The sequence below is a fragment of the Pogona vitticeps genome, chromosome 10, assembly GCF_051106095.1.
Source record: "Pogona vitticeps strain Pit_001003342236 chromosome 10, PviZW2.1, whole genome shotgun sequence".
Lineage (NCBI taxonomy): Eukaryota > Metazoa > Chordata > Lepidosauria > Squamata > Agamidae > Pogona > Pogona vitticeps.
In genome coordinates, this window is record NC_135792.1 from 22,193,304 (window position 1) to 22,265,392 (window position 72,089).

At 43.4% G+C, this 72,089-nt stretch overlaps 1 protein-coding gene across 3 annotated transcripts; it reads right to left on the reverse strand.

Moving 5' to 3' along the window:
* Nucleotides 1-30,360: 30,360 nt before the first annotated feature.
* On the reverse strand, nt 30,361-50,454 carry MAF (MAF bZIP transcription factor). Of its 3 annotated transcripts, XM_072980596.2 has the most exons (3): nt 48,225-50,452; nt 47,756-48,146; nt 30,361-30,422 (listed from the first exon to the last, which is right to left on the reverse strand). In XM_072980596.2, the coding sequence occupies exons 1-3, from the start codon at nt 49,063-49,065 to the stop codon at nt 30,389-30,391; spliced, it is 1,266 nt and encodes a 421-aa protein (XP_072836697.2). In that variant the 5' UTR covers nt 49,066-50,452; the 3' UTR covers nt 30,361-30,388. The 3 variants fall into 3 exon arrangements, with proteins under 3 accessions (XP_072836697.2, XP_072836695.2, XP_072836696.2); XM_072980594.2 differs by having other exon boundaries at nt 47,756-50,453; XM_072980595.2 differs by lacking the exon at nt 30,361-30,422 and adding an exon at nt 41,285-42,837 and having other exon boundaries at nt 47,756-50,454.
* Nucleotides 50,455-72,089: the final 21,635 nt, after the last annotated feature.

The window sequence follows — 72,089 nt, forward strand, 5'->3', positions numbered from 1 at the left end:
GTAAAGCAGAACTGCTAATCTTTGATCCCTTCCTCAAATTCGAAGCTGCTATTGTAAGCTGTACGTCTGTTTTCAGGGTACACTCTGTGTTCACACGGACTGGAAACATGGGTTTCAAAAATGTTTCTCAGGAGTAGGTGTGGAGAGCCATGCTTCCATGAATCATGACAACTGCATACGGACGCTTTTAAGAAAACAATTCTGATTGCTTACATTTGTCACGGTATCCTCGTCACGTAGTCACAAAGATTTCTTTGGAAGCTGAAGAATAGCTCTGTGTCCCTCAAAAGCCTGCAAGAGCTTTCAAATCAAACGCGATGATACAGTATCTCCCAATATACATTTCAAGGAGGGCTTGGATCACTTCCATGTGTAGCAGCTACTGTAATCCTCAACCACTCTACAGCTTCTTTCTCTTTTTCCTCTTTTTTTTTTTTTTTTTTTTTGCATCGAACACAGACAGCTGGGAGTCAAGCCGTGCTCAGGAAGCAGCTCTGAAAAAAAAAGATGTCTCAGCGGATCATCTCCGACATACAATCCAGCATGATACTGTAGAGCCCACTTACTGGCAGCGGTAATGACAGCGTAAGCCTCGGGGCCCAATCCAGAAGTCCAGTGAGGGCAACACAAAAGCACTCCAGTTGGGTTTGGAATGATTCCTGTGTCAAAGAGATTGACTCAATCCTTGTTCATCTTTCAGGCCACCCTGATTTGAGGTGAACCTTTCCCTTTTCTTATCATCTCCTAACCCTCCCTGACCATAGGAAGGTGTCTATTAAACAACAGACATCCATTGCCCTCCTGATCCCAGGGTTTACTGGGACAAAAGCTACAGTTCTCGTTTTGCAATGGCGCAGGTTTTGGATCCAATTCAGTGTGAGAATCTTGACCTAAACAAAATCAATATTTTGCAGGGAACCCCGAAGACCCTCAAGGATAATTACAGAATTGCAGCTTTTGTCAAATTCAGTGCTAGAATTGACAAAGCGGCTATAATGACAAGAGAATTTATATAGGAGCAAACACTTATAAGACTGTATCGACCAGTTACATGCCCAAATACTTAGGATTGGGTATGCCATTACAGTGGTGCCTCGCTTAACGAGGATAATCCGTTCCAGGAAAATCTCTGTTAAGCGAAAACGTAAAGTGAAATTAAAAAAAACCATTGAAACGCACTGAAAACTGTTCAATGCGTTCCAGTGGGCTAAAAACTCACCGTCCAACGAAGATCCTCCATACAGCAGCCATTTTCAGTGCCTGTATAGTGAGGAATTCCTAAGCACAGCGGGGAGCCATTTTAAGCACCCGGTGGCCATTTTGAAAACCCAACGATCAGCTGTTTTTGATCATCGTAAAGCAAAAATTGGTTCCCGAAGCAGGGAACCGATTGTCGCTAAGCAAAATTCCCCCATTTAGACCATCGTTTTGCGATCGCAAAAACATCATCGTAAAGCGGATTCGTCATAATGCAGGGTAATCATTAAGCGGTGCACAACAGTATTATCATCATCTTAGAACTGCAGAGTTGTAGGGGACTCTATGGATCATCAGGTCCAGGTCTTGTCAAAGAAGCATAGCAGGGAATCAAACTTCCAGCCGCTGAGCAGTTCTCCAATCAGTGTGTGTGTGTGTGTGTGTGTGTGTGTGTGTTTTTAAAAAAACCCTCAGAAACAACATGCATCTCTCTGTTCAGCAGCTATTGGAAGCGACAGCAAAGCGAACCTTTTTCCACTGAAATGCGTCCCCTGGCCTAGGGGACTGACAATGATCTAATAATGAAAAGCGACATGATCCTGTTTTTTTTCTACCATCTACCTGACATGGGGCACCTGATGTTAACACCTACAGCAGAAACAGGAAACAGCTGTTTACTGACTGGGAAGACACAGTGCAGCAAGGATAATAAAATAGAGCCAAGAAACACTGAATTTTTCTCTAGTTTTTTTTCTTAACTGTGTAAACAGAGAAATTTGCTTTAATTTACCCCCTTCCTGAAAAAGTGAACAGTAAAAGGATCCTTAAAGCAATGACAGGTCTTGGTTCGTGCTTAGGGTATTAAGAAGACTTCTCTTTAACATCCTAACAAGTTAATTCCAAGGATGTCTTGCCTTGGATGTTCTTTTTTTTAAAGTCCACTTGCTCACATTTCGAAAAGAACTCAGACAAACTAAGAAAGGAACTGACTGGCTTTTCAAAAGTTAGCCCAAGATGTACAGTGATTTTTTCCCCTCCTTTTTACCACACTTGATTGAGTCAAGTGGTGTCACTTTTGAAAGAGCTAATTCATATTCAGAAAAAGAAAATGTATCCTTTCAACCTTGTCAGCTTAAAACGGCTTGAAGGGGGGGGGGGTGAGGAAGGGGAAACAGCTAAGAGTCGCAGACCAGGCGTTTGAATCCAGAGGAAAATGTTTTAAAATACAAAGATTGTCTGCTTTCTGCCTGCAGTATGAAAGGTAAGAGTTTGTCAAAGTAAATATACAGAGACACTGGAGATGCAGCAAAATCAAACTATTAGGGTCCTTTAGATGGGAACGTCAAAAGCTGTCTTTCATCATGCTAGACCACTGACAAGTTAGCTCAATATTATCTATACCAAAGGGGGCAGACTGGAATCTACTGGTAGCTACCTCAGTGATTTCCGGTAGAGCAAATCAATAGGTCTGATTCCCAGTTGTCTAATAATAGCAAAAAAGTATTCTCTCCAACTATTAATAATAATACTATTTGGTTAAAATTTGTATCTGTTGTAGAACATGTTTCAATTTATTTAAATAATTTTGACTGACTGCTGGATATTTCTGAATCATCATCTATCTGGTTTTCTAGCTAGAGAATCATCATAGGCATCCTTCAGTCTCGAGAGACTATGGTAACACGCTCTGAATTGAGGAGTGTCCTCTCCAGAGCATGAAGCCTGGGTAAAGTAATATGGAGGATAAGCTGTTACCCAAGCAGCCAATCTCCCCTCTCCACATTGCTGAAATGGTCCAATGGAAAGGCAAGAGCCAATACAACTGGTTCCAGCAATGTCGCAGGAGTTGGCAGAACGAAACGAACTGCCTTTGGGACGCCAGCTCCGGATTTTGCCTCTAGGTTAACTCCTGATGCTTTTTCCATTAGTGGATATAGCCACGAGGCAGTGGAGGTTTGAAATCGGAGTTTTCCTTCTTCCTTACTCCACGTGATTTATTATTCCCTTCTTCTGGGGGTGCCCTGGGACTGTGCAGCTTGCCCAAGGCCGCCCAGACTGGCTGTTTTTCCAGGAGACACCATGGAGAATCAAACATCCAACCTCTGGCTCTGTAGCCAGATACCTGAACCATGGAGTTCTCCAGTTAGCTTTCCCCAAACTAGTTTGCTGCCAAAAAAAAAAGGGGGGGAGCTGAATCACAAGAGGATTTTTCTGTGAAAGGACACACAAGCTTAGTTCTAGGGCTTTTCCCACATTTCTGGGATAAAGAAGAGCCAAGCACAGGAACAGCTAGTGACCCCAGGTTCATGGGGGTGGATGATCCACTCCAGATTTTAATTGTCAATTTTCTAGGCACTATCAAGGTAAGGAATCTCTTTTAGCAGAAAATTAATCACCCCGGATAGCTCCTGTCATAGTTAGATAAAACCTAGAGACAAGGAAGCATGGAGGAACAACTTCAGGAGTTCCTACTGCTCCCCGCCAGGGTTTGACTCAGTCCGCCTAAGCAGACCTGGGCAAAATGCGGCCCTCCAGATGTTGCTGAACTGCAACTCCCAGCAGTCCTAGCCCACACAGCCAATAGTGAGGAGTGTTGGGATTTGCAGTTCAGCAACACCTGGAGGGCCACATTTTGCCCAGGTCTGTGGCAGAATACTCCACAATCTAGTAACAACAACAACAACAACAACAACAACAACAACAACAACAACAACAACAACAACAACAACAACAACAACAACAACAGTGATTTCACAAGATTTAAGTGGAACTGTCCTTCATTTACATTAGGCCACCAACATTTTAGACTGGAGTTTTTTTTCCCCAGAGATTGAATTGAGGACTCTTCATATGCAAACCTCACCATTTGCTGCTCTCTACTCCTGGATGTGATGCTCTCTATTTTCGCCCTTGAGGGTTTCTTGCATATTTTTTTTAAAAAATTAGTTTTGCTAGATTATCATTCTTCAACTTCTTCTTCCTCCCCCTGCTCCAGAAACTGCATCACTAAAGATTTAATGGATTCCTGCTTATGTATTTCAATAAGCTCCATCTTGTCTCCAGATGCTGTAAAGTAAACACACTTGTATAGCAACTAAGTCACCTTGTAGCGCGGACTGACATTTTCCACTTGGCAGGTTGTGAGCGCTACCACTCCCGGCGGAGCCGGCAACCTTGGGGTCTCCTGCCAAACATTCCATTAGCTCTAGGCTACTGGTGAGATGGCTCTCTGTTGAACTTGGTGCTTTGCACAGAGGTTCCCACCCAGGTGACTGGGTTTGCCACACAAATCCCCTGGAAACAGTTCAGTTCTGTGCTGGCCTCTGTTCCGTCACTCAGCCAGTCCTTGTAATCAACCTGGCCAGGTTCAGGGCTGGGCATGGAGCCTTCCAGCTGGTAGATATGGCTGGTAGGAATTGTCCGTTGCTTTGCCCTTTGGCAAACTTCCTCCTCCTTCTCCTCCCCCGTTAGAGCTGAGTGGGAAGTGGGCACTGTTGGACCTTCCAGCCATCTTGGGCACCCTGGAGTCGGCGGGGTCGGTCTCTCTCCTGGGGATGGAGAGGTGGGCCCCCCTCTCCCCTCGCCTCTGCCCCTTCTGGGATGAAGCTCAGAGGATCCTGCCATAGGTTGCTGACCTTCTCCCAGACCACCTCTCCAAATGGGCTCTAGCTCCTCTGCGGCAGACACGCATGTCTCCTCCTTAGCTGACCTCTCACCGGGCGTCACAAACCCAGAAGATCCCAATGTTTTGCCCCTGGACTCCTTTCACTCTGTCAGCATGCCCTCCTCCTCTCTCACCAGCTCTTCTCTCTCATTCCACTCCCCACTGACTACTGGGCTTTCCTCCTCGCAGCCCCCAAACCTAGAGCTTTTGCTCGTGCTTTTGGAGAGCTGTGGGGCAAGGGCAGACAACCCACCAGGAACACTCATCGTAGGCCCCATCATACAGGTGCAGAGCTATATTCAAGTCTTTAAATCAAAGCATGCTGCTTATAGACCACCCCATATTGCTTAAAGCACCCTCTGGGTGGTTTACAATTTAATCATACAGGATACACATTGCCCCTCACCCCAAGTTGACCTCAGAAGGATGGAAGGCTGAGTGAACCTCAAGCTGGCTACCTGGGATTGAACCCTGAATCATTAGCACAGTTTTGGCTGCAGTACAGTGGTTTAACCACTGAGTCACTAGGCTATATATTTAAACACTATATAGCAAAGTATTTCTTTTCTGGCATTTTCAAACCTCAAAACAGTATTTCTTGGTTTTCAGTCACTAGAGGACAGCTGGATATAAGCTTGGTATTAAGATATTGGCACTAAGCAAAGCACTATGTAAGAAGAAACATCAAATCATCACAAACATGGGGCTACTGAACCTGAAGATCTGCCACCATTATCCTGCATGAATCGAGAGGTGGGCAGACAAGAATTTCAGGGCTAGCAGAGAGAACAATGGCTTCATCTATCTCAGGCGTTAGTTTTGAACCTGGCTCCTTCTAGTCAACCATACATATGCACTATGGGTTCAATGGAGAGATCTTTAAAAATACTCATTAAATTCTTCTTTCTTATCTGCTTAGACTGTCTCACGTTGATGAGACAAATTTTCCAGACCTATAAGACTTCTCATATTCTGGCTCATCTGTGCCTCTGTAACTTGAGCAAAATGTCCCTCCAAAAACATAACATCCTTTCACTATTAGACACAAAATAGTGAAGGACTCTCAGGTTGCAAAAAGATGCATGCAACCCATCCATGACTCTGAAACAAAGTAGCAGTCATCCTTACGGTACACAATCTGCATCACTTGCATTAAAGTGCTGCTTTGTATTTGTGCAACTTTCTGTAATTTGTGCTCCACCAGAAGGAGATTCCAGAGAGATGGTGGAGCCACCATCTTGTTGAGGTTTTTCTGGTGTTCTTTGATGTGGCCATGCAGAAGAGCATAGACTGGGGAGGATTCTGGTGGCATGGGCAGATGATTAGAGGAGCTTGTACAATGGCTTGTTCCAACCTAAATGTTTCAGTAAATGTCTCTGTTCTTTATTCACTTCCATTTGAAAATGAAACAAGTATGGGAAGAAATTAGGTGGAAATAATTATCTCTTGTTTGAATAATATTCCTTTTGCAAATAGTGTTTCTTTTTTGCAAACTGAGCAAAAGGAAAACCTTTCGCACAGCTGAACAGTTAAACGGTTTCCTGCTATCTCTTTTCAGCAATGTATTTATTTATAGTTTGGATTCCATGAAGAATAGTAATATAATGACAAAAATATATCTTTTTTTTAAAAAAAAAGTCAAAAGATAAGAAGTTCACCTTAGTCTGTAGTCCTTTTTAAGAAAAGAAAAAATATGCTAGCTTTTCAGTATTGGCAGATACTGGTGTTTAGATTTATTACACAAAGATAATCAGGCTGCAAAATAAATATACTGTATCTTTAATTCATTAATCACACTGAAAAGCAAAATGAATTGCTTTCAGGAAAGCAACAATATGGCTCTTTCCTCCCCTATTACAATCTGTTGGCTGTGCGCTATTTCTTTGGGGAGCCAGGAGATGAACACTCAAAACTCTCACACCCTGATGTAGCTGCAGATCTAATTCCACTCCTTCACCTCAGTGATCAGTAGGGCTGCTTTAGTGCTTCTGTTTCTTCCCTAAATGCAAAAGTCTAGTGCTCGTCTCTCAAGGATGCCTTAACCTTAATAGCAGCACATAAATGCCACATAGAGTAGACCCACTGAACATGGAGTGGCTAGGCCCAAAGAAGACAAGAGGTGGTTTAATTTAAGACCAAGATGCTACACATGGAGACATCAGTTTACACCCGTCAAAACCCCCATCCATTTGGGATGACTGGCAGCCCCATATGTCCTTCTAAACTAGGAGTGGGGTACCTGTAGAGCTCCAGATGCTGTTAAACTAGTCTCATTATTTTGTTGTTTAGTCGTTAAGTCGTGTCCAACTCTTCGTGACCCCGTGGACCAGAGCACACCAGGCCCCCCTGTCTTCCACAGCCTCCCAGAGTTTGGTCAAATTCATGTTGGTAACTTCAATGACCCTGTCCATCCATCTCACCCTCTGTCGTCCCCTTCTCCTCTTGCCTTCACCCTTTCCCAACATCAGGGTCTTTTCCAGGGAGTCTTCTCTTCTCTTCTCATGAGATGGCCAAAGTATTGGAGCCTCAGCTTCAGGATCTGTCCTTCCAGTGAGCACTCAGGGCTGATTTCCTTCAGAATGGATAGTTTTGATCTCCTTGCAGTCCAGGGGACTCTCAAGAGTCTCATTATAGAAGCACAGAAAGCTGACTTACACTGTGTTAGATCCTTCATCTCTCAAGTGCAATATTCCGAATTCTGACCAGCAGTGGGTCTCCAGAGAAACAAAGAGAGGATTCTTTTCTGACCCACACTGGAGATCCTTGGCAATTGAGGCTGGTATCCCATCCAAATAGTTGCAGTGCCTGACCAGACTCAGCTTTTGTCACCACACAAGGGTGGATGCGATCAGGAAGGTGGGTTAAGGTGCTGCTAGCTAGGTATAAATGGGAAATACAGTTCAACACTCCATACTGTTGCTTCTTCCGCTTTTTCTTTGAACATCTCTCCCTAATTCAAATGACACCAGTGCCAGACTTTTATGGAAACCTTAAGCAACCACTTTAAGCCACATGAGCTGCAGTACTGTATTGTCTTTTTCAACCACTGCTGGTAGAGACAACTGTCTCTTTGCAAGAGGAAATATTTTAAACACACCATTTCAAAGCAAGGAGCAGAACAGAACACGGTTCATTCAAGAGCTTTTGGGAAAGCTTGCTTGCAGTTCTCTGGAAGAACACGTTCCCTTCATATTTCCCCTTCCCTGTTGGCTGCAATGCACTGTGAACAATACATTCAAGAGCTACCTCTGAAAGTCAAGTGCGAAAGGTGAACGGACATTCAACTCTAATTAATGAAGTGTGGCGTTGAGCTCCATCGCGACTAGTGTGCAATCATGTTCTGCAGAGGCAGCTCCACTTAGTGGGAGTGGATGATGCTGCCAATGTGGGGATGGTCTATTTTCTAACCAGAAACACCAAAGAAATAAAGCACTAGGTAGGGGAGGGTAACCAGGGTGCTGTCTCTGAGTGGGTGCCCATTGAAGGAAGCAGGGCTGGGAAGCGCCAGACACTTGCTTGGCTGAAAATCGAACCAGCACGAGTTTGTGCCCATCTCTAATCTGTATGATTAAAATTGTAAGCACACACTGATTAGGACAAAAATTTCACTGGATGCTCTGTTACTTATTTTTAAATAAGCACCAAAGGATTGCATGCTGTTTCCTTCGTGTCTGCTTGTTTCGATTGCTTGTCCTTATATATTGCCATCTTACACATGTTTATGCTGCACCACATGCAAAATCAGAAAAATATAAAATACAATGTTATAATATGTTTTTAAAAGGAAAAAAAGACATCAGCATGAAACAAAATAGCCATTAGTTAACACAGCACTTCAACTATTTAAAAGTCCATCAGACAGAAGACAAATTCTAATCCCAAGAATGGTCTTCTGTTTGGATTGGTTTCCTTCCTCTTTTCTGTTGTGTTGCAATGGTGAACATTTGTTCTTAGAACACTGTGCGTTTTCAAAAGCACGCTGGACTGTCCAAAAGCCTCCAACCCATGAACCTTACAAACAACCCTGCAAAGTAGATTTTTATTATTATTATCCTACTGCAGAGGGCAGCTTCAAGATATCGAGAAAACTGCAATTAGGAATTTGGCTGCAACTCCTGGAATTCTGCGTAGGGAAATTCTTGAAGAATTCTGGGGTTTGCAGTTTAAAAGTATGATTTAACATCAGTGGGAGGGGCACACCTTAGTGTTTTTATTTCTTGATACTGATTTCATTGTTAGACTTCTCCCCCACAGCTCTGTCATTGTCTTGGCCCCTTCTTTGTTTGTTTTTAGCATCCTTTATTGTTGCTTGCCCCTTCTTCCATGACCACCATTCAAGAAGCAAGCAAGGAGATCTTCTCCATGCTAGAAACTCTATTTTTGCCTTTTGCCTTCTAACTGCAACTACAGTCAGCAACTGTAAGTAAATATCACTTCTCTTTGTTACAATGCCTTACAATGACCACTTTTTATTTTTGAAAGGCTAGACTGTGTGTCCCAAGGGATGATTGGTGAGATTGGGTTAAATCTCTGCCCACTTTGTCTTTTCTACCCTGTGCTCTGCTAACAAAAGGAATAAATCTAATTCCTAATATAGAAACCTTTTTTAAAAACCAAACCAAAACAAGAGAGGGTAGCTCTTACGGAATTCAGAACTTTAAAAAGCCTTCGCTAATGTTAAACTATTTTGAACTGAGGGAATGTATATTTCAGAGCAAATGCATATATTAAAGTGAATGTAATATCTAGGAAATAAGTCAGAACTGCTTCCCCCCACCCTGCACCTGCTATGATCACCGGCCTATCCTTTTCTGAGGGGAGGCATCATCAGCGAACAGTTCACAGTTTGCCAGCTGTCACCATCACCGCAGGGAATGACAGCTTATGAATGCCAGGACAGTGGCTACGCTTTAAGAATCCCCATTGTTCATGCATGGGTGATCGCTATATGTGGCTTAAGTGCACCATCCCACATGGCACCTTAAGGGTTCAAAGATCCTTCTATCAGCTTGTTTCAGTGTCTCCACCAATGGAGGTGCTGCCGTCACCTGGCATGACTCTTCTAACCGACAGAAGAACTTCAGTAACACCAATTTCCTGGATCTGAATGAGCGTCTTAGTAAGACACAATCCCAATAACCTCTCTTATACAGTGGACCCTCGGCTTACAGACTTTTCAAGTTACAGACTTCTCTGGCCGCAAAATTTAGGTTCAACTTGCAGCCAGAGAATCGACCTACAGACCAGAAAAAAAAACCAAAATGGAGGGAAAATGGTACAAAAACGGCCCGTTACGGATTAATCGGTTTTCAATGCATTGTAGGTTAATGGAAACTTGACCTACGGACTTTTCGACCTGCAGCCACCGTTCCAATACAGATTAATTCTGTAAGTCGAGGGTCCACTGTATAGGGTGATGATTATAGACACTATACTGGAACCCCTTCAGCCCTGGAAGGCAACCCATCTAGGAGAAGGAAAACTCTGATTTCAAACCCCCACTGAGGCGCTGCCATCGCCGTCCATGCCATGAGGGAACAGGCCAGGTAGGTGGGACTTGTTCATCCCTGGAAGGCAGCCCATCTAGGAGAAGGAAAACTCCAATTTCAAACCCCCACTGCCTTGTGGCTATATCCATGAATGGCAAAGGCTTCAGGAGTCAACCTTGAGGCAAAATCCAGAGCCGGAGTCCTGGAGGCAGTTCGTGTTGTTTTGCCAACTCCTGCGACGTTGCTGGAACCAGTTGTATCGGCTCTTGCCTTTCCATTGGACTATTTCAATGACATAGAGAGGGGGGATTTGCTGGTTGAGTAACAACCTATCCTCCATATTATTTTACTCAGGCTTCGTGCCCTATAGAGGACACTCCAGCTTCGCATACAGCATCAAAACACTAGACGCTGTTCCAAGTCCTCCAGACAGAACAGACTGAAGGATGCCTATGATGTCTTAACATGGGGCTCGTTTGCTGACTCTAGATCCTTATTCAGCCAAAACAACATTTTCCAAGCCAAGAAGAGAGATAGTGTGATGCTCATGGCAGGGCCAAGATCCATAAATCTTGGATAGGGGGGTGGGGAGTGACACATCCAAGCAAGGTTCAACCTTCAACAGTGAAGGTTGAAGATGGTCAGGAGGTGATGAGCAGAGACAGAAATCTAGAGGGGGAGAAACTTTATAGAGTATTCTGTACAAGGCTTACTTAGCTGCTAAGCAAAAACTGAAAGCGAGGCTGTCCTACTTTGGGCACACCATGAGAAGGCAAAGGTTTCTCTGGAAAAGACAATAATGCTTGGAAAGGTGGAAAGCAGCAGGAATAGAGGAAGACTGAATACAAGATGGATCGACTCCACAAAGGAATCCAGAGGCTTGAATTTATGAGCTGAGCAGGTCATTTGAGGGCAGGACATCTTAGAGGTTGCTCATTTGTAGGGTCTCCATGAGTCAAAAGCAACTGGATGGCACATAATAACAGATGCCAGGATAGATCACTGAACTGAAGCCACTGACACTACACCAGTTTGCTTTGGGCCCCACAACAACAAAATTAGACCAAAGCGACTTATGGTTAAGTAGAAGTAAAATAGATGTGAGCCATTGGCATTTTTCAATATCCCCCCCAATATGAAAATGCATCCTGGAAGCTGAACAAGAAGCAGAACTGGAAAGTAAGAATTGCCCATTAGAAACTCTATCTCCTGGACAGTGATCTTGAAACAGATGGAAAGCTTTTATGGTTCAGAACATATTAAAGACTTCTCCATCGGTAGTCTGCAACACCGTGGCAGCTGTCCCACTGTCTCAATTTGCTACAGCGTAAGTGACGAGATTAAAAAAAAAGTTGAATATTTTAGTCAGCTAGCACCCAGATGAGAAGCTGCGACGTGTTTCGAGTTTTAGAGCCCTCTAAGTGTAGAGATTTATTTGCAGCAAGTAGAAAATAGATAGCCGTCATTAAAAATAAAATAAAAATCAAGCAGGTTCTAGCTAGTAAAATTATTTATCAAGCTAACAAGGGAGGAACTATTCTACCAAGAACAGCCCAACATGGAAAAGGCCTGCCTCTATATTTTACCTTTGGGTTAGTGCATCAGTAAAAATGCCAGCTGACAAGCACTTCTTGTAAACATTTCTTTTTAAATGAACTGTCTTCTTTTTTTTGGGGGGGGGAGGCAAGGGCGGAAGGGAAGGAGAGAAAAAATTGAGGCAAAAACAATGAGATCCAACAGACAGAATAATTCTGTCAAAGTATCCTGAACTAAAAAAATAAAATAAAAGCATAAAAATAATGTCAGTGCATAAATGAAGTTAATAAACAAACAGTTAATTTCCCATTTGAAATAAACTATCCCACCTGTGACTCAATCGTAGTACCTCATGGCTGGAAGAAGGATGATTTTTTTTTATTTAAGATTTTGAAAAACAGGGGCAAAACATTTCCCTCCTTACAGATGTATGGATAGATACAGCATTTCGGATATCTCCACAAGTCAAGTTTCATTTTCTTTTAATTTTATGATTCACACTCTGAAGTCATTTTATAGTGGTTCTTAATGAGATCAATCATCGATTTTGAAATGCTTTTCTGCCTGATCCCCCGAAGGGACAAGAGGAGGGGGCCTGGGGCAAGCAGAGGGGTGATCGCTAAGTTCTCATTAATTGCTTAAAAGAAACAGAATAATGGCATATGCCACCAAAAAAAAGCTCAGAATTACTCCCCAGTCTTTGGCCTTCTGAAGAGATCTTGGCTAGAGTGAACATTTGACATTGGTCAGGGGGGCTGTAAAACTGAGGGGAGAAAATATCCAAGGACTGTTTTAGTCCGTTCTGTCTGAAGCCCCAACGAAAAGAATTTCAGGGGACAAATCCTTTTATCTCCCCCATCATAATAATCATTAATTGAGTCAGTCATCCAAAATGAAGGGTGTGCATATAACAGAAAAAGAGAAAAGACAAAGAAGAAAAAGAAAAAAAAGTAGTATGTTTGCAAGAAGAAAAATGTTTTCCCCCCACTTCTGTCAGTTCACCAGGTACATGGCAGCCACTTTTAGGCATGACCATATGTATACAAAGGGACAGATTCTTTGGGCTATATAGGATGGAGACCATAAGGGGTGCAACTCAGAATTTGCAAATATAACTAGCAACTTCAGAACTGCTCATGACTGGGGTCTTAGGAGACAGTGCAATATAGTCATTACAGTGATGGCTTGTTAAGATCTGGGTTCCTGCCTCTATTGAGCCATCAAACTCACTAGGATCAGGCCAGTCCCTTTGTCTCAGCCTGACTACCCCACAGGACTGTTGCAAAGAGATGTGGAGGAAAATAAGAGCTAAATATGCTGTCTCTAACTTGTTAGAGAAAATGCGAAATATCCATGTAGCTACTAAATGCACCAACAAGCTTTGACGGAAGCATGAAGCTTATGGGTGGGGGTGGGAGAAGGATGGTCCTCCAGTATAGCCCATCTTGAGGACCCAGGTCTCCTGAACATGGGTGAGGGATGATGGGGGATGCAGCCCATCGACACTTGGAGAGTGGCATTTTGCCTATTCCTGATCCATAAGAAAGTGGCAAATTATTGTCAATCCACAAGAGTTTTGCAATTTAAGTGGTGGCCTTTGAGAAGCAAAACAAAACTCTCCTTAAGAGAGATTTTCTTTTTAAAAACACACACTTCCATAGTTCAGTTCTAAAGAACAGAATGCTGTGGTGCTCTCTGTTAACCTCCAGCCTAGCATTTTTTCTGTGCCTCTGCAAAAATGCAGAGTATCAGATGGGTGGGTGCCCTCTCCCACTCCGCCGGCTGGTTCGACTGCATCTCGATCCGACTTCCTTCATTCCATTGTGCTCCGGCCAGGAGATCGCCAACTCAGGCAGGATCACCCTTTCGCCCTTTCGCAAACCAAACGCTTGTGAAAATAAAATAAAATAATCCAGGATATGCAAAGGCCTCCTAAGCTTGTTAAGGAATTGATGGATGTCATTAATATGTATACTGTCTGTAGGGGACAAACTGCTTTCGAGGAGCAGCGCGCCACATTAGAAGCATCAGCAAGTATTGTGAGGGGGGGAAAAAAGCAGATGCAACACTGACGCAAACTGTGAAATAAATAATAGATCTTGACTTTTATGTTCCCAGCCTTTGATCTGGTGCAACTGACATTATGGTCCAGAAACAAGAGGGGTACCTTTTCAGATAGGAAAAGCTTGGGGGGGGGGAGGATGGAAGAGAGAGACGACTGGATGTCAAGTGATATTTTTAGCACAAGGCCAAACAGAAACAAAGAAAAGAAAAGAAAGAGCCAAAAGCTATGACGGAATGAGCACAGCGGTGGAGAACGAAGAGGTGCCCCACCATTGTTTGAAAGCAAGGGAGATGATATTTAATTCGACTCTATGGCTACTGAAAGCATTATTAACTATCCTGCTCTCTCCGGAGCAATTTTCAATAAAACAATAGGCAGTAGTTCTGTTTTTTAAGAAAAGAAAAGAACTCCCAACTTGGTAAACGTAAGGTTGTCCCCAGTGAACGAGGAGATGAGGCTATTAGTCAAACATGAGCAGGAGAGGTCTGTAGTGCAGAAGGGCAAATCTTGGCTTGCAAACTTCCATGGCTGGTTTTCAAAAAACACTGCCCATGCAAAAGTTAATCTCCATTTCAATCCACCTTCCCCCCCCCCCCCCCGTCCTCAGCTGAGGGACTGAATCTCTCACAGCAGCCCCTTCTCAGGGGCAAGAACGCTCACTGCCAGGTGAGGCCACCTGGCTGCCCTCAGTTCCCTAGCATTCCTTCACTTCTTTGCATTTTAGTTATTGAATGCATTTATTCACCCAAAAATAGTTCCAAGAGCAAGTTTCGTCTTTCCTGATCTATATAGGATCTCTAAAAACTGGCAGCTCTTTGATATTACTCCAAGAAGTATGCCAATAAAGGTTGCCGTTGTTGTTGTTGTTGGTAGTAGTAGTAGTAGTAGTGGTAGTAGTAGTAGTACTAATACGAATATGAATATGAATACTACTAATACTACTAATACTAATACTAATACGAATATGAATACTACTAATACTACGAATACTACGAATACTACTACTACTACTACTGATGCTGATGCTGATGCTGATGCTGCTGCTGCTGCTGCTGCTGCTGCTGATGATGATGATGATGATGATGATGATGATGATGATGATGATGATAATGATAATGATAATGATGATAATAATAATGATGATGATAATAATAATAATAATAATAATAATAATAATAATAATAATAATAATAATAATAATAATAATAATAATAATAATAATAATAATAATAATAATAATAATAATAATAATAATAATAATAATAATAAATACTGCAAAAAGAAGCAATATGAAGAGAAGGCTAGAGAGCAATTGGAGAAAAGCGGATTGTAACCTGGCTGCAGTGAGAAAAGTATTCAGCCAATATTGTAATGCCATACAGTTGGCTAAGTGAGTTTATTATGCTAAGCTAATTGGTGAGGCTTCAGATCAGCAAGCGACTTTCCAAGTGGCGTGCAATCTCACAAACACTGGATGGTCTAATGGCCTTCAATCAGATGTAACCACTTGTAATTTATTTGCAGCCCATTTTCGATCTAAGACTGAGGCCATCTAAAGGAACCTAGATTCTGTCCTATGGATCAGGTGAGGATGCCTAAGGCATTGCAACATTTGTTGATGTGCCACCCGACCGACCGCAGGTGATACATCAAAGCAAAATGCTACATTTCTGCAAGGAGAAGCTTATGAATCGGATTGCTTTCAGAATTAAAGTTTTCTTCGTGTATATTATCCAGCACCGTGGTACTCTAAGCATGCACAATCTTGTCCAGTTTTGGAAACCAAGCAGGTTTGGGCTTCGTTAATATGTAGGCACAACCAGGAAAAGCCAGGGATCGCCAGATACAGCTAGGAGAGGCTCCTGCCTGAAGCATGCAAAGCAATGATCTGATTCGGTATAAGGGTGTGACTACACTTCCAACTGTGCTGCAATTTGATTTGCAGCCTGTGTGAAATCCCAGTCACTGCTCACATAGGAGCTGTAAATTGGTTCAGGCGTTCACTGTTCAAGTGAGGCAGGTCACATTTCAGGCCACAGCCCCTCCTTATTCCAAAATGCTGCAGACAGGTTGTTAACTGGGGCTGGTTACAGGGACCACATAACCACCACCACCCCATTACAGCAGCTCCACTGGCTGCCAATTCATTTCCAGGCACAATTCAAAGTGCTGGTTTTAATCTATAAAGCCTTACATGCCTTGAATCCGAGCTATCTAAAAGACCACCTCTCCATGAGCCTGCTTGGCATTAGGGGGGTATTCTCTTGATCCCACCACCCTCACAGGTGCACTTGGTGGGGACATGGGGGAGGGCCTTCTCTGTGGCTTCTCCCCGACTCTGAAACTCCCTCCCATAGGAAGCCAGGCTGGCCCCATCTTTGCTTAGTCCATCAAGACTAGCTTCCACAAGCAGGCAAAGACCTTTCCTATCAGACAGGGCTTTTCCTTAGTGACTGACAGCCTGAGATAAGTTTTTAAAAATGGATTGTTTTGCTCCATTGCTTTTAAATGTGTTTTTAATATTGATTTTATTGACGGTTTTTAATATAATGCTTATTTAATTTTTAAAATACTTCTGTACTTATTTTTGTTAGCTTTTAAATAGTGTCCTTTTAATGATGCAAGTCGCCTTAAAGAGAAAGGTGGGGTAAAAATATTTTAAATAAATACATTATTATTTCCTTCCTTCCTCTGGTCTGTGTTGATCCTTCCTTCCTCTGGTCCCACCTCTGCCAATCCGATGGGGGTATAAATATGGGAAAGAATAATGATGGTGGTCCAGCAATGATGTGATAGATATGAAATAAGTGCTAGATCATCCTAAGAAATTTTAAACAATAAAAAAAACCTTGAGGATGATTGGGGCAGAGGAAAGAATGTGAGGGCATGTCCTCCTGTGCCTGAACATCACACCTCAACTGCCTATATGACTGAAATACCAGCTACAGCTTTACAAGAAGGTATCACAACCAACCACAGAGGGAAAAGCCTGTTCAAATCATTCCCGTTTGAAAAAGTAGCTGGACCAATCTGAATCAGCCTTTGCGTTCCGTGATCAGTAAAAAACAATCATATGAACTCATGTTTTATAAGTAAGGCAGGTCCTGCAGTATTTCACCATGTAGTCACAGCCTACGTCAACTTCCTACGCTCATGCATTTCTCCAGTGCCAATGTTCAGCAGAGAAAAGATATTCATTGCTGCACTAAGCACAAGTTTAAAGCAAGACATTTTTTTTATCCATATCGTATCACTGCTTCTCAGATATGACAAAACACCACCTAGTTTTTGACCCCATCACAGAGCTGGGAGCAGAGCAAGGCCCACTTCACTTCCACCCTGTTTTTCTTTTTAATACACAAACGGAAATGACACTGTCTTTAACATACGATCCCTTTATTTTGTTCAAGAGAAAAAAATGACTAGATAGAAATGTGGTGTGCAAAAGATCACCCTCGATCAGACTAATTGTCCATCAATGAAATCACTTAATGGTCACCACAACGGCCAGACAGGTATCTGGGGGAGCTGCAGCGTCCAGAAGGATCTGGTTTCCCTGAGATGTGAAAACTAGATCCTTCTGACACTGTTTCAAAAATCTGGCATTTAGATACCTACTGCCTCTGAGCACAAAGGATCCATTTAACTGTCGTGGCCAACAGAAACTGATCAAAACAATCCCCCACCAATTTATTCTGCTCCCCTCTGGAAAAGCAGCCCAGGGCTAGGGGAAGTTGCTTTTTCGAAGTCTTCCTCTTAGCATGACCACAAGTTATGCTGGCAAGGACATCCTGGAAGTTGTAATCCACAATGGTAATTTTAAAGTGATTTAACTGAGTGAGCACCATCACATCCAGTGGCAGGGAATTCCACATGCTTAGCCACACCTGGTGCGAAATAGCGGATCTTTTCAGCTGTTCTGAACTACTACAATTCTTTTTTTCCTTTAAAGGTAGCATAAGTGTGTGCATACAATGAGAGAACAGAGCAATAATCTGCAAATCAAAGTTTCATTGTCCTACTTAGAAATCTATTTCTGACCTCAAGGCTCGCTTCACAGAATTTCTCAAATCAATTAAATTCTCACCTCCACTGCCTGCCTCCCAGCAGACACATTTAGATAGATTTTCAAAAGGCTGGCATAATTTAGATGGGAATATCAAATCAGGACAACCTTGATTATTAGATGTTACCTGGAAGGGGGGAAAAAAGCCATCATTTCTTTTTTCCCCTTACTCGCCTTCTCAGCTGGCTGGTGATTAAGCTGTAGGATGTTTCTGACAATTTGTTAATTAGGTGTTAATATCGGCAAGGGAGCAATGGCGGAGTCCTACACCTAGGGTCATTTCTCAGAAGTTCAGGCTCTCTCCAATGACAATACCTGAAATTACCAAGGCAAGCATCATCTCCACTCAGCAGCAGGATCTTACTCTGCTTTTGAGTGGAGATGAGAGGAATCCACATCTGGGTTCATTTCCGTGGGGGGGGGGGGGGGAAATTGTAGGAAGCCCAATATCATCATCATTATTATTCCCACAGATGTTTCGGGGCTATGCCATTCAGATAGTGTTCTTTTCCTTTCCCCCTTTGCATTCTAATATAGAAGCATGTTTAATGTATGCAGGGTTAATCTGTGCATTATCTGCAAAACATACATTATTTTCAACTCACAACCCTAGAGCAACTGTTTGGAGCATTGTGGCTGGCAGAATCTGAGCACCTTCAGCTGCAGTCCTATACACCTGGAAATAAAAACCCATTGGATTCAATAGTATCTGCCTAAGAGTACACATGTATAGATAAGGATTGTTAGCCAGTAAATGAAAATAGCCTAAGCTTTAGGACTCCGTGTAATGACAGAAACAGGGTCCGCTTGACTCCGAAGAAAGGGTTGGAAAATGGGAATAGAATTTAATTGGATTCAACATACTCGATGGGCATGCCCCTTTCTACTCACCTCAAGACTAGCTGCAAAATAAAATACACCACACTTCAAGCATTTGCACATTTTTTTATAAAGTTTGCTGGGTGTTTTGAAGAAATAAGTGTCCTTCCATTTTAAATATGAACAGCTAAAATGCAAAAGGTTGCAAACAATTAAAAGACCTCCGTGGGGGGGGGGGGATATGCACAAGCATGCTTTAGTCTGGAAGGGCACTGCATTAAATGAAATAAAACGCATCAAATGGACTAAATATGCACCCTTGAGGGAAAACAGACAAAAATGGATACAGATTTCAACCTGAGAAGAAAAAGCAAAAAAATTCTCCACCCAAGATGGCTAGCAGAAGACAAAGGCAAATACATCAGATTGTTTTTTTAAGCCACAAAATTGCCGCTCAGCTTTTTCACATTTCCCCCCATGAACGTATGAATGGCCTAATCTCTGAACACCACTTGGAAGTAAGCTTGTGTGTGTTAAGGCATTTGGGGCAGAGTGCGGTGTGAGGAAAATGGAGTGTGACTTAACTTTAAAATAATAATGATCTTCCTCTTTTTACGCAGCAGATAAAAATGATCCTGATAGGAACCTACAAAACCAATTGACTCACAGACATTCTCCCTTAGCAGACCATCCCTTATTCATTAGTTTACCTCAACTGGCACTTATTTGTTGCAACATATTCACTCAGAGACTCTGGTAAATTAGAAAAAAAATAAAATGTTTCTGTTTACTTACAGTTCTTCTTAAATAAAAAACAAAGATATTTTGTGGAAATGTTAACTTGCTGCATTACTGAGCTAAACTGCTTCATTACTGACTAACTTATTGACTACAATGCCGACAGGACACTTCGCTCACGAGTTCCAAACCTGTGGGTCGTGACCATCAAAGAGGTTGCAAAGTGTTTCCTGCGTGTGTGTGTGTGTGTGTGTGTGTGTAGGGAACAGCTGGCAGGGATAACTCTTGGGACTGCAAAATACAACCAAGTAGGACTTTGTCATAGATCATTGCTGACAGGACACTTCAGTCTAATTCATGGTTTCGAACCCCAAAGGGGTCACAAGATGCAGAGACTCCCCATTACCCACGAGGGGAGGAGCCGTTTGGCAGGCCCCTTTTTATGCAAATATAGCAGAGGGTTGGAAGCTACCTGGTTATTACAAAAGGGGACCAGAACTCAAAAAAAGGTTGGAAAATGCTGCTTTAACTGTTCACGTCGGACTCCATAGCTCACACACTCGTAAAGCATGAATCCTGACTGGAAAAAGGTGGGGAAATGAATCTGATGTAAAGAGGAAAACTACTGGCTCTTACTGAGTTGACTGACAGCAACCCCAGTCCGGGGGGGGGGGGAGGATAAAAAAATATCTATCCCAGCTAAAAACTCCTTAAAGGCATCATATGAAGGTGCAATATATCCAGCAAAAGGTTTTCAAGGGCATATATTTTATCCAGAACTATGCTACATCTTGGAGGATGATTTCAAAAGTCAGGTGTATTAAAGCAACTTCTTCACCTCAGAAGGACCATCTAGGAAACAACACAGTTGAAGAGTTTAGCTGATGTTTGTTTTAAAGGGCTGTTTGGAAGTAGTGTTGGCTCACCGTGAGACAGAAACCAGTATTTGGCATATACGCCACCTGAACACGTCTGTGTGTGTGCGCGCACACACACAGGACGAGTAGCCAAAGGATGTCACAATAACAAAATAAAGCAGGTTGAGGGAACACCAGAGTGACCTACGCAACCGCTTGCACTATGGAACGTCAAGGTCTTGTCCAAACAAACCGTCCTTCTCTTACTCTCCCCTAAAATTTTGAATAAATCAGCTTCCATTTACCGACTGGCTCAAAAGACAGTCCAAACACAGTTCATCGGCCAGAGGAGTTCATTTTTATCTGTGCTACTTACAGTAACTCATGGAGTAGCTGAGTAGGACCAGCATTTCTCTAAATTTGGTCATGATGACACACTAGAAGATCATGTTCTGAATCAAAGGTCTTCTCTCTCTCTTTTGGCCAAGTTAAGGAAAGGCTATGAATTTTGAGCCCTAGATGCTGAGAAGGAGATGTGTGTGTTTAGTCGTTTAGTCGTGTCCGACTCTTCGTGACCCCATGGACCAGAGCACGCCAGGCCCTCCTGTCTTCTACTGCCTCCCGGAGTTGTGTCAGGTTCATGTTGGTTGCTTCGCAGACACTGTCCAGCCATCTCATCCTCGGTCGTCCCCTTCTCCTCTTGCCATCACACCTTCCTAACATCAAGGTTTTTTCCAAGGACTCTTTTCTTCTCATGAGATGGCCAAAGTACTGGAGCCTCAGCTTCAGGATCTGTCCTTCAAGTGAGCATTCAGGGTTGATTTCCTTTAGAACTGATAGGTTTGTTCTCCTTGCAGTCCAGGGGATTCTCAAGAGCCTCCTCCAGCACCACAATTCAAAGGCATCAATTCTTCGGCGGTCTGCTTTCTTTATGGTCCAGCTCTCACTTCCATACATCACGACAGGAAAAACCATAGCTTTGACTATTCGGACTTTTGTTGGCAAGGTGATGTCTCTGCTTTTCAAGATGCTGTCAAGATTTGTCATCGCTTTCCTCCCAAGAAGAAGGCGCCTTTTAATTTCAGGGCTGCTGTCTCCATCTGCAGTGATCATGGAGCCCAGGAAGATAAAATTTGACACTGCCTCCATATCTTCCCCTTCTATTTCCCAGGAGGTGATGGGACCAGTGGCCATGATCTTAGTTTTTTTGATGTTGAGTTTCAGACCGTTTTTTGCACTCTCCTCTTTCACTCTCATTACAAGGTTCTTTAATTCCTCCTCACTTTCTGCCATCAGAGTGGTATCATCTGCATATCGGAGGTTGTTGATATTTCTTCCGGCAATCTTAATTCCGGCTTGGGTTTCTTCCAGTCCAGCCTTCCGCATGATGTATTCTGCATATAAGTTAAATAAGCTGGGGGACAATATACAGCCTTGCCGTACTCCTTTCCCAATTTTGAACCACTCAGTTGTTCCATGACCAGTTCTAACTGTTGCTTCCTGTCCCACATATAGGTTTCTCAGGAGACAGATAAAGTGGTCAGGCACTCCCATTTCTTTAAGAACTTGCCATAGTTTGCTGTGGTCCACACAGTCAAAGGCTTTCGCATAGTCAATGAAGCAGAAGTAGATATTTTTCTGGAACTCTCTGGCTTTCTCCATAATCCAGCGCAAGTTAGCAATTTGGTCTCGAGTTCCTCTGCCTCTTCGGAATCCAGCTTGTACTTCTGGGAGTTCTCGGTCCACATACTGCTGAAGCCTACCTTGTAGGATTTTGAGCATAACCTTGCTAGCGTGCGAAATGAGTGCAATTGTACGGTAGTTGGAGCATTCTTTGGCACTGCCTTTCTTTGGGATTGGGATGTAGACTGATCTTTTCCAATCCTCTGGCCACTGTTGAGTTTTCCAAACTTGCTGGCATATTGAATGTAGCACCTTAACAGCATCATCTTTCAAGATTTTAAATAGTTCAACTGGAATGCCATCACCTCCACTGGCCTTGTTGTTAGCCAGGCTTTCTAAGGCCCACTTGACTTCGCTCTCCAGGATGTCTGGCTCAAGGTCAGCAACTACATTGTCTGGGTTGTCCGGGATATCCAAATCTTTCTGATATAATTCCTCTGTGTATTCTTGCCACCTCGTCTTGACATCTTCTGCTTCTGTTAGGTCCTTCCCATTTTTGTCTTTTATCATGTTCATCTTTGCGCAAAATGTTCCTCTAATATGTCCAATTTTCCTGAACAGATCTCTGGTCTTTCCTTTTCTGTTATCTTCCTCTATTTCTTTGCATTGTTCATTTAAGAAGGCCCTCTTGTCTCTCCTTGCTATTCTTTGGAAGTCTGCATTCAAGTTTCTGTAACTTTCCCTATCTCCCTTGCATTTTGCTTCCCTTCTCCTCTCTGCTATTTCTAAGGCCTCGTTGGACAGCCACTTTGCTTTCTTGCATTTCCTTTTCTTTGGGATGGTTTTCGTTGCTGCCTCCTGGACAATGTTACGAGCCTCTATCCAAAGTTCTTCAGGCACTCTGTCCACCAAATCTAGTTCCTTAAATCTGTTCTTTACTTCCATTGTGTATTCATAAGGGATTTGGTTTAGATTATACCTGAGTGGCCCAGTGGTTTTTCCTAATCTCTTCAGTCTAAGCTTGAATTTTGCTATGAGAAGCTGATGATCAGAACCGCAGTCAGCTCCAGGTCTTGTTTTTGCTGACTGTATAGAGCTTCTCCATCTTTGGCTGCAGAGAATATAATCAATCTGATTTCGATATTGCCCATCTGGTGATTTCCATGTATAAAGTCGCCTCTTGTGTTGTTGGAAAAGAGTGTTTGTGATGACCAGCTTATTCTCTTGACAAAACTCTATTAGCCTTTGTCCTGCTTCATTCTGAACTCCAAGGCCAAACTTCCCTGTTGTTCCTTTTATCTCTTGGCTCCCTACTTTAGCATTCCAGTCCCCTAGAATGAGAAGAACATCTTTCTTTGGTGTCAGTTCTAGAAGGTGTTGTAAATCTTCATAGAATTGTTCAATTTCAGTCTCCTCAGCAATGCTGGTTGGTGCATAAACTTGGATTATTGTGATGTTGAAAGGTCTGCCTTGGATTCGTATTGACATCATTCTATCATTTTTGAGATTGTATCCCATTACAGCTTTTCCCACTCTTTTGTTGACTATGAGGGCTACTCCATTCCTTCTACGGGATTCTTGCCCACAGTAGTAGATATGATAATCATCTGAGCTGAATTCGCCCATTCCTGTCCATTTTAGTTCACTGATGCCCAGGATGTCGATGTTTATTCTTGCCATCTCCTGTTTGACCACCTCCAGCTTCCCAACGTTCATAGATCTTACATTCCAGGTTCCTATGCAGTATTCTTCTTTGCAGCATTGGACTTTCCTTTCACTTCCAGGCACGTCCACAGCTGAGCGTCCTTTTGGCTTTGGCCCAACCACTTCATTAGCTCTGGAGCTACTTGTACTTGTCCTCCACTCTTCCTCAGTAGCATGTTGGACACCTTCCGACCTGAGGGGCCCATCTTCCAGCGTCATATCTTTTAGCCTTTTGTTTCTGATCATGGGGCGTTCTTGGCAAAGATACTGGAGTGGCTTGCCATTTCCTACTCCAGGTGGAGAGATACTTATTATCAAAAGATATTCAGAAAGCAATATCCAGAACCAAAATCTTTTTCAAGGGTTAAGTTCTACTGGGCATCCCAATGGAAGAAAGTGGGAACTTGTCGAGGAAGAGGAAACTCAAGTAAAATCACGATGGAAGAAGAAAACTAAATAAGCCTAAACAATGGATGATTTTTTAAAAAAGAGAGAGAGAAATTAACAACAGTGTACTTCTGGGGAAATTCACCAATATTAATAGGATTAATCATTTCCCTCTCTCCCGGTGTCTCTCTTCATCCTAAAACAAAGCTGTACTAAGGGAGTTAAGGAGCCATGTAGAGCGCCACAGAAGTCTATGTTGAGAAGTGGGGAAGGAATCAAGTCCATCTAGCACTGAATACATGTATACTGTTGGGTTTTTTTGGTGTGTTTTTTTGGCCAGGCAAGGAACGGTGATTGCTATTGTTCAAAAATGTTACTTTTCCAAGGTGTGACTGACTTTACCAAGGAAATATATTTCCATTAAAGAACTTGTTACACAGAACTATGAGTACGCCCTAAAACATGAGTGGCTCAATGATGTGCAACTGAAAAAAAAAATACACAACAACACACTTTACTCAGTGGGATAATGTGCAAAAATGTGCACATTAGAAAAAGATCATAAACTGATGGGCAGAAATACTTTTAAAAGGGATTAGTAAAATAGAAACATAATTCCATAAATTATGAAAAAAAGTTTTAAGTCATAGGTAAGCAAAAGGTAGGACAGGAATGCAAGAACTTACAGAAACGAAACACACCCCTAATATATAAACACAGATTGATACTCATGTATACATATTCTGCTTTATATTTTAACCTATATAGATGGTTTATAATCTAAACCTAGATCTGCAATCTAAATTTTATACCCATGCATACATTTCTGGCTCATATCTTAACCTAGAATCTAAGGCTAAATTATAATTGAAATTTTATACTCATACATGCATGCTTGGTTCATACTTTAACCTATACAGAGTTATAGCAAGCCTATAATCATGATTTTCTAACCAATGTCAACGAAGTATTTCTCAAATGACAACATCCTAGAGAAGTCTACAGTTAATTAACATTTGCAGTCAGTAGTCTAAATTAATATCTAGACAAGCTTGTTTTCATTTTTTTAAAAGTGTATTTCAGAAATGTGTATACATTGCTATATACCAAAATCCCACAATCGAGCCTAACCATGACTTCAGTAGACAATCATATTTTTTTTAATTCTTAAATATGTTTAATTTTTAGGAATGTAGCTAAAGATTAAAATAGCTGTCCCTCAAAACTTGTTCCTTTACTTCCACTAATCCCATATTGATTCTTTCTCAGGTAATCTACCTATTATACAACACAGAATGGAGATTTCAAATACATTATGAAATTCACCTAAAAAGAAAAAAAAGGAGAGTGAAAGGTAGGGAGTGGATTATAACAGTTAAGCTACAGATAGATAAACATACAGTGTTAAACTCATTGGGTAACCAATGCCTTTATTAATATTTAAATTAGCCAATTTGTAAGCGTAAAGATTACAGAATAAAACTGGTAATCAAACTTTATACATCACACATCTTTTACATTTTAGCCACAAAATTTGTGTTTATTTTAAAGAAAAACTAGAGCGATAGGCACCGATCATCTGCTTGCATTGCTCAACATAAAAGAGGGATGGTTTGTTTTATATTATTCGTATATTCCAGCTAAAATCAGTAGAGTTTGTTTTTTAACGATAATGTTCATCTGTCATATCACAGCTCTTTGTGTCAAGGAGATAAAACAGATACACAATGTCTTTTTTCAAATTTTGGCAGCAAAGTCAAGTTAGGAAAGTGCTGGTCACCCGACTGTCACATTGTGTAGTCTTCTTTAAAAGCTAGTTCAGTTCAAGACATACAGAACGGGGAGTTTAATGTTAAGCTTGCCTCTAGAGAGGGCAACGATTGGACTTTTCATATCTAAGCTTATTATTCCTAATATTACACAGAAACTTCCCACGTCAATCCTTCCTTTCCCCACGTTCCCCATCTGGCCAGATGTCTTTCTCTCCCTTGCTTCCACCTGTCAATCACGTTCACGGCTGAAATTTGATTTCTCTCCCAACAGGAACCTTATATGAAATATTACCATAGGGGTCAGCACATGCTGAACCTTTCCACACAAGTTCATTAACTCTTCTGCCAGTCCAATAACTGTTTTGTTTCAAAGTTACATGGGTTTTTAGTACTAATCTTTTTTTTTTTTTTTTTTGCAACACACCAACCGGTCAGCATTTGCTAAGCCCATGGTTTGAAAGGAAGTAAAATGGTTCAGTTCTCCTTTTTGTCACAAGAGGTTTGGTTTTACAAAGGACAGCGTTTAGAACAGGGGACACTGACACTAAAACATAGATGATGGCCATATAGGCATACAGATATGATATATGGATCCTGATGGCATGCTTTGGATTGGAGGAGGAGGAGGATTGGGTCTGCATGCATTTCTACTTCAATTGAGTCATATTTCCCCTTGGAAGGCTGTCACACGCCTTTCTAGCCCAGTGGCAGGGCATGCATTCTTTTTGGTATGCTTATTGTTTAGATGGAAGATAGCAGACTCCGGCAGCTGCAGATTCTGAGGGAGAGTATGAGAAAGTGGAAGGAGAATGAGGGAAGGAAAACAGGGAGGGAGGAAAAGGGAGAAAACAGAATGGCACTGACAGAGGGAGAGAAGAACAATAGGGGGGGAATTCATTTCCCCTGACCCTCCACAGACAAAAAGGGGAAGTGCTTAATTGACTGCTGATCAGGCTACAAGGGGTCATTTGCTGTTTGGACAGGAGGAGCATGCCAAATGGCATATCACACCTTCCCATCAGACCTCAACAGACCCTTTGTAGCCCCATCCACACACACACACACAAAACTGCCAGTCTGGACAGGCCCATGGTCTCTCAACTCCCCTCTAAGGACCAGATCATCTAATATCAGGACAAGAAGTAAATTAAAGCATTAAATCAAAGCATCAGCTATAGATCTGAACATTTTCCCTTCACCTAGCGGAGTCTATCGCTTTTTTTTAACTCCAGAGTAATTGTGTTACAGAGGAATTGACATTAAAGTGGTGGCTACACCTGCAACTTTAATGGATCTAACCCCATCACAGATCATCCTTCAAACCTAAGATCTACCCTAGTGGTACCCATTGTGGTGCTGAGCTAGGACTTGGGCGACCTGCATTCTCAAGTCCCCTCTGAGCCCATAAACTCACTAGGTGGCTTTCGGCCAATCAGGCTGTCTCAGTCTGACCTTCTTTCCAGGTGGTTAGGATTTGTCAACACCTGACATGCCCACAGCTAAAATCATCCATGGGGATACCAGTCAATGAAAAGACTTATTTGATTTTTTTTAAAGTATCCCCACCACCACAAGTACCAAGAGCATGGTAAGAATTGATGCTACAAGCCTTAATGGTGTTTTTAATGGTCAAGTACAATTAAAACCAGAGAGGATAGAAACCAGAGGTGGGAAGGAGAAAGGATAACCTTTGTTTCTCTCTTCTTGAGTGTCTCCAACACGCTAGATCGTACAGTCTCCTGCTCATCCATTCCAGTAAGCAATGCCAAGGCATAGTTACAAACCAACAAAAAAAAACCCTACAGCCAGCTCGAGGTAATTTGCTGCCCAATGGGAAGAATGAAATGATGCCACCTGCCTTCAATTCCTTGTACATAAACCAACTGGAGGTGTAAATCCTAAACAGCCAAGAGGACCAGGATCTAACCCAGCTGACCATAGGCCAGCTGAAGCAGTGCAACAAATCCCAGCTGAAAGATATAGGATATTGAATCACTTATGGACACCTTCATCCCAATCTAATAGTGTGCCTGTGTTGGGCTGTTCCCATGGACTGGAGAAAGTATGGAACAGATCAGCCGTAACTCAGTTCCTCCTTCATGCCATCTCTGCCCACAGCTTCTTTAGCCATTCTGCCAAGAGACATTCTCCACCAGAGTAGTTCTGCTGGAGGATGAAACGGTCAGCGGGCCTCTGAGATCAGCTGACAAAAGAGGGTTCTGTCAGCAGAAGAGGTCCATGTATAAATCTAAGCCCTCTAAAGTTGGTGCATCCTTCAGTTAAGAATGCATTGGGAAATGACAGTTGAATTGTTCTTCAACATTCCTGATGGAATAGGGTAGTCCTCCACCATTTCAGAAGGAAGCAGACTAGTTTAGAGATTATGATACCGTTAGAAGCAGGAGTGCTCATCAGAACAGTTCCCCACAGCCACCCTCCAGGAGAGTCTCACCCCCCTCTCCAAATGCAGGCAGTTAGGTGGGTCCATAGAAATACAGGAGGAGCAAATCTTTTGTAAGGTTAATGGCTCTAAATTGCCAAACACTCTCAAACACTTAGCATGACAAGAGGGATAGCTTGTCCGATACATCATTTCTGAGAAAATCCATTTCTCTCCCAGCTACTGTGAGGATTTCAGGGGGGGAAAGAGGAGCTTGGGAGAAGTGGTTTTAAAAAGTCATAATTGTTGCTAATGAGAAAGTCCTGGGACTCTGATCCTGCAAATCCTGGCTCAAATCTAAAAGTCCCCCTGCATCTGTCACCTGAGGAAACCACCTTATTCTTTATCTTGACAGGGCTAATTAAACACACACACAAACACCCTTTTCCCTGAATCCCGAAACATTAAATAAAATACGATGCACTTTTTCAAGAATACTGAAAACGAAGGACACCCACACATGTACAGAAAACTGCACTGAGCATTATAATTAAACAGAAGTAGCAGCAAAGCTCTCCCACACCCCACCAACCCAAGGCAAAGCACAATACGTCGAAATGGCAGTTCCCAGTATTTCTTCTTGATATTACTGCCCACCCTATGCCCAGCATGATTCTGTGCCTTGCAGCCCACATAAATGCTACAGACACAGCTTTTTCCATTGTTGCCTCTCAGCCCTAGCAAACACAGCGAACGCTGCCTGAAGATGGTCGGTTGGGAAAGGCATGGGAGATCATGGGCCAGCGGAAGAGAGTAAGCCTATAACCAATTTTCAGTGTGTATAATTGGAGTAACTACATGCCTGCTGCTTTTTCTTTTTTTTAATACCTTCCCTTTATTTTTCCATGCTTCTCCGCTTACCTGCCCTCTCCCGAATTCTAGATGGCAAACTTGAAACTGTCCTCGAGCAAGTTCCAGTGGAATTAATTGTGATAAATAGCAATGGTATTTATTATCTCGGATATACAGTATATGAAGAGTTAAAATATTCCATAATTTGGACTCTCAAAGTCAGGCGAGCGGATGGTGCCTACCAGCTAGCAGAGAGGAGCATCGCTAAAGTTTTGTATCCGAAGTCCACAGAGGTGGGCAATGGTGGTCCTCCAATGTTGCTGGAATTCAACTCCCCTCAGCCCTAGCCAACTTAGTCAATGGTAAGGGTTGCTGGAAGTTTTAGTCTGAAACCATCTGGAGCAGTGGTCCCCAACCTTGGGCCTCCAGATGTTCTTGGACTTCAACTCCCAGAAATCCTGGCCAGCAGAAGTGGTGATGAAGGCTTATGGGAGTTGTAGGCCAAGAACATCTGGAGGCCCACGGTTGGGTACCACTGATCTGGAGGACCACAGCTGCCCACTCAGAGGAAAGGAAAGAGAAAAGCAGATGTTCTTCTTCTCAAGGCTAGTGAAGGGTAGATGTTCTTCTCCATCAGAGGACTGGATGGTTGAGGGGAGAAGGTGTAAATAAAAAACTGAGATCAGCTCATAGCTTTCCTTAACATCTGCTAACATTGCATTGGAACAGTCTTTTTTTTTTCCTTTGAGAACCCAAACAGATAAAAAACCAGAAAAGAAAATAGCATAATGTTTATTTAAATGAGATTACTCCTGATTGTTCTGGAGCAGATAAGGTACACTTTTCACAAACAGATATAGATGTCTCCTGGGTAACACAGGGTATTTCCCAGGACTTGAGATCCTTTGAAGTATTCCTGTGCCTTATAAACCCTTTGTTCATGGAATGAAATTTCCATAACACACACACACACACACAAACTGCATAGTGGCAACATTCGTGAAAGATCACACAGGCTAGCCACTCTGCAGAAGGCCTCTATGCCACAGCCAAAGAGAAAATAAACAACAGATATTGTCCCTATGATACAAAATTTTGCACCTTCTTAAAGCTTTGGAGCAAATCATAATGCAAGCTGATAGGTTTTTTTTTAAATTAATAATAATAAATAAATAAAGCTCCTAAGAATGGAAAAGAAAATCAAGTTGTACCTTGTCAGGCTCCAGGTAACAGGGATTCTCACATCACTGATGTAGAAGATTCTCTTGGATACCTATTTCAGTGAAAACATAGCAAAATGACAACAAAAAAGGTATAATTAGAGTATTTTTTAAAAAGAAGTGTAGCTATACCAGTCTTGTATAAAACAGATGAGTGTCATCACAATCATATCCACACTTACTCAAAGATAACCCCCTCTAGTAGTCAATATTTTGTACCGTAAGTATATTTTCCATGGCACTTTTATAGATAAATCTCATTGTTGGTCCTGACCAAAGCAGATCTATTGAAACCACATGTAAATGCTGACTTGAGTCCCATTCATTCAACGGATCTGATGTAACTGTGACTCAAAATCAGATTTAGCCCACAGATTTAGGAATCTTCACAAATAATCCGAACCATTTCCTTACATAGTAGTATACTGGCAGTGAAATTAAGCATGGTTTAAAATGTATTGCCATCTTCTGCTTCTTAACCATGCACATGAAAAGTTGCATCCTGCCGAATTAAAAGGGTCTTAACCCCACTGCATCCTCATTTACTTATTTGTTGTCTGTTTATTTCTTTCAACATTTATAGCCTACCATAGGATCTCAACTCAGATTGCAAAACTATATGGAACCATTTTCAAACATAAGATATTAAAAACAATGAGATACAAAGAGGAACCAAAAGAAAGAAAGGAAAAAGGAAAAAAAGACCCAAGCTGCAAAATAAAGCTAAAACACTTTTTTTTACTATGGTGGGAGCTTAAACACTTTATACATTTGTCATAATTTATTTGAATTAATTTTCTTATCATAAAATGCTTTTTTTAGTGTGCATAGAAAAAATTGTCAGTTGAGAAGTGTTTCCGATGTTCTAGGTATGAGTGGAATACAAAGAGATAGGAGAGGAATACAAAAAGATAGAAGAGGAATACAAAAAGGTAGGAGTGGAATACAAAAAGATTGGGGGGGGGAATACAAAAAGGTAGGAGTGGAATACAAAAATGGAGGCTCTGATTCTTCTTGAATTTCTCCTGCTGTAAAAGCTCAAACTGAAAACATTACTTAAAATTCAAAATTTTAAGATAAATAAGCACACCACCTAAAGAGGAACTCAATGCTTCTCTGAGCTGAAGGGAGATCAAGAAGACTTATTCACAGCTGAATGTTCCTAGGGTTGGAGGCTGGCATAATTTACAAGGCATCCGTGTGTCAACATCAGACAAAGGATAACCTGATATGTACTCATTATGAGTGCTGTGTATAACCACTTTTACTCAAGAGTAATCCCATTAAAATCAAAGGCACTGCTCTGCAATGTACCAGTGATGAACTGCAGCTGAAACCATAATATATTTAAGGTTTCCTCATGAACACAATGATGGATGAAGAGAGAGCAGCAAAAATGCAATTAGCCCTCACATGTGCAAACAAATTCATTTCCGTAGCATATTAAGAGCAGGATGAGAAATAAGGATTTAAACAGAAAAGGATTACAAGAAACAGAACAAAAGATAGATTTAACTGAGAAATTCCTATACAGCACACAAAGAAACCTGTCCATTGCAGGTTTTTTTTTTAATACAACATTATTAGGGCTTTATTACATCTTTAAACATCTGCACTTACTAGAGTATTAAAATGTGTTCTGATTTAACATGTGAAACTTATTAGACCATAGGAAGATAATCTGAAGATGGGTGAGTGATTATGATGCCCAAATGCATTCTTTGCCTAACTCCTGGGTTGTTTTTAAACAAACAACAGCAAAAATTTTGGAGGTTGTTTCCTTAATTCGATATTTGGCTTTCTGCCCAGGATCCCTTAAAGCAGATGACTTCTGGAGACCCTAGATGTCATTTTCCTCCAGGTGACCTCTGCTTTCATGCCAACGGGCAAATCCATCCTATTAGGAATGCATTCATTTGGAAGGCAGAGGTGTTCAATTCTCCCCCATCACCATCCGAACAGCATCCAAAGAAATGTTGCGGTCAGCATCCTTTTCTGAGTGTTCGCTTTTATAAAGAGGATCTCCCCAGTCTTGCACCGCAACCAGTTCAATCAAATCAAAGATGATCGAAAGCCAGCCGTGCACCTAGTTGAGCTGCGGAGTCCAAATACTGAATTAAAATGATTGGATGATTGGATATTAACAGGTGAACAAGAACTAAGAAATGCTGCATTAATTCTTAGCCAGCAAAAGCAGTATAGATTTTATTCATTTAATATGGCTGCTATCATTCTTTTCGTCTCCCTCTTTTTAATTTGGCAGCATCAGTTTAAGAGTTATCATTTAACATATTTCTTCCCTTTTTCCATATTATAAAAGGATTTTCCAAGAAAAAAAAAATGTTGAAAAATTGCATTCTAGTCTGACAGAGGATTTAACGTATTCGGTCTCCCATTTTTTCTAACTAAATAAAAATCACTTTACCGACTTTCCTCTGTTAAATGTACAACCCATTCACTCCCTTTACTCCCCTTGCAAACTGTTAAATCTGCTGTAAAACTGTAGAACGGCTCTGAGTGAAACTTCAAAAGGAACTAGTCCAGAAGGGAGCTGCATTTAGCGGCATTTGCCGTTTTTAACATTTCACTTCTTATGTGTTTTAACTCTTTTTTTGAGCATCACTGCTTTCCCTTTAATCAATTAATGAAATGAATAAAAAATAAAGCATCTCAAAAGTGATACAGGGCATGGGAGAAATTGCAGTGAATAGTTACATATAGAATTTTGCATTGTTTTGGAAAAATTAACTGCAAAATGACAGCTCAAACTGAACAAATCTGTTTGCAGAAATATGCAAATAACTGTGATCCACCCTGAATCTCCCCCCCAAAAAAACAAAGGTCCCTTCTCACTCTGCATTCCAACACACTCTTTTTCTAAAAAAATATCCCACCTACTGGACCCAGTATGGAATTGTGGTTGGTGTGTGATTAGGATTTAGAAGGCCAGGCTTCACATTCCTGCTAATCTACCCTAGCTCTAGAGCTGGCTTCTATGCACTTAGAGTGTGCAGAGATACCCATTAAATATTCTCTCTCTAACTAGGAAAAGAAGAAACAGGAAGCGATCTGAAGGAAGGATGGAAGCCTAAGAATACCAATCTGCACAGAGATCTAGAAAGATAAAAGCAGCATTTTATTTGCCTCTCTGTCTCTGCCACCATCCTGCACACATCTCATTCAGATTACTTTCTAAATGCATCTCTTCTCCATAAGGTTAAAAGATGCTGCTATTCAAAAAGCTTAAAAACTAACATATCAAAGCAGAATTTGTATCGCTAGTAGGGCGACAACATGTAAATCTTTATCTCCCAGTATCTCTCTGGATAGACTACTTTTCTTCTGTAACAGCAATTATGAAATAATTCCTCTTCTGCCCTAAATTATACTATGAAACAAAGAAAGTTGGAGTAGATTTATGGGTGGGGGAAGAATCCATTGATTTCTAGTACTCCAAACAGGTTTCAGGCATATTTCCTCTACATACTGAGAGATTTTAATACCCAAAGGGGGAAAACCAAAATAAATCCCCCCAGCCTAAATTTGCCTCTCCCGGATGTGATAATAACCAGATTTTCAAACAGTGTTATAAATAAAAAGAATTTATTATTTTTAGAAAGTAGTTTTTCAAGTTCTGAATCACAGCTTTGAGAAGTTAACTTTCGGACTACAATTCCCAGAATCATCCATGCCTCCCGGGGGACTCTGGGAGATGCAATTTAAAAAGAGTCTCCCCCACCCCAGTTCTAGCCATAACTACTGACATGAATAAGTCTGAAGAAGTGGACTTGACCCACGAAATCTCACATTAAATATAGCAGTTAGTCTTTAAGGTGTCACAATGTTTTTGTCTTCTTTATTTTCTTCTTCTTCTTGTTGTTTTTGCTTTCTTTTTGCCTGATGTGCTAGCACAAACTAACACAACTACCTCTTCTAAAATTACTGACATGTTGGGTCAGATCAGAGCTTGAAATAAAAAAAACCCAAACAATAATAACCTTTTGTGTTACAAAACAGTCTCCTGTGTCTAGCTACTTTTTTTGTAACAAGAGTATCACAATGTTATATTTCAAAGCTAACTTAACAAGATCAAAGTTCCTTTTTAGGGTAGTGAGCAACTTTTCCAGTTACTTTCAAAAACTACTTTAAAAACACATTTTTAAATGACATTTATCACTCCTGTTCCAAAATAAAACAGTGCCACAACAGCAATGAATAGGGTTTTTTTAAAAAAAAATCATCATAAGTAATGACAATGGGTTACTTTTCAAACATTGAGTAACTGAAATGAATTACTGATGGAATATAATTTTCCAGGCTCAGACCGATGGACTTCTTAACTTGGTAATTTATCTGTCAACACTGGCTTCACAGTAGAGACATTCACGGATCAGGGCCTCAAAACCATAGTTGTTCCTTAGTATGTAGCACCCAAGGTTCTTGGACTGCAACTCCCAGAAGCCTTCACCACCAGCTGTGCAGGCTGGGGTTTCTGGGAGTTGCAGTTCAAAAACATCCGAGTAACAAAGGTTAAGAACCACTGATCTAGCCCTTGCTCAGTAAAGAGTTTCCTGAAGGGATGGATGGATGAAGGAGCAGAGAGCGCCCTCCCACTAGTTCTTGGACTACAACTCCCAGAAGCCCTGGCCTGTGCAACTAGTGATGAAGGCTCCTGGGAGTTGTAGTCCAAGAACATCCCAATCTTGGGTCCCCCAAATGTTCTTGGACTACAAAACCCAGAAGCCCTGGCCAGCACAGCTAGCGGTGAAGGCTTCTGGGATTTTGTAGTCCAAGAACCTTGGGTCTTCAGATGTTCTTGGACTAGAAGGAGGGAGGGAAGAACTGAAATCAATGGCTGGGTCACTTTTAAGTCCCTGGATATCAGTGGCAGACCCGTTGGCCTTCACTGAACAACTAGCACAGCGTTGTGTTCACAAGTGAACCTAGAACCCGGTTCTCCACCTCCCTACTGAAGTGACCCAGTGCCTGGGCTCCACAACACACTTTCAATGTGACCTACCACAAAGCAGTGTTGGGAGGACTTGTCTGGATGTGGACACCTATGAACCTTGCATTTATTTACTTCTTGCATTTATATGCTGCTTTGCTCCCAAAACTGGGACTCAAGGTGGCTTACAAAACTACCACCAACCCCCCCCAATCCCTAGAAGATTAAAATACAATGGGATTACAAACATTATAAAATTATTATCACTGTCCTTATTATTGAAATAGGATTAAAAACCATTATTCACATTAATATGAAAACACTCCAGATTAGCTGATTACAGCTACGGTGTTCATTGAAGGAAAAACCTACTGCCAAATAAGTAAGTAAAGTGGAACTAATTCAACAAAGAGATAAAGGAAATGAAGGCACAAAACCCCTTTATTTCCCCATGCGCGCGCACACACCTGTAGGCGTTGGCTGCAGTTCCTAAAAGACAGGCTAGAGATAAAACGGCTTTTGCTTGAAGTGACTGGAAAGATAAGCTGCCTTCTTCTCTCGGCTACTAGTGAAAGATAACCAAGGCGGTTCGTGGTTAAGGAGGAAATATGTGAAGCCTGCAAGCGCCGCCACGATCCTCCGCCATCAGGCACGCCGTCTTCGCTTCCCGTCTCCCTGATTGCTTCTACACCGCAGGTGGCCAAAAGACATCACCTGAATCTAATCCGCCCAGGTAGGGAGCGAGGCTCTGCCAGCAGCTAGAAAGATCCAGCAAGTCCCAGCATCTTAGAGGGCCATTTTGACTTTCCTTCTTCAGTGGCCCATCGCCAGATCTCCGAGCTGCGCCTCATCAAGCCGTACGAAAAGAAACTCGTTACTAGTAACTCCGTCTCCAGAAGGAACGAGCAAAGACCTCCAAACGCAGAGCGCCTCGCTGGCCTCCAAGGTTCAAGCGACGCCCATACTTTTAGGGCTTTCTTACGGCTGCTCGCTTTACCCCAAGGCTTTGGGGGACACGCTGAAAGGGCGAGCGTTTATTTTTTAAATGTGCAGATTAAAATAAGCGAGCCAGGCTATATTAGCCTACCGAAGAAAGCTGGGCACTGGGGGCTTTGATGTGGCGCCAAAACAACCCTGCGGTGTAGGCTGGCAATGCCTTTATGTTGATGCAGGGGGAGGACCAGATCAGGAAAGGGGGCATTAGCCCTTCAGATACCCGGTTCTTCTGCTTGGTTTCCTTGGGAAGCTCTTACCCCCCAAAGTACTCTCTCCAGCCGGCGATAATTTCTCCGCGCCTTAAGGAATTCCTTCGTTTAGGGTTATGGGAACGAGTTACTTCCGGCTCGGTTGCCTCCCCGCTACCTCCTCATCCCACGTGTATTTACCTAAACATGATCCCCACCCGCCCATTGAGTTTAACAAGAGCCCTTCTCAAGCAGGTGCGCAACGTCTGAATGTGGATTCCCCCCCCCCCTCTCCTCGCCTTAGCTTAGTTTTCCCGGGTCGTGGCCAGCTCCCAGGATTAGCAAGTGGGTTGTATTTGGGCCATCGTTGGCTAACGTGGCGAGCAACTGAGGATCGGGCGCGATCCGCATCTTTCAGTGGAAGAACCTGGCTTTCTTCCATCTAAGCCACCGGGCGGTGGGGCTTGGCCGTCCGGCGAAGAGATCCTGAGCGCCGGATGCTCCCCCTGCACTCCTCCGGCAATTTAGTCAAGAGGCACGGGGCGCGATCCTGTTCCGCCCTCGCAACTCAGGAAAGGGTCCGTCTCTCCTTTTTGATAGCTAGAGGTGCCCCGATCCCCACTGAACTCTTATCTCTTTCTCTAGAGGAGGACGAAACGTGTGTGTGGGGGGGAAGAGCAGCTGATCCGCGTTTGGCGCTGCGCCTGTCGGAGTGTCCAAGGCGCACGCTCTCCTCCAAGGCTGCGCGCGCGGGGAGGGGAGTTGCTTTCCCTTTCCCGGGGGCCCATCCTGTGTGCGCTTCCGTGGGAACGGAGGCGGAGCGGGGACACGGATCGGGACCTGAGTGGGTTGCGGGATCAAAACAAAATAGAGAAGCGCCATGAGCTCAAACAGGCTGAATTATTCTGCAGCGGTGTGTGTGGGGGGGGGGGGGGAGGAAGGGAGTTCTTTGGGAACCTTATTTCTCCTCAAAGTTAGCCTAACCCCAGAGTGTGAGAAGAAAGATCGTGCCCATAGCAAGAATCCTGCAGGATCGAGGCCTTCCCGGGTCTCCTCTTGCGCGTCTTAAAGATTCAGGGCAAGGGAACAGGAGCCAGAGAACGCGCCCTTGTTCTGAAGCATCCTTTGCTCAGGATCGGTTTGCGCCTGCCTGTCCGCTTATTTTTTTTTTAAACCGCATTTCAAGGAATTGCTTTGCTCCGTTCCTATTCGGAGGCGGAATTTCCCACAAAGCGAGGTCCTTCGGACACCCAAGGATTAATCCGATTTTTTTCTCTTGCGTGTGCTTAATATCGCTTGAAGTCGAGGGCGCAGGCAAACTGCAATGAAAATGAGGAAAACAAAAAGCCACCCGGCTTTATAGCCCTGGTGTCAACCCCCCAACTTTTTTTTAAAAAAAGATCAAATTTCCTGGAAGCAATCTATTGAAGAACAGATCCCGTGAAAGATCTGAAGGGGAACCATGTGGACACCATGGGGGTCCCAAAAGCATCGTCTGAACGCGGTGCGGGAGCCATCCTGGCTTTTCAAGCGAGAAAAGGCGCCCTGGTTCTGAAGGATCCCTTGGTACAGGATCGGTTCGCGCCTGCCTGTGCGTTTCTTATTCATGCACGTGTTTTCCGAGTGGCGACTAGAGGGGACATACATGATACATTGTGCGAAGGGAAGGAAGAAAGGAAGGCATCTTTCTGTTTTGAAGGCCGAATCACCTTACTTGAATCCTAAAAGCAAATAAGGCTTCTGTACTTCTTTCTACTTTGTAAGCCCCGCTGAGCTACAGCAGAGTTTATTATCAACCAAGTGCGCGCGGTATTGCAGCCTCAAATTGATGAGATCCAACTGAAAATTATCTTTATTTAAAAAAATCGTATTTGGGTAAAGGTGCCTCATCCCCATGGGAAGTACGTCTTCCTCCCTTTTTAAATACTATTGCTGACCATAGCGTGCGAGACGAAATCACTAACCTTTCTCATCCTGTCTGCGTGCGTCGGGGAGGTTATGATATATATATATATACGTGTGTGTGTAGAGATACCTGTCCATGTACACCCAGTTACAACATTCTGCCTTGACTCAACGTGAACAGGATCGGGCTGCGCGCGACCAACTGAACGCAAAAGGCACAGGATCGGGCGCTGTTCGCATCCACACTAGAACTGCCATCTTCCTTCGGCCTGGGTGTGCCCTCCGCCTGATCCTACACCTGCGGCTCAGTTTTCCGCGCAGCCCGATCCCAACCATGTTTAGTCAAGTTTTGATCAATCTTGCCGCCTTCCCTTGCACTTACGCCCAGGACAAGAGTGGACAGAGGGTTGGGACGTTTCGAGGAAGCACCGGGTCGGAATCCTAGAGGACACTTAAAGGTGGTCCACAGAATCCTAAACTCAGAGACGAGGGAGGACAATCCCTTGGGGTCTCAGAGACTTTCTCCAGGCGCCGAGCTGAAGGATTTGCCACGAATCCTAAAACTGAACTCAGTTTCTGCCATGGAAACAGGCAGATCGAAGCGAATCCCGGCGCAACTGTGGCCCGGAACATTTTTCCTGGGGCTCCCCGTGCTTCTCCCCACCGGTCCACCTGGAATGAGGGCGTCGTTGCACCCGACTCTACCCTCAGAGACCCCTGGAAAGAACCGCACCTGGCCCACGTGGACCGAAAACCGACCTCGGGCGGGGTGTGTGTGTTGGTTTGCTACCCGTGCCTGGAGCAGAAACTCCGAAACAAGAATCTACTGGGGAGATAGGATCTCTCTCTCTCTCTCTCTCTCTCTCTCTCTCTCTCTCTCTCTGTGTGTGTGTGTGTGTGTGTGAGAGAGAGAGAGAGAGAGAGCGAGAGAGAGAGCGAGATTCTTCCTCCCAAAAAGAGATGTGTTTCCTAAAAGAGCGGACGAGAGAAGCAATCTGTAGCTCTGCCTCCAAAGGCTAGCTAGCCAGGGGGTGCAGGGAAAACTTGAGCTCCATGCCGCGATCCTATGCACGCTTAGCTCCCCAATAACCGCGTTAGAGGCAGTTTTGTTGTTAAAGTATCTGAGGACAACAGAGAAATATTTATCTCTCCGGCTTCCCCCCCCCTCTCTCTGCTATGGATCAAGTCAGCAAGGGTCCCCATGGATGGATCCTAGTTCATTCCCGCTTGCCTGTCAGCGCATTCGGATCCGAAACCGAATTTCCCTCGGTGCTCTTTTCTGTTTCCTTCAGCACCACTTTCCCAGCGGAGGGATCAAGACAGGAGAGGGGCTCAAGATGACCTTGAACCCAACTCCCGGGCCCGGCGTGGAGTCCGAATGGGCGGCGCGGGAGAGAAATTAAGCCTCCGCTCCCCGGAAGGCGAAGCAAGCGGAATAAACAGAACTACAGGAGGAAAGGGCGCAGCCCAATCCTAAAGGGGTTTGCCTTTGAGAAAATTAAATCCTGAGCTCATTTGTGGTCCGGGGTTCAGCATACACCGCTGGTGGCTAGCCTGTCCCTTTTGTTGTTGAACTACTCACCCCACAGCAGGGAGAAAGTTACTTTTTAAAAGCAAAGCAATATAGATTTATTCCCCCTCCACGGCGGCCGCTGAAAATGCTGGCTGGGGGCTGCCATGGCCAAAGGGGAACGGCTCCCCGAAATCAGCTTCGGCCTGTTACTTTAATTATTGTTAATTAATTCCTAATTTTCGTGGAAGCGATCCCCTGCCGGAGGCCGGCCGACGCCGCCCCCTCGACGCCTGGTCCCCTCTGAGACTGAAGTCCCAGCTGAATGAGTAGGCCTGGTCTCGGAAGGCGCGCTCTTCGAATCGGGACCGTCCCCACAGCTCCCACCACCTGGTGCGCGCCGGTGCGCTCCTGCGTCTTTCTCAGCCGGGAAAGCGCGTCTAGTGATGGATTCCGAACTTCTTTGCAAAAAGCTAGGAGTTTGCCCCCCCCCCCCCCGTTTTGGTCTGCCCTTCTCGCAATAAGCTTAAGGCGTAGTACCTGCCTCGTCACCTCCCTGCCTCAATTCTCACAACAACCGTATGAGGTAGGTCACAGGCCGGCTGGCCTAAGATCACCCTGTGGGTTCCTTGGCTGGGTGGCATCTAAAAGCTGGATCTTAACCGCTACACTCATCGCTGCAAAACAGAAAAAAAAGGTTCGGGAGAACGGACAGAAAGCTTCTCCTCCCGGAAAAACACCGAGCAATTCAACCCTGACTGCAGAAGCTGAAAAAAATTACGCCGGAAGACACTCTTCCTCCCCGCAGAGGCTTCATGGATCTGCAGCTGGAAGGAGTGACTTGGCTTTGCGCGCGGGAACGCGCACAGATGCGCGCCTGTTTCTAGTTCAGACTTTGAAACCTAGAGTTCCCGTCGGCGTTCTGTGAGGCTGGATAAGAAACATGGAGCTTTTCCTGGGCGCCGGGGGGGGGGCTGCAGGCGTTGATGGTACCCCCGCGCGGGGTGATCTCGGTGCGCAATGAGCAAATAATTCGCATCGACGCGCATCATTTGCCCGCTGCCACCCGGGCGGAGAGCGCGGCGGGTCGGGGGCAGCTGGAGCGGATCATTGAAATGGGGACTGCGGAGTGGAGCGGAAGGGAGCGCGCAACCTGGAGAAAGAGGCCCGGTGCTGGATCTTTTCTGCGCGGTTGAACTGGAGCAGGGTTCGGGAAGTGCGGGGAAGGGGCGAAGGCAGCGGAAAGGGACGACGAGGGGTGATCAAGAAGGGGGTGAAAAGGGGGGAAAGGAGAAACAAGGGGGGGCTCCTGCGACCACCAAGAGGCAAATCGTCAAGTGAAGAGGAGAAATAACAACAGCTACGTAATTTGTTTCTTTTTTTAATTTATTTTTTATATCTTTTAGCCTCTCTCTTGAAACGCAAAGGTCTTTGTGGAAAAATGGACAGTTGGAATAAAAATAAAAGTTATAGTACAAGGAAAACATCCAGGGTGGGAGCCCGTGATAGAAAAGTTATGATTTTTTTTAAAAAGGGGGGGGAGAGAAAGAAACTGAAAAAAAATAGTTATATTCTAGGACTGGGGTTTTACGTAGACTTACACGGAAGTAAGCCCCGCTCAACACAGCTGAGCGCCCTTCCGAGTAAGCCTGCCGAATTGATTCCCAGTAGGTATCAATGTCATTTACTCTCGATTCATGCAGAAACAGAAAGTGCTGGTGTGGGGGAGGGAGGAAGACAACCCACTGCAGCTCGACATCCTGTACTCGCTTACTCGTAAGTAAGTCCCGCGCAGAGGATGAAGCCCGGCAGGATCATCACCTGGTCCTCTTGGCGTGCTTTACACACAAGAAGCACGCACAGCTCCCTAGGTTCCATAAGGGAGCGCGGAAATGTAGGGAAAGCATCAGAAAAACCAAGCAGGAAGGCGGGGTGGGGGGGGGGAAGCACTGAAACCAAAGGCGGTAAGCAGAGCTGCCCCCCCCCCCGCCTGCTTCCAATTTAGCTTTAATTCCTTCGAGCGTAAGATCGGGCTTCACACGACACTGACCCCTTCAGACCTACAATTTAGGCAAAGGTCTCTTGAGAACATAGATCTCTGGGCTGGTCAGAAGATTCAGGAGGAACCACTATGCTCTCATGAACCTCCAAAGGGGAGCTGAATGGACAGCCTAACTCGGGGGCTCTGTTAAAACACGTTGAAGCCCAATATATATGCTTACCTAATTTTAACTTTGCATTTTGCATCCTTTCTAAAGACTTTATGGGCCTCACATCACCCTCAGCCCTAAATTGAAATTTGCTTCTGTTGTGTTTTGCCCTCAGTTTGCTTCTAACTTAGGGCCACCTTACGAGTGTGCAAAGTATGGGAGATGTTGAAAGTGAGTGACCAGAATGGAAGGGAGATTTGAACCCAAGTCTCTTAACCGGACTCACTTCCCTACATCACTCTTCACAGTATGTAAATCTGGCACTATCCCAAGTGACTTCTGACTCCAGGAATGCCAGCTGAACTTTATTCTGAGCCGTGGGGATCCCGTCAAAGCAATGCACATAAAGGGAGTGGGGTTGGGGGTGGATGTATATATGAGCCCTCTAGCCTAGTCTTGAATGTTTGGGGTGACACCCTCTTGTCGGCTTCTTGAAGGCTCTTTTGAAGAAATAACAGTAAGTGCCATCCCCCCTACACACAATGCCATCAAAAGTCCATGGAGAGAGGAAAATTGAATAGTGCAGACCGAGTTCTGCCTCTCCGTCCTTGTGCAGGGAAGGGGATCTTCCCCTTCCTTGAAGACTTTGTCCTGTGCTCTAGCTTATTCTTCACAGCATATCTCCAGATTGTTCCACTTTTCCTTTCCCTTTTGGCCCAAGGTTAGAAAATCAAAACAGGGATGGGAGGCAATTTCCATATTCATAAGCATCTGGAGTTTTTTTGAAAAAAATAAACAACAAAAAAAGGAGGGGAGGAGAATTATTTTCGGTGCGCAGCCCTGATTTTTTTCTCCCCTCCCATTCCTGCTATGACTGTACCTCTGGAAGAAAGGGAGGGGGGGGAATTATTTCTGCAGTCATGACCGTTTTATACATAATGAATCCTAACAGAGATCTTGAGTTTTATGGAGATGTGTGTGGGCGGGTGGGTGGGGAGAGATTATTTCCCCAGTTTGTAAGTGTCCAGAATGGGGGGGAAAAGGGATGGCAACAAAAACAGGCCGAGAATGAAAGGCTGTGTGACTTTTGGGGAGAGGCTGCCACATTTAAAAACCTTCACTATCTTTATAGAAGCAGATAATTTTCTGATGGCCAATTGGAGGCAGTTTACTCACCGATTATCCATTAACCTGCCTAGAGAGACCTGTAGTGATGAAGCCTATAGGGGCCCGCCTGGGTGATCAGAAGGTCAAATGATAGAGGACGGGTGACTTTCAGGAGTTGTGGGGGGGGGGAGATGAGTGTCAGCCACCCCCCCCAAAAAAATTCCAGCAGAAAGCGAAAAAGGAGACCTACACACATCAGCCACCATAGGCCTGGAGGATGGACAATATGGGTTGCTCCTGCTTCCTGGGCTTTAAAGCATGCTTGACTGTGGGCCGGGTGAGGTTTTCCTTCTGTACAGATGTGTACACATGACACATCTGTCTGCTGACAGAGACAGGACGCCCCAGCAAGAAACAGAAGCAACCTCCCGCTCAACTTTGCCCTTCTGCTACAACTTGTTTTTTAAAAAACGTGCCTGATGACCTTTGGCCTCTAAGCTCAGAGTAGTTCTCGGAGCGGCATCTTATACATTTCACAGGCCACAGCTTGCCTGCAAATTCAATTACGGGCACCGTCTCTGGTTTCTCCAGCCTCTTCGACCAACCCCATCTACCCGGCACGCGCCCACCCCCACGCCCACCCTAGCCTCCTCAAGCCACAGGCTATAAAGACAGGTAGCCAGTTGCTGCCTGGAAGTTAGTGCATCTCATTCCAAAGTGTCTTTTGGCCGCTAATAGGGGACGGAATCTCAGATCTCCTAGGAACCCCCTTGATCCTGGATAGGGGAAGAAGCTTCCAAGAGTCTTCCTCCCCCACTCAGTGAGTTCATTCTCATACAAGATCCTGCTGTTGCAGTTTATGGGAAGATCACTGCTGTGATCATTTTTCTATGGTGTAGTTTCAGTGATGGGGTGGGAGGGGAAGAGAGAAAGTGCCCCCAACTTCTTGTACTCCAAAATCAGACTGTTCAGGTTTTGTCTTCAGATCCCCTTGTCTTTTGCCAAGGAACCCACTGCCACCGGCTTGGTTTCATGTGCTTATCCTCCCCCCCCCCCCAAAAAAGGGAAAATTTACTGGAGAAGTTCTGGGTAGCAAACTATATTATACCAAAATGATGCGAATTGACTTCCTTTCCACCCCGCTCTCACCATTCCCCAAGAAAATCAAAGAAATGAAGTTGAATCAAAGGCAAGCTAAGTTCGACTAGCTAACTCACAAGCTAAGGTTTAAGGGGCTCAGAGTTTATGCTAGCCTGATGGAATTAGGGTTTTCTTTCTTTTTTAAAAAATAGCTAGCCTCTCCTGTCATGACTTGTGCAAGCAGTTTTTTAAAAAGAAGCCTCTTCCTGTTTCAAATGCAGCTTGCTTGCCATGTGCCAGGGCCGCTGAAGTTCAAGGGAAACATCCTTCATCCTTGCCTTCCCACATTCCTGGGCTCACAGAAAGGGTTTTGTGCTTCTTTAGACCACAGCCACTTTTTAAAAAAGCACCTGCAAGGTCAATAAATGAATATGCAATGGGGGGAGTGAAATCCTGATGCCACCATATCATCTCTTACTACACACCAGCATGTGCTGGTCACTCCCTCAATTGCAGGATGGCGCATAGTTATCCTTTTTCATTTCATCACAGCATAAACCTGTCAATTTATGGGCAGGGTGGGGAATCGGGGAAATCACACCATTTTATTAACTTTTAAAAGTGAGGTTCCTATCGGAGTCTAACTATTTAACAATCCATGACAGGTGATGTATCACTTCTAAGGCCTTCAAAAACAAGTTCAGAGCTGGAAAAGTATACCAGACACCTGAGAATTTTTGGCTTTTCATCTGCCCATACAAAAGTGAAATAGTGTATGGTAATATTTTGCCTAGATCCAAGCTGTACAACCCTATGTACCTGCCCTGCCTTAACTATATACGGAACCCTGGGGTGGGCAGAATAATTCCATATTCCCAGTACTGTTGGCAAGTAGATGGTGTGACTTCTTCAAAGCTACAAACTAATGAAACTCAGTACAGAATCAAAAAAATGCCATTTATTATAGTAGATTATTCTTTCTTTTTGATATAACCATAGAGTTTAAAAATGAGAGAAAAGTACAGAAGGAACATCACACATTGTTAGTTGGTAACTCAAGAAATAGATCAATTTTGCACAGCAAAATGTGTCAAGGGCAAAAAAAGAGAAAAAGTAACTGACAAGATTCTTTTAGATTTATTGTGGCAAGATTTACTCTCCATTTGTTTTAAAAGACAGGCTTATTTTCAGACCCTGAAAATAATAATAAAAAGCCCTGCTGATTAATGCCTTCAAAACTTGTGTGAATTTGTGAAGTTACAGAAAATCCAGTTCTGTACCACAACTGTAAAAAAAAAAATCTGCATCATTTAAAAAACTGAGCAGTAATGCCATCTTTGTAACTGAATGACCAGTATTAGCATCCTAGACAAATCTGCAATGGTTTATATTTTATGCGTCAGGTTATATCTTAGTGCAATTCAGTCCCAAATATTTTAATTTCCATCTCCCCTCCCCAGCACAAAGCCCCCAACCATACATTTTGAACATAAAATACCCCTATTAATATAAACCCGGGGGGTTTCCCCTTTAATACTTTGGTTTTCCAAATACAGTCAGTGGCATATCAGAATCTACACATGCCCAACTTATATTTCAGTTGCAAACACATGCTGCTACTTAAAAACAAAAACAAAAACAGTCCCATTGTAAATTCTACCCCCTTTTAACATCACAACAGTGAACGATTTAGTGCATCATAAAAAAAAGAGAGAAAGAGAAAATCTATGTCTAAGCAGACCTAACTCTTTTGAATCCATTTATAACATTCCTTTATCTGTAGCATACATTTGAACTGAGCTAACAGACCATAAAAGCTAGATTTAAATTATATACCAGGAACCCATAACATTGCACATTGGACAATGACCAAATGCGAAAGGGATAACAAAAACAGAACAGAAAATGGGGTGAAACATTCCAAAATAAAGTTTCAACTGCTTTAAGCAACAACATAATGTTTAAAATCCCATCAATTGGAAGGTGTTTTTTTTTCCAAGCACAAGTTTTAAAACTTCTTTCCACTTTTTTTTTTTGTTTGGTTTGGCCATATTCAGAGAATCACAGTCCATTCTGGCCTTTGCATTGAAAGTATGGGGTGTTTCGATGCACTGAAAAGGATTTTGAAGTTTTTGAGCAACTCAATGCAGTTTCCAGAGGAGAGACAAAGCTGAATAGGGAGGAGGAAGACCAGAAAAGTTGCCCCCCCTTTTTTGCTTTCAGTTCACACAAAAAAAGCAATGAGGCAATAAAACTAAAACAATGTCATGCCGTTATAGTTTCAGAAGTCCATATCCAAGCAAAAGAAAAAAAATATTTACCATACATGTCCAGCATGCAGGGTTTCTATCAATATAATGTCTTTTTTCTTTCTCCCATAGTTTTTTTTCCACCCCCACAAAGAGTTATAGAGTTAAACTGATGCTAAGCATAATAATGGATGAGATGAGGATGGGGTTCTATATGGCAGATGCAAACTTTCATTATCTGGCAGGTTAGGCCAAAAAAAGGTCTATCAGGAACACATGGGAAGTTGATGCAGGCTTCTTTCTGATTGTTGATCTAAATAGATTCTGTAGGTTTAGCCGAAGGACAGATGGAATTTCAGCAAGCTGAAGAAGTCTTAAAACTTTCATCCTGTTTGGCTCTCCCTCCCAAATCTTTTTTTTGTTTTTGTGTGTGTATGTGTGTGTTTATATACAGTCTAGTTCAAAACTCATACGAAGAACTCAGGATGGCCCCCAAAAGTTGTAACTGCTTTTTCAGGACACACCAAACGTAAAAAAAAGATCAGGAGGGAACACTTTAAAAACTTAAAAAGTAATAATGATGATGATGATACAACAATGTGGATGGCAGGGTTCAGAGGCTCGGCAAGTTTCGGTTGAAGAATTGAGCTGGTCGGAAGTTGGGTTTGAAAAATAAAAATATACACAGACATGCACAGACACAGCCCTTAAGCTCCCCGGGAAGCAAAAGATGGGATTTTTGGGGGGAAGAGTTGTGATAGTTTGGGCTACCACAGAGCCGGTCCATCACAAAAATAATAATAATAATAATAATAAAAAAGCCTAATAGTGGAAGTTCTTTGTGTTTGGTAAAAAAAAGAAAAACCAACAACAACAGCCCAAAGGAAAACCAATAATATTAATAAGAAAAAATTAAAAAGGAACGCAGGATTCTGGCCAGCTTGGGTTGGTGTGGGGTCATCCAAGCTGTCTCCCCCCCCTCCCTCCCTTCTGCTCCAGCCTCCTGGCCAACTTGGGGAGGGGGGGAGGCGCACACGTGTCGGCCTGCGCGTGTGAAAGCGCCAGCGTGTTTCGCTCTCTTTTTTATTATTATAAAAAAAGGAAGGGAAAAAAAGGAATGACAAACAACACCGAGTGGCCAGAGGTTCGTCCCGGGGAGCTGAGAGGTGGAGCGCGAGGGAGGCGGAGAGGGTTTTTTTTTTTGAGGGGGGGAAGGAGAGAAGAAGCCGGTGGCGGAGAAGACGGCAACTCACATGAAAAACTCGGGCGAAGACGGGTCGTCGCTGCTGCCGGAGCCGCCGTTTTCTCGGAAGCCGCTGCTGACCAGCTTCTCGTATTTCTGCTTGTAGGCGTCCCTCTCCCGGACCAGCCTGGAGATCTCTTGCTTGAGTTGCTCCACTTGCTGGAGCAGCTGGTTCTTCTCCGACTCCAGGACGTGCCGCTGCTGGACCCGCTTGAAGCGGCACGACTGGGCATAGCCTCGGTTTTTCAGGGTCCGCCGCTTCTGCTTGAGCCGGATCACCTCTTCCTTGCTGACCCCTCGCAGCTGCCGGTTGAGCTCCCTCACCGACATGGTCACCAGCTGCTCGTCGGAGAAGCGGTCGTCGAAGTGCAAGCCGTGGTGCGGGTGGTGGAGGCCGCCGCCTCCTCCGACACCACCGCCGCCGCCCGCCGACCCGTGGCTGCTGCTGCTGCTGCTGCTGCCTCCGCCGCCGCCTCCACCGCCGCCTCCTCCGACACTACTGCTGCTACTGCTGCTGCTGCTACTGCTGCTGCTGGACGAGGATTGCACGCTGCCCGGCGGCTGGGGATGCTGCTGCGGGTGGTGGTGGTGGTGGTGGTGCCCGGCCGCGCCGTGGTGGTGATGATGATGATAGTGGGGGGCGCCGCCGTTCTGCTGCTGCTGCTGAGCCGCCGCCGCCGCGATCACGGCCGAGACCACGGCGGCCGCCGAGCCCATCTCGTCGGGAGGCATGGAGCCCCCCGGGCCGCCGCCGCCGCCCCCTCCACCTCCGCCGCCGCCCGAGGCTCCGGCCGCCGCGGCCAGCTGCTGCCCCCTCGCATAACCCTCGAAGCCGGCGGCGGCGGCGGCGGCCGCGGCGGCAGCAGCAGCGGCGGCGGCGGCCGCACTCTGGAGCTGATGATGCTGCTGCTGGTGCTGCTGCTGCTGCGGGTGATGATGGTGGTGGTGGTGGTGGGTGCTGTTGATGAGCGCCTCCACGGCGTCCTCGGGGCTGAAGCCGAGCGCCTCCGGGTTGAGCTGCTGCGGGTAGCCGGTCATCCAGTAATAGTCTTCCAGGTGGGTCTTCTGGTCGCTGCCCCCGGAGCCCGGGCTCGGGGCCGAGAAGCTGGGCGACGGGGGCACGGAGCTGCAGGGCGTGCTCATCGGGGTGGACGAGAGCGATCCCCCGGCGATCAGGCGGCCGCACTGGCTGATGATGCGGTCCGTCTCCACCGGCTCCTTTTTCACCTCGAACTTCATCAGATCGAAGTCATTAACATATTCCATGGCCAGCGGACTGGTGGGCAGGTCGGCGCTGCTCAGGGCCAGGTCCGATGCCATCCTCTTGCCGCCGCCGCCGCCGTTGGGGCTCGGGCTGCCCGGGCTGGTGCTGGTGGTGGTAGTGCCGCTGGTCCCGCCACCGCCGCCGCCGCCACCCGCGCCACTGCCGAGGCCGCCGACCGTCCGCCAGAACGGGTGCACTCCCGGCGCCAGGGGGCTGCTCTGGCTTGCCAGCGGATGAGCCAGCTTGATGGTTGGCGAGAGCTGCTGAGCCGCTCGCTCGCTCTCCTTCCTCTCTCTCTCTCTGCAAGCTCCGATCTGCAGCGTCTCTCTCTCTCTCTCTCTCGGATACAGTAGGATCCTTTTGCAAAGAGTGCAACCGGCGCACCGCAAGCAGCTCCTGCTCTCTCGCTCTCTCTCTCTCTCTCGCTCTCTCGTGCACTATTGGGTCGCCTTTTGCATCAGGGACTGGCTTGGTTTCTCCTCTGCTTCTCACTCTCTCTCTCCCCTCCCCCTTTCTCCCCCCGCTCTCTCTCTCTCTCTCTCTCTCTCTCTTTCTTCCCCTTGTGCAGCTTTGCAGAGACAAGGTTGGCGGAGTTCTCTCGTTGGCAATCGTTGTTAAGGCTTTTTGGTCTGTTGGTTTGGTTTGGTTTGTTTCTTTCTTTCTCCCCCCCTCCCCTTTTGCTCTGGTCTCTTTTTTTCTCTCTCTCTCTCGGCCTCCTTTTTTTGGTTGTGTTTAACACCTCGGGGGGTCTTCTCTCGGCTCTTTTTTCCTTTTCATGCCCGGCGCCCAAGCGGAGGAGGAGAGCAGTTCGCCATCGGGCACGGGCGAGGGAGGGAGGGCGCGCGCCGTAATAATAATGATTAAAAAAAAGCAGAGAGAGAGAGAAACTGAAAAAAAAGTTTTTTTAAAAAAAGCCAAAAAAAAAAAAAACCCAAACAGAAAACCAAAGGAGGCAAAAAAAAAGAGAGAGAGCCCAATCAAAGGATTTGGAGGAAAAACAAAAAAAGGAGAAAACACGAGCGCCGAGGAACGCGGAGGTCAAGGCGATGACCCAAAATAATATCACTTTGAAAGGGGGGGGGGGAAGAGAGAAACTTCAACTCCCAACCTCCAGCGACCAGATGCAAAAAATGTTTTAAAGCGCTCAACCGGGAGGAGAAGAGTTTAAAAGCAAGGCTGCGTTTTATAGGGCTCGTGACGTCGCCTTTTCAAATGGGATATTGACTCCGCGCCCTGGCCAATGGGCGGCCGCCGGGCCCGGGCCTCATTAGCATAACAGTCTAGAGACAAGGAAACTTTTTCCGGAGCTGTCAATCAGGAGGAGCCCATCAGCTGACTGTCAGCTGGGAGGGGAACTTTTTAACCCCTTCCTGGCCGAGAGGGGCTGCCGCGTCTGGGATGCGCGCTGGGGATGCTCTGCCCGGTGGCGCGGCCGCGATGGGGAGTTAACTTTTTTTTTTTTGGTCTTGCATCGTCCCCTTCCCCCCCCCCCAAAAAAATGTGGCTTTTCATGTTGGCTTCCACGTGCCCGATCCGGGTCTGAGCGCTCTCTCTCTCCCCCCCCCCCGGGTGTGCGGGAAAAGATGATGGCACAGAAGCTCCAAGGACGAGAGGCGATCTCGAGGCTAGCTAGACACAGAAGATGGCTAGAGAGCCCTTGGAGATCCACTGGATCCCACGGGGATCCTAAAGAGGGCATTTTAAAAGAAAAGGATTCTAATTCATCGCGCCGCCCCTGTTTTCTTCCTAGAAACGGGGAGGGGGGGGTTCCGCAGAATTTGCACCAGCAACTCTGGAGGTCTGTCGGATGACGGAGAGTTAATTCGGAGCGCCTGCCTCCTTCGTCCAGGAAAATCAGATCTCGGTCCCTCTCCTGGCCTTTGCTCCCGTGTCAAGGGAATCATCCGATTTTTCTCCCTAGACCAGCGAGCCGCGCCTCCGTGTCCCGAGTTATTATAATTTTTTTTTTCGCCCGAAGCCGGGTGTTTCTCCGCCCACTTCCAATCAATGCATCCTCCAGAGGTCAAGAAAGTTTTTTTTTTTAAGTCGCGTATTGATCTCTACAGTTTCTCTCTCTCCATCCTCTCTTGCCTTAATCTTGATTTGCTTTTTGTTGTTGTTTTTTTGGGGGAAAAGTTTGGTCTGGAAAAACAGCTGCATTATTTTCGGTGTTTTTGGCCTGGGGGAAAAAATCCACAATATTTTCGGAGTTTTTTTGGCAGGGAGGGGAAAAAATCTACAACATTTTCGCAGTTGTTTGTTTTAAATGATGAGCTTTGGGAAAATTAAACCGAGTTTTAAAAGAGGCTGCAGGAGAGGAGTGAAAGCCTGTGTTCGGTTTTGGAGCCAGGAATGTATTTATTTGATTTAAAGTGTATGGGGAGGGGAAGACCCCCGATTCATGCCCGCTCAGCTCGCTGTTTTTGGAGAGGAGATGATGGGACAGGGAGGGGAGATACTGCTTATAAAAAAAAATGCAACACTGGAAAAAAGAAAGAAGTCAAACGCTCAACTTCGGTTTAAACCTCGACAGCGCCACCTTTCGGTACAGGTCAGTTTCATGTTGAACAGCTTCCAATTTCTTTTCTTCTTTTTTTTCAAATTGGAAGTGGGGGAAAACACACCCACTCACATCCATACTATAAAAATGTTTTTTTGGGGTTTTTTTTTTAAAAGAGAGAAAAAGATATTGAGACTGTTTTAACTGTTTAGAGGCAAGGATGCTGGGTTTGCAAGCCATCCTTTTAAAAATAATAATGTGCATTTTAAAATTCCGGTCCTTATAATCCTCTGCTTTAGGAGGCAGCCTCAACCAAGGAAGGAGCAGGGGTTGTCTTTGTGAGTGTATCTGTTCTGGGATCGTGTTGTGCACACACAGCCTTATGATAAGACAAAAATCTTTAAAACTGCCAGACTTGATTTTCTACTGACTTTATGGCAACGTCAATAGAATTAAAGTTACTTGTAATTCAGTGATAAATGAGATGTCCCTAGTAAGTGAGATTAAGTGCAGTGCTATAAAGTTGTTTATCTGAAAAGTAATTCTCAGAAACCCGACTCCTGACACTTAGTCATATATTAAACCAGCCTTTTGAACATTGTACTTCAGTACCTTGGCTGAAGATTGTTTTCAGGATTTCCTGTTGAAAATCTTCGTCTTATACTAAGCAGTTGTTTGCAGAAGCTTCTCATATGGCTTGGAAATAATCATTTCCAGTCATTACCAAATCTTCGTTTGGCAAAGAAATTATAAAAGACAGCAGCAGTTTGTGTGTGTGTTTTTGTGTGTGTGTGTGTGTGTGTGTGTGAGAGAGAGAGAGAGAGAGAGAGAGAGCACCCTGACATTTCCCAGTCCTTATGGACAGGATTTATAATATCAGTTGAGTTGTCTGTACTATCGCAGCTCATTAAAGACATGGTTTGGGCATGTCACAGATTTTGTTATGGAGCATTTGTGCAGGACTGTGTGAGGGTGGATTACTGTGGATTACTGGGGTTGCCGAGTTTGCAGATTTCTTTCTAAAGAGTTGTCTCTTGGATGCAATTGATGAAAACTGTTTATCAGAAACTTAATATGAAGGTCTGGGTGGGGTTTGATTCCCCCACCCCCAGTTTGGAGGCACAGCTTGCATTTGTGCCAAGAAGAAGAAGAACAACAAAACAGAAGAACAACAAAACAACAGCAGCATGATAGCTGTGGCCTGATCTAGTGATTTAGCTTTCCCGATTTTCCAGATCCCAGACATATCTTTCTACTTCCTCACAAAAAGTTATTGCTCCTTGGGATTGACACTTCTAGCAATTTCATTGAATTACTCCCAAAAAAACAAAACAAAAAACCCCCACTCTCTTTGGACAGATGCATTTTAATGTGCTACATTTCCAAAATTATCCTTCCCACCCGAAAAAGCTTTGAAGGAATAAAACACAGCATCCCAAGCAACGTGTGTCAAACAGGATCTGAGCTAATAAGTGCCACTGCAAAGAAGTGCTTTCAATTTTGACAGGCCACTGGCCTCCAAAATATCAAGTCAAATTACTGGCTGTGCTAGATTATCCTTATTTGACTATTAGAGTTGACGGAACTGTCAACTGCTGTCTATTATGTAGCACATCAGGGGAGAAAAGCGGTTTTAAAGATAACCTTCTGCAGGAAGATCTGCTACCTTCCTCTTCCCGGCTACACACAATTCCCACGTTGGCAACGTTTCTCCCCTGTATTCATTAGTGTCCCACAATGGGTGTCTAAACATTTACAGTTCTTTATTAGCAACACTTCATGCCCACTTTCATTTCGATTAGAAGCATTGAGCCCTCTTGTCTTGCTACGGCTAGGACAAGTCAACTTTCCTCTGTCCTCCCCACCCTCCCTTCTGTTTGCTTGAATCTTGTTTATACATTGGCTGTTTCTTCAGGCCCTCTTTGAATATTCCTGCTATGCTTTGACAACTCTTTGTTTCTGGAAGAAAACACGGGTTAGATCTCTGGTCTAGTCCGGTAACCTCCAATAGTAGCGATCACCCAAATGAGAGAGCAAGAGTGAGTAAATGGTGGTTTTTTCCCCCCTGAAGAAACGGATGATGTATTCAGCAGAGTATGTAGCATTAGCAGTGAACCACCCCAGCGTTACACAGTGTCGGGGGGGGGGAAATGACCTCAAGTACATATGAAAGACTTCCTTAGCTGAGTAAACAAGGAGAGGGAGGTTTGGAAAAGAGGCAACACACCTCTTGTGAGTTATATTGACTTTGAGTGTCATTTGTTATGACTTAAACAAACTCATCTGTCAGGGCCAACACATTAAATACAGTTACTGCACCTTTTGTTTTTCCAGTGTCTTAGTTTATGGTGCAGAACTGAGTGGCGTCCGCTGAATTTAAGCCTGAAAAGCTACCACCATTGATTTCCTGAGGACTTTCATGGGGGAGCAAAACAGCAGAGGCATCAGCTGCTCTTAAAGCACCGAGCCAGATAAATCCCTTTAGCCCTGCTTCAGATCTGTTGACGGGACAAGCAAATAACAAATCAGTGTTAGCAGATTTATGGGAAAGAAATAATAGAATCAGACGAGATAATCTGATAGGGGTAAAAATGGCTGAGGAAACAAGTTCTTACTTCGCGTCAGTGGCTATGAAACAGCAGCCTGATAGCGAGGGACCCTTATAAAATAGGTGAATGATGATGGAAATGATCGCCCTTGTAGCTCGGCATTTATTAATCTTTTTCTCTTTAAATAATTCACAGATGCAAAAGAAAAACCTTCGTTGAAGATCCAGTCATCACACACATACACACAAACACACAAATACATGAAAATTGCCTGTAATTTCCTACTCATATTACCTGTATTTTGTTCCATAATTGACCGTTTTGCATTCAGATTTATGTAATGCATTAGGCCTGCAAACGTACTTCTGCCCGATTAGCATAAATAGTCACTTCATGAATTACTAACAAAGTTGATCTGAAAAATATTGGCGTATTATTTTATTAAGTGGAACACGAACATATGTCCAATAAATTCTTGTTTGCTGGTGGCATAAAGGAATACATACAGATCCAGGCATTGGAGCCTCTGCGCGGGTAAGTGGCACGAATAAGTGGAGTTAATTTGTATGTATGAAATTAATTTGTCTTGTCAACCCTTGTTTATATTTAATAAATAGGAAAGCCCAAATCTATTTCAAAAGCAAGAATAATGAAGCAAGCAGAAGTGGTGCTTATGTGTTCTTTGAGGTTTCCTTCTCTGCATTTCTTGTGTGGACTGCATTATCTGCATTTTATATAGTTTGACTCTTTATTTTGTGGATAATTCTGTTTCCTATTGAGGCCATTTGGGAGTTTCATAGGAGCCTAGCAGATTAGATCCGAATGCAGCTGCAGTAACAAATAGAATGGAAATGGTGTTCGGTTCCTTCTCTCTTCCCCTTTAGTTAATCACTGTGGCTTTAATCCAATGTGCAGTTATGCATGCTCAAATCTCCATTGCAATCAGTAAAAATCAAGCATGCATAATTATGTGCTGGATCGCAGCATAGCCGTTTAAACCGCCATGTGAAATTCTGAGAATCATTTGGGTGAGTGTGGGGTTAAGAGTGGAATTCTCGCCTCTGTGTGCATGGCTGATTTTCATGCCAGACTCGCCCAGTGCTGCTGTTGCTCACATTTCGTAACACCATGGAGATTATACGATTGTACAGAGACCAGTGGCACATGCAGATCTCTGCACATATGGAGGGTTGTTGCTGTTGGTGTTTTTTTTTAAATTCTGTTTCAAGTGGACTTTCTTCAGTAATTAGAGGAGAATTCTGAAACTGAGTGCATGTCAGCAGATGTCAATCTGTCATTCTGCATGTGTCTGGTTCCCTTTGCAATAAGAGCAGGAGAAGTGGACCTCAGCTAAATGAGAATGGAATGCATATGTTATTCCACAATCCAGAAAAAAAAATCCCCTTTTTGGGGATCTCTCTTAGACTGCTTTGTGAGAGCTGTCTGGGTCTCCTTGCCCTACCCGAATGTCCTCTTTGATGTAGCTCCAAAACAAGGACCATCAATCATACTCAACTGATGGTGAACACTCCAGTTCAGTTGGAATTTATGCTTTCAGTATGCACCTGAACGGAATCTCTGCTCCCCCCCAAAAAAGACACTTTGCTAAATTCTGTCACTAGTCTCAATCAGAATAATCCTGTAGAATCAATGAAATGTGTATTGACTTCCCAATGTTTCATTGACTCAATGGGTCTCTTCTAGTTGGGACCACCAAGGCGTTTTAGCTGACTGTGGTTTTCAAGGTGAGATATTTACAGTCTTATGAGTTTCACAATATCAGTGAGCTTCCATGGCTGAGCGGGGATCCAAACCCTGTTCTCCAGAGCCCTAGTCTATCAGTCTATTCACCAAACCATACTGGGTATTTCTTAAGAGATTTGTCCTTAAGGTGCCAAAATAGACCCACTGAATCAGTGGAATTTATTTTGAGTGGTGACTTGCCACTGAGTGGAATTGGATGCTGGACCCTCGACTTACAGATGGCTCGACTTACAGACTTTTCGAGTTACAGACTTCTCTGGCCGCAAAATTTAGGTTTGACTTGCAGCCGGAGAATCGACCTACAGAGCAGAAAAAAACCAAAATGGAACAAAAATGGCACAAAAATGGTTGGTTATGGGATTAATCGGTTTTCAATGCATTGTAGGTCAATGGAGACTCGACCTACAGACTTTTTGACCTGCAGCCACCATTCCAATATGGATTAATTCCGTAAGTAGAGGGTCCACTGTATATATTTTTGCACCAGGTGAATTAGGTAAAAGCAAAGTGTGCTGCTGATAACACTGCCCCATAATGCTTAAAGCTCACTTTGGGTGCTTTGCAATTTAATTATGCAGGCTACACATTGGCTTCCCCCTCTCTCAGCAAGCAGGTTACCCTCAACTTCAGAAGCCACCCCGAGTAGACGCTGTCTAGGGGGCGGGGTATAAATCGAATGAATGAATGAAAGAATGAATTAATGAATGAATAAATAAATCAGTTTAACATGACAATGAAGGGGACAAATCCTTTTAGTTACACCTGCCAAAGTAACCTGGGGTTGGCACCAATCTCCGAAGCTAGTGTAGCATTTGCTGTGGGGTGCCTCGTCACAAAACTCTGAGCCCAAGAAGAAATGCCGTTCCTAACCATTAAACTGTCAGCAATCCTTCACTCAGTAGGATTTTAGTTGTATAAAATTATGCCAACCAAACAAGCGAGATTTGAGTACTGGGTGTAGATGACCTAGAAGATAATTAGTCCTGTTTCTGATTAAATAACTCAAGCTCTGGGCTTCTGCACATGCTAGTGCCGGATAAAGAATTCAGATGATGTCTCTAAAATTTACGAAAACTTCCCAAATGTGTTAGATCAGTACACTTGATTTGTCCTGCTGCGGGTCTCTTAAGCATGGCATCATTTAGGGCCTCAGCGTAGCTTCACCCTGCCCTGATGATTAGGTATATTTTATCCGTCTCTTTCTCCGCATGGCTGTCTTCTATCTCACCTTATCATCACAAGAACCCTATGAGGTACGCCTGCTTCACAGCACATGGCTGGGGCCACTGAGGCCACTCTGTGAGTTTTGCAGTCCAAGGGGGATTTGAGCTATTATGATCTTGGGTCTTTGTGTATACGCTGACCCTTGAAATGGACAAATCGATCCATTTGGGTATGTTCAGTTTATCCCGAACATTGAGTTCCTTTTTTAATGCTTGATAATTCATACTAATTTTTTAAAATTCCAGCAATACTAGAATTTTAGTGTACTGTTTTGCCCACTCTGCTAATATGTTTATAAGCAATTGTCCTGCACGATCCATGTTATATGTGTTGAATATACACATTCTGGGAGGCTTGGCCTTTGAAGTGGAGCAGTGGTTCAAATTTTTGCGTGCATTCAAGGGCAAGAAATAGGCAAGTCCACATTAAAATCTGAATGAAACAAATGTTTTCTCCTTCCCAGGTCTACTCATTGGCTGGAGCTTTTGTTTTTAAAGCCAACGTCTTTAAAATCAATAACAGGTCCCTCTTGAGCTGAGCCCAAGCAGGATCAGATGCAAACTTCAAAACAAGACAGAGCAAAAGAAGATGGTTGATTGATGTCTGTGTAAACCCCACCTTGCAAGGAGCCCTTGGAATGTCGGGAAAAGCAGAAAAGTAAGTTTCTTATTTTAACTGCTCCCTGGGTTCAGCTGACTCCACTGTCATCTTGGCTGTAGTTTCCTGATCAAATGAAATTTGGGGACGTTCTGTTTTCTTTCCCACCTCTGGGAAAGAAATCTTTTAAAACTCATTCAGAATGTCAAATTAATCCCTGCTTCCTGGAAATGAATTAAAATGTCCTTTTAATTCTCTCTGTTTACTTCTTTTCCTTTTTCATCATCTCCCTATTTAAAATATTATATCTTGTTCCTCCCATAATAAATAGTATTTGAGGGATCTCATTCCACTTTGGTGTTAACCTTATCCAGTTTGTTATAAAAACATTATTTTGCTACAGTGTTTGTACACCATGATTATATGTTCTGTACAATGTTTTGCATCCACAAAATGTATTCTTAAATGAACTGAAATAACTGATGCAATTCTATTATATTTAAAAATCACACATTAACCCATCTCTGTCTTCTAACTAGTATTCAGAAATTTATACTTAGGATTTTCTTTTTTTTTTAAAAAAAATACATTTTTAAAAAAATAAAAATATATTTCCATTCTGATACCATTAAAATGATAGTCTCAACACAGGAAAAAGGGAACCTGTTAATAAATCATGCGTGATTTCTGAAATATGCCATAATATTAAAGTTGTTAAAACAAATGTATTTTGTTTTCTGTATTATTTCTGAGTTGCAAAATAATGAAATAGAGCATCTTAAAGGTTTTTTCTTAATGTGTCTTCTTAAATGAGAAATCCTAAAGTTTTCATGCTATTGTGAATATACCTGAAATATTTTTCATTGAAGGAGGAGGAACAGAGTTTTAATGTGATAATATCAGCAGAATTTCAATGTGGTGTTTGCATCAGTTATGCATTTCATAAGAGGAAAACTGCAGATCTGCTAATGAGCAAATCAGAAATAATTGAAGAAGAGATAACAGACAGATGTCTCTACTATTTATTTAGCTAGTTTGTTAATTGTCTTGTAAACCTTTGACTGTATGGTGTTCGGAAAAAGAACTGAAACACTGAAGAGTGAACATACAGATAGATCCTCTTAAGGAAAAGGAAATAAAGCTTTAATCAGAAATGGACACCTAATATTGATGTTTTCCCCTTCATTTATAAGCTGAACAGTTGCATGATATTTGCATGTGCGCATTACCTTAAATTAAAATGTGCTGTCCACGGTAGATCAAAGTGAGAAGGATCAATTCACAACTGAACATTAAATCCATATCAAATTAATTAGCAGAGGTCCGGAGAAGATGAACGGGGTTCGGGGTGGGGTTTAATGTAACTCTTAATTTTAAAAAAGAAGTGCAAATACCTCAGCCCACACTATAAGTGTGCCTGATAGTGTGAACCATTGATTATCCTGTGCGCCACATTTAGACACCTCTGTAAGGCCTATTACAAAGAATTCAGAATTTGGGCTTTGCTAGATTGTCCTGTATCTGGTTGTTCTGGGTTTTTTGGGTTCTTTGGCCATGTTCTGAAGGTTGTTCTTCCTAACGTTTCGCCAGTCTCTGTGGCCGGCCTCTTCAGAGGACAGAGTGATGTCCTCTGAGGATGCCGGCCACAGAGACTGGTGAAACGTCAGGAAGAAGATGCTTCAGAACATGGCCAAAGAGCCCGAAAAACCCAGAACAACCATTAGATCCTGCCCATGAAAGCCGTCACAAATATAGTCCTGTATCTACTTGCTGGGATTGCTCAAATCTGAATTTTGCACATGTTGGACAGCCACATTGCCTGTCAGTTCCCTCCCGAGCCCCCACAATAGGCATTTTACTTCAGACCTGCCCCATGATGGCTCAAGCACATGCAAAAGCTATTTCTGGATTGTCTAGACCACTGGTTCTTAACCTTGGGTTACCCAGGAGTTTTGGACTGCAACTCCCGGAAGCCTTCACCACCTGCTGTCCTGATTGAGGTTTCTGGGAGTTGCAGTTCAAAAGCATCTGAGTAACAAAGGTTAAGAACCACTGGTCCAGACCAATGGTCCCCAACCTTGGGCCTCCAGATGTTCTTGGACTATAACTACCAGAAGCCTTCCCCACCACCTCCGCTGACCAGGATTTCTGGGAGTTGAAGTCAAAGTTGTTAACCTTGAAATGTAGCTTTCCCTCAAAGTTCTGAGTGGTGGAGTAGTTGACGTATGTAACCAACGTTAGGTATGGGTGAGAACTACTGATTCAATTTTTAAGAATAAATGACTAACTACATGTGTCCAGGTTTGTGTTTTGGGATCCCGGTCGCAGAATTCCCCAGGAAGCCTTTTACTACCAACATTTGCCTACTTCTTCATATACAGAAATAACCTGAGTGACACTCTTTGAATGTGGGAGAAACCAACTTGGAGAGATTCTCCCATTCATGTTCAGGACTTATGGAGCTTAACCGTGAAAAGGCTGGGCTTGAATCCTAGCATTCAACAGCATTAATCCTACAAGGTCATTACCACCTTCTCTCTTTTTTTGCCCGTCTCCAAAATGTCCGGTCCTGAACTTCTCTGCTCAGCTTTTGTAAACTCGAGCCTGTGTGAGTTTATTTTTTTTCTGATGACAACTCCCATCATACCCAGCCCCCATGGATGATGGGAGCTGTAGTGTAACACATCTGAAAGGTTTAAAACTGGCAAAGGCTAGCTTAGACATCAGTGAATTGTATTGACAGGCATCGGTTTGAAGTGGGAGCACCTTGTCGCTTCTAATCATGGTCAATATTTGGACAGTTCAGCGAATGTTTTTTCCTGCTCTTCTCCGGCCACTTGAGAATGCTTAAGGACAGATCATACATGGGAATTACGAGCTGCAATGGTCAGGGAGCACAATACGGACATCCGTTCTGCTTTTGTTTGTATTCTGCATTATCTAGCATGTTGGGTAGCCATTAACTTTGATCCAGGGTGAAGGTTCTGCAGCATCAAAGAGTTTAAAGGAGGATGTGAATCATTTACTCAGCTGCTGGGCACCAGACGAGAGGGTTCCCTCTGCGTTTATACTGATTTTTTTTTTTAAAAAAATACACATACAGAAAGGTGGGGGAGAGAGAAGGAACCAAACTAGACCAGATCATGAGTGTCTCCCATTATGACCTGCCTGGGAGTTAAGATGATCTGGAGAAGACTTTCTCTCATTTCCACCACCCTTTCAGGTTTTTTTTTTTTTTTTTGGCTGCGGGGGATTAGAACCCACCACTCTCACAAGTCCGCTTGGTGGATACACAGGAGAGGGCCTTCTCTGTGGCTGCTCCCAGACTTTGGAACTCCCTCCCACTGGAGGCCTGCCTGGCTCCATCTTGGCTGTCCTTCCGTAAGCAGATGAAGATCTTTCTCTTCAGACGGGCTTTTCCTTGTTGCTTCTAAATCTGTTTTCATAATGCTTTTACAAATGGATATAATATAGTATTATTTTCTTCTTTTTAAATATTTGAATAATTTAATGTTTCCTGCTTTCAATAGTGTGTTCTTAATGACATAAGCTGCTTTTGGTCTTTTTTTAAAAGGAAAAAGGCAGGGTAAAAATATTTTAAATGAATAAAATACATAGATATGATCATGAATGTGTATTTGGATTTAACATGGAGGTTTATAAAAACACATATAACATTAGGGTGCCAGGTAGAAGACAGGAAGAGCTGGGGAGGAGCAATTTAACCCCCTGTTTTGCCCCTCAATGAAATTCCTACTTTTGAAACAGCCATTAGCATTTTTTTTGCTGATTACATGCTGACGAAGCCTACCTTCAGCTTTAGTCTCAGTTGGCCCCTCATAATCCACAATTTACTTCAACAAGCCCGAACCTCTGGATTATTCCCATGAAACTGAATGTGATATCTTCAACATATAGCAGATCATGACCCATTAAACCCTCACTAAGAGCTAGTGATGAAAGAGGACGTCTCTGCTGGATGCTCTAGAGATGTTCTGGATGATGATTCCCATCATTTGTGATCACTGGCCATGTGGTTGCAACTGATGGCAGTGGTGTTCTCCTTACCCAGGTGGAATGGCTGTTAGATGACACAAGGGGAATTGACGCCTGATGGAGCTGGGGTTTTAAGCGGGGTGGTGGTGGTGGAAGGTGGCCCTACAATTCTTCTCCCTAGGCTGCGTTCAAGACTTATAAAGCCTGAGGTAGGAAACTGTGAAAGTGGCCCATTGAATTCGTTACTGGCTGGAGTGACTTGGAAAAGGATGAGTTTCGCTAAAAGAGTTTGCTCCACCTTTATCTGGAGGTGCCAAGAACTGAATTGGGCATCTTTTGCACAGAAAATATGGTGCCTGAATTCAAGGGCTTCCCATGTTTCTCTCCTCCATAATGTATGGGAACACTCGGTGACATAACATCACAATAATGGATGTTTCTCAACTTATACCAAGAACGGCCAACTGTGTGGTGTGGAGGCAGAAAAATATACCACCCCAATGACACGAGGCAAATAATGCTAGATATTATGCAAGAAGTGACGCGGGAAAGCCATTTCCATTGACAAACTCATGTCTCCTGTAACATCCAGAACAGAGATGGATAAGGGTGACTCTACATGTTGATGTAGGACTGCAACCACCACCAGCCTTAGGAAAGATAGCTAACAGTGAGAGATGATAGGACCTGCAGTCTCCGGAGGACTGCATTTAACTATGAATCACTTCCTCAATGCTGGGATATTGGTGAATTTCTGTTCTGCTGGCTGTGTTTGGTGTTACAGTGGTGCCTCGTTAGACGATGATAATCCATTCCACTGAAATCGCTGTTTAGCGAAATCATTGTCTAGCGAAAAGCATTTCCCCACTGGAATGCATTGAAACCTGTTTAATGTGTTCCAATGGGGAGGAATTGTTGTTGTCTAGCAAAGATCGGCCATAGAAAAGCCGCTTTGCGAACAGCCGATCAGCTGTTTAAATCACTGTCTTGCGACACTTAGGTCCCGAAAACACCTGTTTTGCGAGCATGGAGGGAGTTGTCAAAATTGTCATCTAGTGAAAACCGGTTTGCGAAGCAGGGACCAAACATTGTCCAGCGAAATTCCCCCATAGGAATCACTGTTTTGTGAATCACTATAGCGATCACAAAAAGTCAATGTCTAGCGAAAAAACTGTCATGCAGGGTAACTGTCTAGTGAGGCACCACTGTATTAGCTACTGCTGGCAGAAAGAGAGAAATGTTTCCTATTATGGCACAGGGTATTATTAGCCGTTATGGGAGGGTATATGTGACCTTGACGCTACCATATCCTTTTCTGGCACAGCCCAGTATCTAATAATGCAACTTTCCACTACAGATTTTTTTTTAAGAACAAATATTGTATCTGTGAATATTTTGACATAAACATGAACACAAGTGGGATAATAAGTTTATGATTAGACATCTGGGTCAGAAAAGCTTCCTCCTTTTAAACTAAGGGGGGGGGGGAAATCTAATATTAAAGTTTTTCTTTAAAAATTAATTTCTTTGTCATAGTAATATAAAAATCAATATTAAAAATCATGAAAAGGGATAAAAATTAAAGTGGTCTGGCAGATAAAACAGGGTTCAGTAATATTTGCGACTGCAGCCGGGGATCTTTTTGATAGCCTCTTAAATGGTGCTTTTAAGGCCTCCCATTTGATATCAGGTGAGTCTGTAGGATTATTTTATTGGCACCAGCCGAGATGTTTAAGCCGAACGAGGGGCAAACAACAGGAGAATTTGCGAAGAGCAGAATTTGTTTTCATTCTGTCTCCTGATTTTGGCACCATCTGTAAATTTGTTTGACACACTCCAAATGTTTAATTAAAACGTTACGTTAGCACATTTACAGTAAGTGATAAAAACAATCGTGGGCGGGAGGGGCAGGAGCAGGCGGTTGAAGCAAACTGGCAATTCAGAAACTGCTAGACGTGCACCAGTAAATCAGATACAAAATCCATAAATTGGAATGATTCTAAGTCATCTGCCATTTTATAGATATTCAAACAGCTTAATTTAATTCTTCAGTAGCGTGGATGTAAAAGGCACAGCAGCCGGCGTGTTTTCTTCAGAATTGTTAGTTAAGGTCATCTCACTGCGTGACTCTGCACATTATTATTATTATTATTATTATTATTATTATTATTATTATTATTATTATTATTATTATTATTATTATTATTATTATTATTATTATTATTATTATTATTATTATTATTATTATTATTATTATTATTATTATTATTTTATTTTATTTTATTTTATTTTATTTTATTTTATTTTTTATTTTATTATTTTTAAAAAGGCTACAATCCTCTTCACTTAGGTGATTGTGTAAGGTAATCACTTAAGGGTTTCTTCTGTATGCAAACGTGCAAGCACTAATTGTATAACTGTTATTACTATCCCTTGCAGAAAGATGCCACAGGAGAAAAATAATGTGGCATGAATACCTTGTGGCACAGTGGTTAAACTGCAGTACTGCAGCCACTGCTCAAGACCCGGTTTCAGTCTCAGGTAGTTGGTTCGAGGTTCACTCAGCCTTCCACCCTTCCAAAGTTGGTAAATTGAGTAAGCAGCTGGCCAAGAACTTTTTGTACTTTACCTCCAAGAGCAAAGTGTGTGGCAAAATCCATCAAGCCATGAATGTTTGGAATTTTAAGTTCTTCACATGGGTACAAACGTGATGAAGGGGTGTTTTCATCCATTAAAGCCCGTGAATGGTATGATGATTTTTCTATAAAGGTATTGTCTATTTCTGCAGGGGTCTGACTGTAATTTAATCTCATTTATATCCTGTGGCTCTCCCCTGATACCCAGGAGTGGGGCAAATTATTCTTCCCGATAACACGATCTACAACGCCCGTCAACCTCACTAAATACAGTATGGGATTATGGAAGTTGCAGGCAAAAATACCTCAATCAAATGTTCCACACCACTACTATAGGAATAAAATTCCTTTTGTATTTAATTCCTCCTCCTCCTCCTCCTCCTCCTTCTTTACTCTCTCTCTTTTTCTGTCTCGCACACGCAAACACACACATGATTCTTAGAGGATGAAATAACACTTCAGACAAGTCTGTTCTGAAAGCCACAAGGATGTGGTTAATCAAAACATGTTTCACGCAATGACTAAGAAAACACAAATATTGAAATCGTATGACAACGTCTTTTGGCTCCCACCTTCTTCATTTGCTTTGAATAAAAGTTGCTCTTTCCAAGACGCTGGCCAGAAAACATCAAAGACTTCAAAGTGGCTGGATAATCTTAGGTGTTGTCCTCTAGATTTTGGGCCATGACGTGCTAAGATGTTGACTCTTTTCACCCAGATGTTCTTGCATCTGGTGGCATTTCTGCTCAGTCCCTGACGAAACTGTGGTTGTTCTTTCTGAGTTTTTTCTCTCTTTCCAAGAGATCCAGCCTTACTCTTGATGAACACATGGGGCAGGGCCAAGAGGCAGTGGAAAAGATGGTGGTGGCAACAGCTGCACCTTTCATGTCTAATGCTCCTCTTTACGGTTTTGGAAGGCTGATGCTTCATGGTGGTTTGGTGATACTCCATACCAAGATGTAGAGATCAAATACCCTCCATTCTATGAAACCAATGGGGCAGTCAATGAAGTCTTCCTTAATGCTAGAGACAGGATAGCACTTGCAACAGAGGCTGGTAGTGGACATGGCTACCAGTAGCCCAAAAGTAGAATCTGGGGATGAGGGAGAATCACAGCACTGAATGCTAAGAGATATTCTCTGGGGCAGTAGGAAGTTGGTGGGAAGACCCTTGAAAAAGGGTGGAGTTTGAAATAAAAGGAAGACACAGAAGGGGAAAAGGCTGAGGAGCTGGTAGAAGATGGGTTTGGGGAAGAGGACGCTTTAGATACTCTCTGAGCTGGGATGAAGATGGAAGAGGGGCAGGGAGGCCAAAGCAGGAAGCTGCTGCAGGGCGGAGTGCCGAGAAAAGCCATTGGGTATATCTGGATCAAAATAATAAGTGAGGGGTCACAAGAAGGGACTAAGGGTTAATTTAACTATAAAGGGTTGTTGTTGGTTTTGTTGTTATGTGCTGTCAAGAAGCCTACCATTTATGGTGATTCTAGGAATGAGTGATCTCCAAAATATCCTGTTCCTGTTCAGCTCTTGCAGACTCAAGCCTGTGGCTTCCTTTAAGGAGCCAGCCCATCTCATATCTGGTCTTCCTTTTTTTTTCCTGCTGTCTTCAAACTTTCCCAGCACTAGTGTCTTTTCCTGAGAATCCTGCCTGCTCATGGTGTGGCCAAAGTAGGACAGCCTCTGTTTCAACATGTTTGACTCCAGAGAGAGTTCAGACTTAATTTCCTCCAGGACCCACTTGTTTGTCTTTTTAACATTCCAGGAAATCTGTGAAGTTCTCCTCCAGCACCACATTTGAAACGAATCACTCTTTTTCCTGTCACCTTTTTTTTCCACTGTCCAACTTTCACATCTGTGCATGGTGATCAGAAAGGTAAGAGTATGGATGATCTTGGTCTTGATCTCCTGTGAGGCATCCTGACACTTGACAATATTTTCAAATTCCTTCATTGCTGCCTTTCTGAGTCTCAGTCTTCTTGGCTGCAGTCTCCATTTAGATTGATGAGTGAACCAAGGCACACAACATTTCTAATAAAGGGAGGGAAGAAAGACTCCTTCCTTCCCTACGTATTTGTTACCATTATATCCTTCTTTCCCCTCACAACAACCCTGTGAACCCGATCAGGCTGAGAGACTGCAACTGGCACAAGGCAATTATAGAATAAAGGTAAAGGTAAAGGTTCCCCTTGACAATTTTTGTCCAGTCGTGTTCGACTCTAGGGGGCGGTGCTCATCCCCGTTTCCAAGCCATAGAGCCAGCATTTTTGTCCGAAGACAATATTCCGTGATCACATGGCCAGTGCGACTTAGACACAGAACGCTGTTACCTTCCCACCGAGATGGTCCCTATTTATCTACTTGCATTTGCATGCTTTCGAACCGCTAGGTTGGCGGGAGCTGGGACAAGCGACGGGAGCTCACTCCGTCGTGTGGATTCGATCTTACGACTGCTTGGTCTTCTGACCCTACAGCACAGGCTTCTGCGGTTTAGCCCGCAGCGCCACCACGTCCCTCCAATTATAGAATATCCATTGCTTATTTCGCTCCCAGAGAAAGCCTATCATGATCTCCAGGTGTTTGCCTGAGTCCATTCCCTGCTCAGGTCTTTTACTTAAATGAACCCTTAGGCCCACTGCTGTACCATCTCTAAGACCACCCAAAGGCAACAGTCCAGCCGGTGGGAGGCATACTGCTACATCACCTTCACTAGCTGCCAATCCATTTCCAAGCCCCAATCAAAGTGCCGGTTATGACCTGGCTAAGCCCTACACAGTTTGAGTCCATGCTCCCTTCCTGTATGAGCCTTCTCAGCTCCTGAGAACTTCAGAGGAAGCCCTTCACTTGGTCCCACATCCTTCCCAAGCACATCTGGTGGTGATGCAAACAACAGCCTTCATTATGGCGGCTTCCAAGTTGTGGAATGCTCTCCCCCAGGAGGCTTGGTGGTCACCTCTCTCCCTTGTCCTTTGCTGACAGGGGAAGACCATCTTTTTTTTTTTTTTTTTACACAGGCTGCAAATTGTCCACAAATCACGAATATTTGTGATTTGAAGTCAATGAAATCATGAATATTTGTGATGCAGTTTTTCTGCATCATCCACGAGGGGGTTGTACTAAGCCCGAAGAAGTGGAATTGTCTCCACAAAAACTTGCAATTTCTTTTTTAGTGGCCCCAAAAAATGTATCACCCACTCTTACATTTGCCTAATCTTGGGGAATCACACAGACTTCTCTGTGTCTTTTATTTTATTTTATTTTATTTTGAGCTGGGCTGTAATGATCAGGAACAGATCACACGTGCATGGAATTGTCACTTTAAAAGGTTGTTTTAAAGCTCATACTCAGTGAAGCAACACTTTACCGCACAATCCAGTAATCACTGCCTGATCACACTCCTACTTAGTGTGGAAAGGATTGAGCTTTAAGGATTGGAGAAGTATTTCTGGGTAAGACTTCATTTTGTGCCTTAGCACAGTACTGCCTTTCTGCAAGTAAGGCCCCGAGCCCACCCAGAATAACAATGTCTTTGGTTATTTTCTTTCATGGAGCTCATAGTACTTCTATAATAGTACTGTACTAAAATAATGAGCTTTTCATAAGTGCCCCTTTGTCTTGTTTTGCACAAACAGGACCAAGGCCAGATGCAATGTAGAAGATCGGTTCCTGACTCTTGAATGTACTCAAGAGCTGCATGGATCGCACATGGTCAGGAAAAAAATGAAATGAACTCTTGCCAGTTTGATATTCTTTCAAATACTTCAGTTCTGCAACAGCGAAGGCTTCAGAACCAATGATGATGCTTTGCTGCTTTGCCTACTGTAGAAATCTTGACTGTATCATATTAACACCAAGTACAAATCTCACAACTAGATTTAAAAGAGAGAGGAGCAAAATAAATTATTTCTATCCCCCACGCCAACCCCCAACCCAAGGAAAAGCAGAAAAATGTTAGTCAGCATTTTCTGCCAGGAAGATTGTTTCTCGCTCTATTTTTCCATGACAGAATCAATGGCCAGGAAGTCAATGATTTCCACAAATGATACGGATAACCTCTGATAGAAAAGGTAAAGGATGACCCATTGAGATGTCTAGATAACCCGGCTTGGTCATTTTCAATAATATGTAACATGCAATTCTTAGGATGGGAAAAGCTAACTAAATACCATGACCCCTAATTGCAATAATGGGTGAGTAGAAAGGTTGTTTCAGGGTACATGAGGAACTTGATGCATTTGGTGAAGTGAACAGTACAGTATGAAAGTTCATCCCAAGGAAAGCTTTCTTTCTTTCTTTCTTTCTTTCTTTCTTTCTTTCTTTCTTTCTTTCTTTCTTTCTTTCTTTCTTTCTTTCTTTCTTTCTTTCTTTCTTTCTTTCTTTCTTTCTTTCTTTCTTTCTTTCTTTCTTCCTTCCTTCCTTCCTTCCTTCCTTCCTTCCTTCCTTCCTTCCTTCCTTCCTTCCTTCCTTCCTTCCTTCCTTCTTTCCTTCTTTCTTTCTTTCTTTCCTTCCTTCCTTCTTTCCTTCTTTCCTTCTTTCCTTCTTTCCTTCCATCCATCCATCCATCCATCCATCCATCCATCCATCCATCCACTGCCTCCCGGAGTTGGGTCAAATTCATGTTGGTCGCTTCGGTGACCCTGTCTAACCATCTCGTCCTCTGTCGTCCCCTTCTCCTCTCGCCGTCACACTTTCCCAACATCAGGGTCTTTTCCAGGGAAATTTATCTTCTCTTGAAGAGAAGTAAGCTACTTGGTCATAAAAGTTACTCAAAATCCTTTATAAGACGATTTGAAAAGAGTCAGCCAAGCCCAGTATGGTCTACTTTGATGGGCAACAGTTCTCTTGTGTGTCAGGTAGAGCTATTTTCCTTCACCTGCTGCTCCATCCTTTACCTAGAAGTATCCATGGATAAAATCCAAGGCTGTCTTCATGCAAAGTATGCCCTTTGTTGCCGAGTTCTGCTCCTTCCTCGGATGGATCCACAAGCTGAGGTCTTAGCTATGACTTGACTCAGATAATCCCAGGCCAGATCTATGCCACCGAATCCCAATTTCCATTCCTACTTTTCTCCATAAGCAAGAAAAAGATGAATTGGCTTGTCTCTTTCCCAGCTGGGTCTTCTCTGTGATGAAACCATGTTTGGTACATTAGGATTGAGTTTTAGTATATTCCCCTACCATGGAAAATAAATATGTCCCAGTAAATCAAATCAAGGAATGATTCTGGCAACATTCTGGGGATATAAGTAAATCATACCCACCAATGTTTCAACAACTTCCAGACTTAATCGTGTCTATCTGCACTGCTGCTATGGGTAGCAAATGCCGCTTCTACAGAAGGCCAATTACAGCCACGATGGATGTAATCAGTCAGGCATGTTTTGAGTAAATAGTTAAGTCTTCTCTCTTCCAAGAAGCTGTTTATTGAGAAGTTTTCCCTCCACATACAAATGCAAATGATATGCGAACATTCGTCTTTCAAATAGGGCCTGTAGACAAATGCTCGTCATTAGAAACATTTCCGTGCATTTATAATAGGCTGTCCTTTAAAAGACTTTTCAGACAAATATGTCATCAAGATATTCAAAACCATGTAATCTTATCCAAAGTTTCATCTATCAACAGCACAGTTTAAGTCTCTCGCAGCTGTGTGTGTCAGAATACGCAGGCAGATTAGCCAGCTGATAGTGGGGAGGGGATGGGGTGGGGGAGGAAAGGGTGATGGGGAAGAGGGACTCTTCCATCAACCTAACAAGAAATACTGAAGGGGAAGAGGGGGAAAAATAGTGAGACATTTTCTCCCCTAAGAACCTGCTTTACAAGAAGTCTAGGTGCCACAGAACTTTTTCAAGAGCTCATGAGCATGTTATATACCTGATTCGTGAAGGGATGCTAAGATGAAATGAAGCCACAGAGATCTTTTTGCAGAGTCTTGAGTTTTGCTAAAACTCCTCTAGTTCCACAGCAAAAGTGCAGGGAATCACAGAGCATCACATTCCTTAGTTTAGTCCACCCCTTTTTACTCATCAACCAGCACTTACAGTCTCAATAACGCACTCTGAAACATAAGTAGGAAGGAATAAAACAAATTTACTTACAGTTGAACAGATCTGAACAGCAAAACTAGCAAACATGAGTACTCTCAGATCCACTGCTTCTAGAAAGACAAAAGAGCAGAGAGATGGGGCTCTATGTGAATTCAGAGGCAGGAGGGAATAACTGACGGTCATCACAGCCCAGAAAAGACACTCTCAGCCATGCCTACTAGAACTAGCATGTGAGCTTGCAAAAACTCTTAACAGATCTGTGGCCCGAGAAACAGTTTTTCCCCTCAACTTGCACGCTGGAGCAAACCTCAAGTAGAAGTTGTTGTAAAGGTCAAAGAGGACCACCAGAGTTTTGCTGGTTTACTGTTTCTCCCCCTCCAAAGTTTTCTTGTTGATCTGGCTGGTTTCCATTATATCCTTTCCGATAATTCAGAGGTGGGCAAAACACCACTGGTGGGCCACACATGGAATCAAGGTTGACTTGGCAGCAGTCACCCCAAGAGCACGGCACTGCCAAAATAAGTAAGTAAGTAAGTAAGTAAGTAAGTAAGTAAGTAAGTAAGTAAGTAAGTAAGTAAGTAAGTAAGTAAGTAAGTAAGTAAGTAAGTAAGTAAGTAAGTAAGTAAGTAAGTAAGTAAGTAAGTAAGTAAATAACAACAAGAAGAAGAAGAAGAAGAAGAAGAAGTATGTTTCATTGCTAGCACTGTAGAAGTGTATGGCCTTGTCTGGAGGAGAATCACATTCCTTCTGCATAAAAAAGGCACTGATCTCTACAACATCTTGTTTGGGAGCAAAAATCCAATTTAGTCGAACTAAGATGCCCAACCTTGACATCGCTGATGCTGTCCCTCACTAGTTCAAGACCTGTTGTGAGCAAGTTCTGATGCTTGCACCTGCAAAAGGCTGCCGTCCTTTGATACAGTAGATTTATACCAGTGTTATCTGAATCCGCCCAAATGACAGACACGAATTTCTGCAAATTGGGAAGTCTGTGATCACATGGTTGGTGTAGGGGAGGAAATGCTTACGCTGGCTTCCCTAACGTGGAACCATGGGGCTGTTGAAGTTTACGGGTTATGCTGGTGAATGTAACTAATAGGATTCCAGCCAATATTTTTCATTGTGCATCAATTGTATAAAGGAAAATCAGAGGTGGGAGTTCAAAGGAAGAAAAACAAAAACAGAAAAAAGGACAAACTCTCTAAAAGCAAAGCAATGTGGCCATGAAAAAAAATTATGCATTTAATTTTTTTTTTTTACTAAAGATGGCCAGCTAGAGGCTATGTATTCAAACGTGGAAAGAGTCACAATGATCTCCCCATTGACTAAACCCATTGTCTTTCCAGTGTTATGGTATCAGTCATATGGCTCCTATAAGGGTATGGGAAATCTATTTCCATTTAACACTTCCAATAATGTCCAAGTGGATCATGGATCATGGGCTACCTCTGCATCTCTAGGAAGCACATGATGAAGGAATCTTTTTGAAATTAAGGTCAGCAGGGTCTGACCTTCATCACTGATTTTGTAGAAGACAGACTAGGTGATCTTCCCAGGTTGCATGTAACATGTAGCATTTTGACTTCCATGAAATAAATTTGTTATATGGATCTTCTAGAACAGTGGAATCCCAACCTTGGGTCCCTAGGTGTTCTTAGACTAAAACTCCCAGAAGCCTTCACCACTAGCTGTGCTGGCCAGGATTTTGGGGAGTTGTAGTTCCAGGACCCCTGAGGATCCAAAATTGGGAACCACTGTTCTGAAATACAAAT

Bases quoted from the DNA above. Each gene is read 5' to 3' on its own strand.
- MAF (XM_072980594.2), bottom strand. From the start codon at position 49,065: ATGGCATCGGACCTGGCCCTGAGCAGCGCCGACCTGCCCACCAGTCCG. The intron at 30,423-47,755 runs GTGAGTTGCCGT...TCACTGAAATAG, and splicing joins TCTTCGCCCGAGTTTTTCAT to GTATCCAAGAGAATCTTCTA.